Genomic DNA, 72,089 nt, shown 5'->3' with positions numbered 1-72,089 from the left:
TGCTTTTTTACTTATTATACCCTCCACCTTGGAAAGGAGGGTATATTAACTTTGTCATTCCGTTTGTAACATCCTTAAATATTCGTCGTAGACCCCATAAAGTATATATATTCATAATCAGCATAAAATTCTAAGTCGATTTAACGATGTCCGTCTGTCTGTCTGTCCGTCTGTCTGTCTGTTGAAATCACGATACAGCCCACATTATTTGACGTAGAGCGCCAAAATTTAGCAGAGCAATTGGTATTGTGTCTAGGATGGATGGTATTGAAAATAAGATATATCGGTCCACGTTCTGGTATAGTCCCAATATAACGGTACCTCCCGATATTCGGTATTTTGATGATTTATACCACATTATTTAACGGATTTGTCTGAAAATTGGTATTTGTAGGTCATAACGGGTCCCTGTATGTGTGGCAAAACATAGCATGTATAGATGCACGTTTTGGTATAGCCTTCATATAATGGTACCTCCCGATATTCGATATTTTGATTATTTTTGCCACAGTTTTTAACGGATTTGTCTAAAAATTGGTATTTGTTGGTCATAATGAGTTCCAGCTCCGGTGGCGAAACATTGCATGTATGGGTCCATGATTTGGTATAGCCCCCATATAACGGTACCTCCCGATATTCGGTATTTTGATGGTTTTTGCAACATTTTTTCACTGATTTGTGTAAAAATTGGTATTTGTGAGTCATAATGGGTCCTAGTTCGTGTGGCGAAACATTGTATGTATAGGTCCACGTTTTGGTATAGTCCCCATATAACGGTAGCTCCCAATATTCGGTATTTTGATGATTTTTGACTGATTTTTTCACGAATTTCACTGAAAATTTGGTAGTTGTAGATCATAATGGGTCCCAGTTCGTGTGGCGAGTCATTGTAATTATAGGTCCAAGTTTTGGTATAGCCCCCATATAACGGTACCTCCCGATATTCGGTAATTTGATGATTTTTGCCCCTTTTTTCACGTATTTGTCTGAAAATTGGTATTTGTAGGTCATAATGGGTTCTAGCTCCGTTGGCGGAACCTTGCATGTGTAGGTCCACGATTTGGTAGAGCCCACATATAACGGTACCTCCCGATATTCGGCATTTTAATGGTTTTTGCCACATTTCTTCTAATGTTTCCTTTACCCTAAGGTGGAGGGTATTAAAAGTTTGGCCCGGCCGAACTTAATGTTTTTTTACTTGTTTTTAATTTATTTTCTTCTTCAGGCGAAAGTAAGACATGGTCATATACGTTTATATCCATATTCCTGATATATACCCTAATATTAGTGGGCACATCAATTTTTTTAATTATTGGACTTAGAAAGGTCTGTAGCGAAACCAATTAATTTTAAAAATGTAAAAAAAACTAATTTTTCAGAACCGTTACGATTTTATGAAACCTTTCATCTATACCGTCTATTCGGGTATTGTATTTACATTGTCTGTGGCAATACGGGTTTTCTTTAAGGGTTTGAGGAAGAAGCAACCTGTTGGCCAACTTGCACTGGAATTGTTTATCGATATAGCTGTGTGCGGTGAGTAACAAACACCCATCATACGGTGATCTATATGATAATTTTTTTCCATTACCTCTTAGCTTTCCAAGGTCTTTTACTATATCCTGTGTACAAGTACTATAAGGATCTAAAAGCCAATCGGTTTTTGCCAGAGCAGCATACCCTGAATGGCAATCAACCGCTCAATAAGCCCAACTATCATCCAATTCAGGGTCAGGCTTAACATGAAAGATGGTTGTTGCAGCATTAATTGGATACTTCAACTCTAGATTTTAAGTCACTGATTTATGAAGATATACTAACTATTATATTAAAGCACCGCATTTTTTAATTTGAATTTAAAAAATACATTTAATCTAACAAAAAAAATTAATTGATGAATTCTTGAATCGATTTTTAATTTAACTTCATCCAATGTATATCATTACATTGACAGATTTTCACGATATAGTGGGTCTTTGGTATTTGCGCTAATTTGATTGAATGGATGGATTAGTTATCACTTCAAGTTTGGCATAGAGTTCCATTGGGAAAACAAAAAAAAAACAGTTGTACATCGTGAAGGAGGAGTTCTCTCAATCCTGTTCAGACTTCTACGAGTGAGTTTCAAACAACTTTAAATAATGGCAGCTGCATATCCCAATTACGTAGTGTATATGCCAATTTTTGTAGCTTGGACATTCACGAATCCTGGATACACAAATAAGTCAGATTATCGGATAAATGACTGATGAAGTAGCTCGAGGCCGAGTGATCCAACGATTGATGAGACTGCCAAACCATCGAAAGCTTTTATTTCAGCTGTTTCAAAAAGTATTTGGAAACCGATTGCGTCGAATATAAGGTCATCTGGCCGGTAATATCGAAAAGAAGAATAAACTCTCTTCCATCACTAAGCAGGATTGATCTGAAGAATAGCGGTAGGTCACAGCAGTATTAGATATCTGACCTCAAAATGAGATATAAGTGTTTCTGTCCATTGTACAGAAAGTAAAAATAAAGAAGTGTTAAGGCTGGGTTTTCGGAAATTCGTAAAAATCAGTACAAAAAGGACTAAATTGTACAAAAAATAAATACTTTGTATTGGACAAACGGAACGTGCTAGAATTTGGAATGAGAGTCCCTGATGAAGTGCAGGATAGGTGTACCAAGGTTTTGTTGGAAAACAGAACTTTACGGTTGCGAAAAGTTCTAAAATACTGCTTAACTTCTAAAACGGTGCCATGTGGTGCACGGATGGAGCTAAAAACTAGAAGTTTGGTATGGGAATCAAGGTTGGAAAGTAAGTTTAAGATATAAAGGTGGCTTTGGTAAAATATACTAAGTTTGCGAACTGTACTAAATGGTACCAAATTTGGAACAGTTTGAAGCTGACATTTTGCGTTGGCGTCCCTGCTACTGGTAGGATTGTGACAAAAAAGTGGTTTTGGAAATGGTATTGGTACAATTTGGTATTGGGTGAGCGGATAGTGCTGGAAATCTGAAATTTGATATTAGGGTCGCTGACACATGGGGAAGTTTCGGAAGTGTGCACTATAATTATGTATAAAAGTACTAAATGGTACTATACTTGGTATTGGGTGAAATAATAGAGCTGAAATCCTGAAGTTTGGTATAAATGTCACTGTTTGCGCCTGTGGTTCAGGTTCATTTGATATTGAGGTATGGTTTTCATATGGAGACGTTTAAATAGTATTTGGCATTGAAAAATCGGATATATTTTTCACTAATACCCTTCTCGGTACACTTTAAAATTAAATATTTTGATGACTTCTTGGTGTAAACGGTAAATATACAGGGTGAGATGGAACAACTGCAACCAATTTCAGACTGCTTTCATTTCTAAGCCACTCGTCCGATATTGTAAACAATATTTTGGCCGCAGACCTTGGACATTCCAACAGGACTCAGCACCATCGCACTCAGCACGCGTCACCCAAGGATGGTTAAAAATTAGGTTCCTTGCTTCATTTCCAGCGCACAATGACCACCAAAATATCCGTATACCAATCCGTTGGACTATTGTGTCTGGAGTATTTTGGAAAGAAAAATTTTGTCACTAAGAAATACCAAAGTATCGACGACCTCAAGCAATCGCTTCGCCGGGAATGGGCCAAAATACCGCGGAGCAACATTCGGGCAAGGCCTTAATTTGTCCCAAAGGTGACCAATTCGAACAAATCTAAACTTATTCTAAAAGTTGATGCTATTTACGAAATTTTTTTGCTTTCATTCAATAAAATTAAAAAAAAAATGTAATAATTATGGCGTTTGACTTTGTTGCAGTTTTTTTATCTCACCCTTATATGAAAATTTGAAAATTTAGTACGATGTATGAAAATTTGATTAAACAATTTTTTTCAAATTGAGAAAATTGTGCTTTTTGAGTATTTTAAAGGCCTAACACGAAATTTTGGAAGGAATCTACAATCCAAAGATGGACTTTCGTTGACCTAGTAGCAGACACTTGCTACTTGCAAGATACAAATATAACAAGTAATATCAATCTCCGTTTTGGGGGGTTGAGATAACTTTCAACCCAACTATAAATTAACCAAAATTGTTTCACAGTGTAGTTGATGAGTTAAGTTGCACACGCAATATCCATATAACAATACCCCTCTTCCAATTCATTGTTGAGGCGAACGAAACCAAAACCAAAGTGGAACACCGTGTTTGTTTGTTGTCTATTTTTGTTTAAAAGCTACCTTGGTTGTCTGTTTAGATGCCGGCTAATACTGCTGCCAATATTTTTGGCAAAACAAAAAACAGAACAACAACAAAACTCTGCCTTAGTAGAGCAAAATTGCAATTAAAACACTAAGAGAGCGAGAGAATATCAACGAATACGCAGTAGAAACCGGCAAATAAAGAATAGCGTCCGAAGAAGAAACAAAAACAAAAGATTTATGTATTTTTGAGGTTTGTTATTTTGCGATGGTGTCTATGCAACATTTTCTGCACAATGAATTTCAGTTGTTGTTTAGAGTACAGCGTCAAATGTTGTGTGATAACTATATACGGTTCTGTTTGATATTTAAAAGTAGTTTCTAACCGTAAAATGACATCTTGTTGTTCACTTCGAAAACTAAATTACACCTCGGCAATATTTTTTCTCCTTTTCGGGTTTCTTGGATTTTTATTTTGTCTCGGATTCTTCGCCGTGCCCAAAAATGAAGAGTTTTGGGAAGAACTGGGTAAATGAACGTAATATAAACCTTGAAATAATTTCAATTTGTAAAAAGAAACTCAAATAAAAGTAAAAACAAGTAAGCAAAGGCTACAGTCGAGCGGGGCCGACCGTTGAATACCCTACAACACTATAATAAACGATACAGTTTATATAGGCGAGATACTCGAAAGAATTCCACAAGATATTGTGACAAATAATAAAAGAAAGCCATCAGGTTTCGTTCTCTAATTTTCGAATAATAGCAACTTAAACTAATTTGCTCATTTCCAATTTATTGGCAAATGTTGCACTTAAATGGTCTTCCTAGATCTGGAACCAATATTTCCCAAAGACCTATAATCTCTCAGAAGTGGCAAAAGATTAACATTTATTATTGGTTTTTGACTGAAACGCATCTATATGAGATACATACATTTGACTATTTTCTGCAACGAAATCAGCGTTAACGAAATAGTCAGAAGTGCGTCTTTCCTGTATTTGTGAATTCTCCAAAAAGTCTCTGGAATATACATTTTCGTATTTTGTCTACAAAAGTTGGCAAACTATTTCCCACATTGAATATTTTTGGATGGCCATCCAAAACTGCTTGGCTTTTGCAATGTCCGGTAACCCCCATTCAAATGTGCGTGAGGATCGGTTGATTATTACAACCTGCTTACAATTTTGCAGTTTTTTGGTCCATTTCAACCCCTAAATATATGGCGATTATCTCCAAAAATAGTAGGCTTCTATTCTGACCCTCATCTTATCCCCATGCAAAATTTCGTAAGGATCGGGCCATAAATGCGATCTGTATATGATATCCTGATATCCTAACTACTTAGTTTTGTTAGCTGTAGAAATATTACCAAATGTTTAATTCAAAATGAAAATATGCCAAAAATATGACAAAATTGAAAAAATATGAGAAAATTTTAAAAAATCAATATTTTCATCTTCATAGAGATATTTTTATGCAATTTTTTAGACGTTTTTTCTTTCCTGCCAAGAGGCCATTCTGAATTAATGAGAACTGTCGAAATCAGTTCAGCCGTTCTCGACATATAAGAGATCTTTCAAGCATATCTTCTTTTATAGACATATATATCGCACATATTTCGCTATATATCCGATTTGTTGGATGTTAACATCAATGTAAAGGTCAGAAGTAACCTTGTCATGGCTTTGGGATTTCGCCGGTATTTAAAATATTCGCGGTTTCATGAAAAATTTTGAATTTTTTCAACACAAAAGATATGTTCTATTTTACCCGCTAAATATTATCCGATGACCACCCAAATTGGTAGGCTTCTTCTCCGCCCTAAACTCTAGCTACATGCGAAATTCCGCGTCGATTGGTCTATAATTGCGACCTGCATAGCTACTGCAAAATCCGACATTTTTTCAGTATTTGGTCCATTTCAACCCCTAAATATTATGCGATCATCTCCAAAAGAAATAGGGTTCTATTCTGACCTAAGCCCCACCTCCATTCTAAATTTCGTGAAGATCGGGCCATAATTGCGACCTGTAGAGTGATTACAAATTAACATGGACAGACGGACAGACGGACAGACGGACAGACGGACGGACGGACATACATAGCTAGATCGACTCAGCTCGGCGAGCTAGGAAGATCCATATATACTTTCCTATATGGGAAACCAATATTTCGAGGTGTTACATAAATTCTGGCCCAATCAAACTTATAATACCCCCAACACATAGTGTTGTAGGGTATAATTAAAAAAAAAAAAACTGAGGGTGATTAAAAATATATTTTATATTGCAATAAAAGAAAGAAAATAAATTAAAAAATATATTCCAACTGGAATAAAAATATTATGTATAGCAGCTAGCTGAATACAATTTAATTTTCGTATATTGGATTTTATGACGCCACATACATACAGATATGCAAACATGTATATAAAATTTCTATTAAAAATGAGAATGTGTCACATATGCCCCATTATGTCAAATTGACTGCCCAATAAAACAATAAGATGACAAGCTCCGATACATTAGTTGAGTTAAGTGTAAACGCAATTGAAAAGCTGACATATAATGAAACAATAAAAAAGTGATCATAGTTTATAGATCTCTCAAGTGAAAATGAATTCTATAGTTATTACCAACCTCCATTATATTCAAGTTTGCAACTCGATCACAAATGTCGACCCAGTAGTTAAAATTGGCAGATGGCCTCTAAAATGAACACGGAAAATTTCAACATTTTGGTTTTAGATAGATTGGACTGGAGATTGGGCGCCACACAGTGTCGAATTATGTCCTTCAAACGGCCAATGAAACCGTCACACGCTGCCCGAATGTTACTATGCGGTATTTTGGCCCATTATCGGCGAAGCGCTTGCTTGGTGATCGACACTTTGGTATTTTTTACTACCAACATTGCTTTCTAAAATACTCAAGATACAATAACTCAACGGATTGGTATCCGGATATTTTAGTGGCCATTGTGCGCTGGAAAGGAAGCGAGGAACCTCATTTTGTAACAATTCTTGGGCTGGAATGTCAAAGGTCTGCGACCAAAATGATGACCTGCCCACGGCTTTAATACACCCTTCAAAACATTTCCGCGATAATATTCAGCATTTATTCTGATGCCACGGTCGATTAATACGAGCGGAGAGCAACCATCGGCTGTTATGGCAGCCCACACCATCACCATGGCCGGCGCTTGAGTTCTGGTGGCCAACAGAAGGTGCACATTTTCAGCTGACCTCTTTGGCAAGTAAACACGATAATTCTGATTGTTTACAAACTGCTGGACAACGAATGTTTTCTCATTGGAGAAAACCAAATTCGGCAGTTCACCACTTTCAGCCAAGCGAATCGCCTCTTTAGCTCTTTTGAGTCCATTTTCTTTCTGTTGCCGTGTAAGTTCTTGCACTTATTGAAATTTCAATGGCTTACCCCGAGCTCATTTTTCAATATTTGGCGAATGGAATATTGCGATATGTTCAGTTCACGAGCCATTTTTCGGCCACTGCGACGCGGGTTTCGATAAAATCGCTTCTTTACTTTTCGAACTATTTCTGCTGATGTTGCTGTTTTCTTCCGTCCACTTCCTTGACGATAGCCACATGTAGTTTTCCAGTCAAATATAAAGAAATCACACTATCACGCTTGAATTCCATCACGAATAGCTTTTTTCTGGAAAATTCTTACCAAAATGCTTTTGTACGCTTGTAAACAATATAATAAGCTGTCACTGGAATAATTTTAACAGATGGCGGACGAGTGGCTTAGAAATGACAGCAGTCTGAAGTTGGTTGCAGTTTTTTTCATCTCACCCTGTGTTTGCTTTTTCTCACTCGAGGGTTAAACATGTGGGAGGGGGAGTGCGAGTTTTGTGTTCTGTTCTTTTATGTATCACTCTTATTTGGAAAATTAGAGAGGAAGATGAATCGCTCGAAAAAGAGTAGGAGTTTGCTTTAAGAGTGGAACCGTGTGAAAAGAATTAGTTTGTCCGCATAAGTATTACAACGTTCCAGATTAGGACGATATACGATTTTATATATGAGATATGTGATAATTTTTAGAAAATGTTGAAAGTTACCAGATGTAAGGGACTGGGTTTTCCACTTCATCTAATACTTATAATATTGGGTAAAGCAAGTGCTAACAAATAAGAACGTGGGGCCGAACATTTAACACCATTTTCTCGAAATTTTTCAGAAAATCCATCAAAAATACCACTTAAATGAAAATCCTTATATGGGGGCTATACGAAGACGTTGACCTCTAAAATAATTTTTTGTCATAGGCTGAAGTACCGATTTTGAACATCAAATAAGAAATTTGAAACAATTCCGTTGAATAATATCACTAATATCATCACATTTGAAAAAATTCTATTGAAAAATGTGGCTAAGATCATGAAAATATCGAATAACTAGGGTTACCGTTGCATGGGGGATAAACGATATCGTGGACCTATATAGACGATTCTCTTTCAGCGGGTGAAGTACTCAGAAGTTACTGCTTATGCGGATTTTCATACAATTCTATGGAAGAATATGGCCAAAATCATCAAAATATCGAATATCGGGAGGTATCGTTATATTGCGTATATACCCCATATAACGATACCTCCCGATATTATATCGTGGATATATATAGACAATTCTTTTACAGGGAGTAAAATACTCAGACCCCTTGTGTGGAGTTTGAGACGATTCCATTGAAAAATGTTGCTAAAATCATCAAAATACCGAAGATCGGGAGGTCGAGTGATATACGATATCGTGGATATATGTAGACAATTCTCTTCCAGGTGGTAAAATCATCATAATCATAAAAATGTCAAATATCAGGTCACTATTGCCTGGACATATGTGTACAGAAATGTGAACTATAATTGTACGAAAAGTACTCAGTGATACTATATTTGATATTAAATGATAATAAATGCAAAAAATATAAAATAAAAATAAAAATACAAAAATACAAAATTTGGCAGTAGGTGAAGAGATTTGATATAGATAATATGAATATGATAATACTGATATGAAGATGGTTTTGATGTAGTATAGTTGCTAGTTGGATATAAAATGTCTCATTTTTATTCAAAACTACTTTAATATATGCTTCATAGTACGTAGCAAAATAATATGACCATCTACAGAGAATGCTCGCTGTGATACCCGTTAATATCTTTAATTACTATTTAGTCACGAATTCTTAACATTTCTTATATTTAATTTCAGGCGAAACCAAGGCATGGTCTTATGCCTGTGTCTCACTTTTCACCATCTACACCTTTGCAGTGTTTATCTCATCGATTCTGTTGATTGTGGGACTTAAGAAGGTATATCTCCAAGTATATAAATGTGTAAGAATTATTACTATCCATACACATATTTCTTAACTCATTTCCCACTCAGAATCGTCGCAAATACATGACACCATTCATTTATGTTATCTACACGGGCATTGCCTTCACCTTGGCCGTTTCGGTGCGTCTCTTCTTCAGAGGCCTGAAGAAAAAGCAACCCGTTGGTGAGCTTGTTGTCGAATTGTTTATCGATGTGGCTGTCTGCGGTAAGCTGAGCAAAACACTTTATGATTTTATAATAATGATGTTCACGTTTTTTCCATCTTCCTGTTTTAGGTTTTCAAGGATTATTACTCTACCCTGTCTATAGATATTACAAGGATATCAAGTCTCGACCATATTTGCCAGAGCAGCATACTTTGAATGGCAACGAACCGGTCAATAAACCGAACTATCCGTTGCAGGGACAAGCATGAAAAAATAAATACTTTGTATAGATTTAAGAAAAATTTAATTTACATATAAGTTATATAATATATATACCATAACATGTCCCGGTCACAAAGTCTAACTCGACCTCGAAATTTACAAAACTACCTCAATAATGATAAAATAGTTATTATATTATACAATTATATTTATATAAAACATATAAATATATGCAATAATTTTTATACATATATGTGCTACTATAGGATTTGCGATACATAAAAAAGAAGGTATATAGTATTTTAGTGTTCCTCTTATAGGTTTCCTCTTAATGAATCTCAGAAGTTTTTATTCATAAAATCGGCAAGAAAAGATCAAAAGGCGGGCTGGGCTGACCATATGGTAGAGCTCCCGTAACAAAAAAAGTTTACATTGGGAATTTATGGGAAGTAGATCATACCAACCATGAACCTTATTTGAATCATGTCATTAGAGTAGTCACAATTTGGGAACTACATCCAACTCTGGATATTTTTTCAACAAATTTGACACCAAATAACATTGTTGTATAGTGCATGATATGACTTTGATAACAATTATATTAAAAAAAAGTAAAGAAAGTCCTAAAGTCGGGCGGGGCCGATTTTATGATACCCTACACCACTTTGCTAATTTAGTTGAGCTCCACTTAATAATTAAAAGTTTTTATGGGAGAATTTAATCATACACGCTATGATTATAATTATAATTTAAAATTTAAAGGACTAAATATGCCGAAGCATTTGTGTCTTGTATTGCCCATTTGGTGCGAAATTAATTTGAAATCGGATAAAAATATATATGGGAACTATATCCAAATCTGAACCGATCTCGATAAAATTTGGCAAAGATATTTCTGAGCTGTATTTGATATATTTCCCTGAATATCGTTGTTACGGAGTGCATATTACGGCTGTGGGTAACAAATATAATAAATCGGATGAACAATATATATGGGAGCTATAACTATATTTGAACCGATCTTCACCAAATTTGGCATACTACCTTCTAGACTAAATTCGGTCGTATGTTCCAAATTCCATCCCATTTGGACAAATATTAGACGTTTGGTGCACAATAAATGGTAAATCGGACGAAGTTATATATGGGAGCTATATCCAAATCTGAACCGATCTCGATAAAATTTAGCAAAGGTATTTCTGAGCTGCATTTGATATATTTCCCCAAATATTGTTGTTACAGAGTGCATATTACGGCTGCGGAGGACAAAAATAACAAATCGGATCAACAACAATATATATGGGAGCTATAGCTATGTCTGAACCGATTTCGATAAAATTTGGCGTACTTATTTTCAGGCCTAATTTGGTTGTATGTGCAAAATTCCATACTATTCGGGCTGATATTACACACAATAAAAGGGAAATCGGACGAAGATATATATGGGAGCTATATCTAAATTTTTACCGATTATCTCCAATTTCAATAGGGTTCATCCTTGGGCCAAACAAATGTTGTTTGCAAAATTTCATCTCAATCGGATAATAAATGCGACCTGCATTCTGTTCACAAGAATACATGGACAGACGGACGGACGGACGGCAGACGGACGGACAAACGGACTGACATGCATAAATCAACTCAGAAAGTGATTCTATGCAGAGCATCAAAAGGAACTATGGGTCTCTCTCGCTTACTTCTTCATGTTACAAACAAATGCACAAAGACATAATACCTTTACAACTATGTGGTGTAGGGTATAAAATAAAGGTATATAGCACAGGGAACACTAACCCTTATAGTTTTCCTCTTTATGAATCTCAGAAGTTTTTGTTCATAAAATCGGTAAGAAAAGATCAAAAGGCGGGCTGGGCTGACAATATGGTACAGCTCCCGTAACAAAAAAGTTTATATTGGGAATATATGGGAATCATACCAACCATGAACCTTATTTGAATGTGTATCAAGTCATTAGACTAGCCACAATTTGGGAACTACATCCAACTCTGAATGGTACATCTAGTATCAAATAGTTGTTGTATAGGGGAACTTCGATAATCATTATATTAAAAAAAAGGTAAATAAAAATATCAACCGATCTCGATAAAATTTGGCAGAGGTATTTTCGAGCTGTACCAAGTATCATTATTGTGGAGTTCATATTACGCATGTGGGGGATTTAACACCAAATTGTATGAAGTATATATATGGGAGGTATAGGTATATCTGAACCGATTTTAACCACATTTGTTTCTAGGATGAATTAAGTCGGAATTGCCAAGATTCAGTCCAGTTGGACTGATATTAGCCATTTGGTGTACAATAAAGCTGAAATCGCTTGAAGATATATTGGAGCTATATCTAAATCTGAACCTATTTTGACAAAATTTTAGGAACTTATTTCTGAGCTATATCTGATGTCTGGTACCAAAGATCATTGTTGTGGAGTGCATATTTCGCATGTGAGTTACTTAAAACCCCAAATCGGATGAAAAATATATATGGGAGTTTTAGCAATATATGAATCATTTCTCATCAAATTTGAAGTACTTATTTCTACGATGTATTCAGTCGGAATTACCAAGATTCAATTCATATAAGCTTAAAAATATATATGGGAGATATATCCAAATCTGCATCGGTCTTAATAAAATGATGCCATTGTTGTAGAATGCATATTGCGAATATGAGGGACTTAAAACGCAAATCGGATGAAACCTATATATGGGAGCTATAGTTATATCTGAATCGAATTTGATTTATATGCTTCTAGACTGAATTCGGTGGGATGTACCGAAATACTATACCTAAATTTGAACCGATTCTCACCAATATCAATCCTTGGGCCAAACAAATATTGTTTGGGAAATTTCATCTCAAGCGGATAATAAATGCGACCCGTATATTGTTCACAAAAATACATGGACACACAGACAGGCAGACGGACTGACATGCAAAAATAGACTCAGAAAGTGATTCTATGAAGATCATCAAAGTATATATATGGGTCAATATCGTTTCCTTCCCCATATTACAAACAAATGCAAAAAGACTAATACACCTTCCACTATGTGGTGTAGGTTCTGAGGTCTCCTACATAAAATTGGTCTAGGGAACTATCTTAACTCCTGTTGTCTGTTACAAAAAAAAAAAAAAAATAAATAAATAATAATAATAATAATAATAATAATAATAATAATAATAATAAATAAATACAAAAAACCTAATACCCTGTACAACAGTCTGGTATAGGGTATAAAAACAATCGCCTAATTAAATACCCGCTAGGTATGACTCTCTCCAGCCAAAGTTATCAATGTTTATTCTCAAAATTCATGAATTTTGATAAGACTTAGGCTCAACATGAACTTGAAATTTTGAAGATTGTGTACAAAAAAATATGTATATATATATATAAATGTTGAAGATTAGTTTGAATTTGGGGTGAATATTAAGTTTGTCGTTCGAAAATTATTTCCTCAGTAGACATTGGTTATTCAAATTAAAAACATTACTGAACATATCATCGAATTACAAATTCAACTTTATTATCAAACATTAAAAACAAAAAAATAAAATTAATTTTTAAAAATGGGATTACGCACATCTTTTGGAAATTGTATTGGCTGGATCAACATATATTGGTGGGGATTTATTGCCATTAACATTAGTTTCTTTTTGCTTATAATTGCCATGAAACAAATGTTTATAACGAAGGAGAGTTTTGAGGAAGAAGATGCAAGTGAGTGAATAAATTTTGAATGATCCTGCAAAGTAGAATTTTAATCCAGAGAATAATTTTAACGATCGAGCATGATCACGATCTGAATACATGCTCTCTTTAATCTTTCTACCTGTTAATTATGGAGTTTCAAATACATTACCGTGGTTTCAGAGGTGTTCTCAAACATGTTTGCTGAGACTAGCCTTTAACGCGACATTAAATTATTCTATTCTTTTATACTCCAGTTGCCTTCACCTGGTTTTGCAGTGTTGCATTTGCGGTTTGTGTTTTGATTATCACAGTATCGGCACTTCTTGTCAGGGGCATTAAAGAGGTGAGTCATATTCTATTCAGTCGAATTTAAGTCACACATTTAATTGTTTTCAACCCTTTCAGAAGCGTCCAAAAGCAATGATTCCTTTCCTTCTGTTTACATTCACTCAAATAATTGCCTACCTATGTGGTGCCATTGTTATATCATTGAGCTATGCTGATAATACAGTTCTTTTTGTTCTTGTGGTCAATATGGGTAAGCGCAAAAATCAAAAAATAGAACTGTTCCACGGAAATGAATAAAATTGAAGAAGCAAAAAAGCAAATGAGTTCGACCGGACTGAACAAAACTAATTAAATCAATTTGATATCGAATATAGAGGGGTACTATTATATGGGGGATATATGACAACACACATCTATGTCAATTTAACAATACCCGCCAGTTTGCCTATCTAACCGTCTGTCGAAATCACTTTAGCTTCCGAACAAAAAACAAAAAAGTTGGTTGAAACCAATTTTCTCACACATGTATTAGCTCTGCAGGAATGAGCTATATGGGTCCTCGTTATGGTATTGCCCCATATAACTTTACCAACGGATTTAAGTTTTTTTTGTGTTTTGCTAAAATTGGCGTTGTACGAAACATCCTTGCATAGAACTGTTGTGCGCTGGAAATGAAGCGAGGAACCTCATCATTCTTAAGTGGCGCGTGCTGAGTGCGATGGTCCTGAGAACTTTTGGAATGTTCAATGTCTGCGGCCAAAATGTTTGCGTGCCCAAAGCTTTAATACACCCTCCGGTGGCATTTATTTTGATGCCATGGCCGATTAATACGAGCTGAGAGCGACCATCGAAAGTTATGGCTGCCCACACCATAACCATGGCCGGCGAGTTCTGGTGGCCAACCGAAGGGGCACATTTTCAGCTGACCTCTTTGGCAAGTAAACATGATCATTTTGTTTGTTTACAAACTGCTGGAGAGCGAATGTTTTCTCATCGAAAAAAAAACAAATTCGGCAGTTTACCACTTTCGGCCAAGTCAAGCAACTCTTTAGCTCTTTTGAGTATATTTTCTTTCTGTTGCGGTGTAAGTTTTTGCACTTTTTGGAATGTCAATGGCTTTACCTCGAAACGGTATGAGACACAAAAGATTTATTCACATTTAAATGCTGGAGTGCTCTAGCGATAGCCAATTATGGTTTTCCAGCCAAATATAAAGAAATCACACACTCACGCTTGAATTTCATCACGAATCAATTTTTTTCTGGGAAATTCTCACCAAAATGTTTTTCTATGCTTGTAAACATTATAATGAGCTGTCACTGGAATAATCTTGACAGTGGCTTAGAGAAAGAAATGACAGCAGTCTTAAGTTGGTTGCAGTTGTTTCATCTCACCCTGTATAACCGGACCTCCCTATATTCAGTAGTGTGAATTATTTCACCAGAATTATTTCAAATTTCGTGTTGTGAGTTCGTAATGAGTACTACAGCCTGTAACCAAAAATTATCTATGAAGGTCCACGTCTTCGTATAGCCGTTTATGGTACCTCCCTACACTCGGTCAAACTTACCTTTTTTCGCTCGTTCTATGTTGAGTTTGGTCATATATGTAAAAATCTATTTGGTTTTATTTACAATTGAAATCTAACACAATGAATATATCTGTACAAGGGTATTTTAACGAGAGGCCCAAATGCCAAATTAGAGCCAATTCCGTTGAAGTTTTGGCTGAACTTTCGAAATAAATAAAAATGTTTATGTATCTTAAAAAGAACGAAGCGGTATATGTTGTCTATAGTTGATCTACATGAACATATCTTGTCAAGAGAAACCACTGAAAACCACTAAAATAATATTACACCATCATGTACCTGCCCTACAACAGGTCAAAACATTGAATAACAAGTAAATTAGTATCAGTCAGCTTTGCCGACAGAGTTATTCAATATTGACTATTTCGAGATATGTGTAATTATTTGGAAATAGCGGACCGAAGTATTCCATTTTCATACTTCATATAACACAAACACAAAGATATCAAGTAAAAAAGCAGTAAGTTCGGCCGGGCCGAACTTTGAATACCCTCCACCATTTGGAACGAATTAGAAAATGCTCAAAAAAATAAAATCCAATAAAATTTCTTTTTAAATCTTTAAAATATCTAATATAGGAAGGTGCCGATATATGGGGGGGATATACGATATTGTGGACCTATAAAGACAAATCTATGTCTGCGTGTAAAGTACTCACAAGGAACTCCTTGTGTGGATTTTCAGACAATTCCATTGAAAAATGTGGGTAAAATCATAAAAATACCGAATATCGGAGGGTACCGTTATATGGGGGATATACGATATCGTGGACCTGTATAGACAATTCTTTCTCAGGGGGTAAAGTACTCACAAGGAACTATTTGTGTGGATTTTAAGACAATTCCATTGAAAAGTGTGGCTAACATCATCAAAATACCCAATATCGGTGGGTACAGTTATATGGGGGCTATACGATATCGTGGTCCGATATAGCCCATCTTCGAACTTGACCTGCCTGCAGACAAAAGAGAGATCTGTGCAAAATTTTAGCTTCCTATCTTAATTCGTTTAGACTGTAGCGTGATTCCAACAGACGGACAGACGGACGGACAGGGCTAAATCGTCTTAGAATTTTACGCTGATCAAGAATATATATATTTTGTTGGGTCTATTTCGATGAGTTACAAACGGAATGACGAACTTAATATACCCTCCATACTATTTTTGGTGGAGGGTATAAAAATATTGGAATCTGCAAAATTTGAAGGAAATCGAACATTTATATGCAATTTTATGCAAAATCATAAATTCCGAGAAATTAGATATTCATATCAGATTTCTAGATAAGAGAAGAAGGGATTAAACAGATATATCCTCTTCACAACAGATCTTTCGTTAGCAAATATATTCAAATGTGTAAAATTTGAAGAGAACCGGATGCTTATTTCGCTTACTTTGAACATTTTGTTTTTCAAAAATTTGAATATGTGGGGCTGGTGCCAGAAGAAATGGTCCGATATCTACCATATTTTTACCAGATCTTGTGTAGATGGAAATATTAAGATGTACCTAGTTGAGTGAAATCGGATATTAATTTCGCGTTTTATGAGCTTCATGAATATTCAAAATGTTGACCCTTTTGGGTGGGAGGTACCAGAAGGAGTGCGCCGATATATTCCGTCTTCACACCAGACCTTGGGTTAATAAAAATATTGTGATGTGTGCAATTTGAAGACAATCGGATTATTGCATCACATATTATGAGAAATACAATTATTGAAAATTGTGTCCCTTTGAGGGGGAGGTAATTGATGGAGTGTACCGATATTGTCGATTTTACCAGAGCTAGCACTGATGCAAATAATAGGATTTGCAAAGTTGGAGCAAAATTGGATCATCCTTTCCCTTCCTGTGCAGTAAATTGTCAAATTTTACACATACAGACAATTTTGCTAACATAAGACCTGTTGTGATGATCATATATATCTGCCTTCTTCCCTTATGTTATCTCACCCATAAAGTTTCACAATTTTAAATACGTTTATCTGTAATATTTTGTAAAACAAGTCAGCGATTCTTTACAACTAAATATTTCTCTCAAACAGAAACCTGGGATGAATAAGAAATTTATGATTTCGCATTGTATATAAATGTTTGATTTTCATGTTATTTTGCCCATACCAATATTTTTATCTATATTAGATAAGGTCGATTATATCCTGCACCTCACGCACATTTCAACATTTTCTAAAATTTATCACATTTTTCATATAAAGTGAAGGAAGAAATCAATATAGTCCAAACATAGTACGTTATTGAGAACCGATACAAAATGGACAATATTGACCCAATTCTTCGGAACCTACTCCATAGAGGGTCAACAATTTGAATAATCATAACAAATATAATCATAAATAATCGAACATTGGCCGGGGGTATATATCTGTCTACTAAACCGCCTAAAATATTTAAACTTGTTTTTCAAAAATTTTAGCATTTTCTCATCAAATTGCCAACTTTTTCTGTTCTTTGGTATGCAGTTTTTAATGGGTATAGAATCACTTAAGACATAATCATCAACATGGGTGTAGCCTAGTACAATTTCTATACTTTCACAAATACAAGTAAAATTATAATAGAAATGAGATGAAAGAGGACGCTTATTAGAAAATTTAGGTTCTAGAAATTGATTTATTTCTACAGCCGAATCCCATAATATTTGTACTATCGAGTCCCATATAAAGAAAGCGTGGTTTTGGTATTTAAAATTGTATTCTAAATCAGATGGTCGTAGACATTTGTTTCAAAATAGTCAGATTTAACCCCATTGTTATCATTATTATTTTTAAACATCGTTTCTTTTATACTAGGGAAAAATGAAAAGTTGTACAGAAAGGCAGGCCAGATTATGGTTTTGGAAAGAGCCAATAATTCACATAAACGATTTTAACAGAATAATATAAAACATCAAATTCAATTGGGAATGTACAATAATGACGTTAATATATATTAGGGATTTAATAATTTAATCCATTGCATGTCACATATACCGGGTGAGATGAAACAAGTTCGGCCGGGCCGAACTTTGAATATCCTCCACCATTTGGAATGAAGTTGGAAATTTTCAATATTCTATACGACGTGGACCTACATATACATTGTTTGCCCTAAGCCATTGCCATATTCAAATTCGAAACTTGAAATAAACGGTGTAGAATATAGCTAAAATCATTAAAATATCGTATATAGGGCGGTAGCGTTATATCGGAGGTGTGCGAAAACCTGGACCTGCATAGACAATTTTCTGTCACAGGCTGTAGCATCAATTACGAACTTCAAATACAACATCTCAAACAATTTCGGTGGGTATTGTACCTAAACTCGAAAAATAGCGGATATAGGGAGGTACTTATATATGGGACCTATACGAAGACCTACCTGCATAGAAAATTTTCTGACTTTAGTTCCTATCACGAACTCTAAATACGTAATTTGAAACAATTTCGGTAAATAATGACGCTAAAATCATAAAAATACCGAATATTGGGAGGTACCGTTATATGGGAGCTATACGAAGACGTGGCCCTGAACAGACAATTTTCTGTCTTAGGCGGTAGTATCCATTTCAAACTTCAAATACCAAATTTGAAACAATTCCGGTGAATAATGTCGCTAAAATCATCAAAATACCGAATATGGGGAGGTACCGTTATATGGGGGCTATATGTAAACGTGGACCTACATATCCCATTTACGAACTTAACTTGCCTACTGGCAAAATAAACATGTGTGCAAAATTTTAGCCTTCTATCTCATTTCGTTCGAAAGATAGCGTGATTACAACAGACAGACAGACGGACATGGCTAAATCGTCTTAGAATTTTACGCTGATCAAGAATATATATATACTTTGTTGGGTCTAAGATCATTATTTCGATGAGTTACAAACGGAATGACAAAATGAATATATATATAGTATGGTGGAAAACCACAAGTGACTATCATTAGAGCACTCCAGCATTTAAATGTATATAAATCTTTTGTGTCTCGTACTATCGCTTGTTACCGTGATTCTGGTAGCGTAGCCCGACGTCAAGGAAGTGGACGGAAAAAAACAACAACATCAGCAGAAATAGTTCGAAAAGTAAAGAAATGACTTGATCGAAACCTGCGTCGCAGTGGTCGAAAAATGGCTCGTGAGCTGAACATATCGCAATATTCCATTCGGAATATATTGAAAAATGAGCTTGGGGTAAAGCCATTGAAATTCCAAAAAGTGCAAGAACTTGTACCGTAACAGAAAAAAATAGACTCAAAAGAGCTAAAGATTTGCTTCGCTTGGCCGAATTTGGGTTTCTCTGATGACATTCGTTGTCCAGCAGTTTTTAAACAAACAAAATGATCGTGTTCACTTGCCAAAGAGGTCAGCTGAAAATGTGAACTTTGGGTTGGCCCCCCCAACTGAAGCGCCGGCCATGTTGATGGTGTGGACCGCCATAACAGCCGATGGTCGCTCTCCGCTCGTATTAATCGACCGTGGCATCAGAATAAATGCCGAATATAATCGTCTGAAGGATCTATTAAAGCACGCAAACATTTTGGCTGCAGACCTTGGGCATTCCAATGGGACTCAGCACCATCACACTCAGCACGCGCCACACAATAATGGTTATAAAATGAGGTTCCTCCCATCATTTCCAGCACATCACCAAAATCCCCGGATAACAATCCGTTGGACTATTGTGTCTGGAGTATTTTGGAAAGCGAGGTTGGCACTAAAAAATACCGAAGTGTCGATCAACCCAAGCAAGCGCTTCGCCGGGAATGGGGTAAAATACCGTAGAGCAATATTCGGGCAGTTTGTGACTGTTTAATCGGCCTTTTGAAGGCCATAATTCGTGTCAAAGGTAACCAATTCGAACAAATCTCAGCTTATTCTAAAATTTGATGCTATTTACAACATTTTTTGCTTTCATTCAATAAAATTAAAAAAAAATGTAAAAATTATGTCTTTTGACTTTGTTGCATTTTTTTATCTCACCCTGTATGCATATTGTATGAAACATTTCGCCTTTCACTCAAATAAAAATTCTTTTTGTTTTCTTTTTCAGTTATACAAAGTGCAATATTCATACCCATATTCAGTCTTTATCGAACAATGCAAAAGAAGCGATTTCATAATCCTGCAGATAATACAAAAAATGCTAATTCAATCTGAAAACATTTGATGGATATGGAGAATAAATTTTCCTAAGATGATATACACATGTGGTATTTATAGATGTACATAAACTTTTTTTAAGGTTCTCTGAAATATATATAATTATAACTTACATTTCAATACAAAATAATTCTATTTTTTGGGAATCCGCGGAAATATGATTACAATGATTTTCGATTTCGAAAATTAAAACCATTACAGAAAGGTCAAAAGTCGGGTGACGACTTTGTGATACCTCGTACCACTATGCATATTGAGAAGAGCTACCCATAACAAATAAACGTTTATATTAGGAATTAATGTAAAGTATTGGTTATTTATGTAAATACGATCTATGAAACTTTTTTTAAGTGCGTATTATGGTATTACATCGGTTATAATTTTTGATCAAGGGAAATAATATATGAAATGTACATCCAAATCAGTACGATTTCCACCAAATTTGACGAAGGCATTTTCACCTCTCGTAGCAAATAACATTGCTATAGAGTGCATGATATGACTTCGAGAAGAATTATATTAAACAAGTAAAAAGGCAGTAAGTTTGGCCAGCCCGGACTTTGAATACCCTCCACCATTTGACACAATCTGTTAGAATTTCTATTAAAATTTTAAAAATACCGAATAAAGCCGTTATATTGGGGTCAATATATGTGGTATCCATCAGGAACCTCAAGTACGAAATTCAAAACAATTTCAGTGAATATTGAACCTAAAATCGTCAAAATACAGAATATACGGAGGTTCCATAGACTGTAGTACCCATTAGGAACTTCAAATACAAAACGATTCCGGTGAATAATTTCGCTAAAATCATAGAGAATTTTATGTCACATGCTCTTAGGAACTTCAAATACGAAATTTCAAACGATTTCGGTAAATGTTTTACATAAAATCGTCCACATACCGAATATAGGGAGGTACCGATATATGGCGCGTATACGAAGACCTGGACCTGCATAGATAAGTTTCTGTCAAAGACTGTAGTTCCCATTACTAACTTTAAATACGAAATTTGAAACAACTCCGGTGAATAATGTCGTTAAAATCATCAAAATACCGAATATCGGAGGTACAGTTGTATGGGGCTATACGAAATCGTGGACCTATATAGACAATTCCCTTCCAAGGGGTAAAGTGCTTAGAAAGAACTTAGAATTTTACGCTGATCAAGAATATATATACTTTGTTAGGTATAACATTATTATTTCGATGAGTTATAAACGGAATGACGAACTTATTATAGCCTCCAAACTATGTATGGTGGAGGTTATAAAAATATATCTGAGCTCTTGACTGATTGATATATGTGAACCGCATTTCACGAAAAATTAGGTTGACTGTGCAAAAATGCATCCAATATGGGTTGACATTACATGTTTAGTGCACAATAACCGTGAAATCGTATTAAGATATCGGATGAAAGCAATATCCAAATCTGAACCGATTTGGCAGAAGTATTTCTGAATTTTATCTGATATCTGGTAGCAAATATAATTGTTTAGGAGTGCATGTTGCGAATGTGAGAGACTTAAACACCAAATCGGATGAAACATACATATATATGGGAGATATAGCTATATCTGAAACGATTTTCACCAAATTTGAAGTACTTGCTTCTGAATTCGGTTGTTTATGCCAAAATCTACTTAGTTAGGGCTGATATAAACCATTCGGTGCACAATAAACCTGAAATCTAACAATTAAAAAAGCAGTAAGTTCGGCCGGGCCGAACTTTGAATACCCTCCACCATATGAAACGAATCAGAAAATTTTCAAAAAAATAAAATCCATTAAAAAATTCTTTTAAAATCTTTAAAATATCTAATATAAGAAGGTGCCGATATGTGGGGATATACGATATTGTGGACCTATAAAGACAAATCTATGTCTGCGAGTAAAGTACTCACAAGGAACTCCTTGTGTGGATTTTAAGATAATTCCATTGAAAAGTGTGGCTAAAATTATCAAAATACCGAATATCGGGGGTACAGTTATATGGGGGATATACGATATCGTGGACCTATATAGACAATTCTTTTTGAGGGGGTAAAATATCCACAAGGGACTCCTTTTGTGGAATTTGAGACAATTCCATTGAAAAATGTGGGTAAAATCATCAAAACACCGAATACCGTGGGGGTACCGTTATATGGGGGCTATACGATATCGTGGACCTATATAGCCCATCTTCGAACTTGACCTGCCTGCAGACAAAAGAGAGATCTGTGCAAAATTTTGGCTTCCTATCTTAATTCGTTTAGACTGTGGCGTGATTACAACAGACGGAAGGACATGGCTAAATCGTCTTAGAATTTTACGCTGATCAAGAATATATATACTTTGTTGGGTCTAAAATGATTATTTCGATGAGTTACAAACGGAATGACGAACTTAATATACCCTCCATACCTTTTTTGGTGGAGGGTATAAAAATATGTGTGGAAGCTGTACTCAAATGTGAACCGGCTTGATGAAATTTGGCGGAGTTAGTGTAGTGTATCTTATATCTGGTACGAATATCATTGGAGTGCATATTGCGAATGTGTGGGACATAAGCTATAGAAAAATCCGAACCGATCTTCACTAAATTTGAAGTACTTGCTTCTGTGTTGAATTCGCATTGATGTGCCGAAGTCCATTCCATTTGGGCTAATATTAATCATATGGCATACAATAAAGTTTAAATCTGACGAAAATATATATGGAAGCTATATCTACATTTGAATAGATATTCACCAAAATTGTCGGGCATACTTCTGACGTTAATTTGGAGTTTATCGGTCGATTCCTTCCGGTATCTCCCCCAGATGAGGTAAACATATTATAGTATGCGAAAAAAAAACTACGAACAATTTTACGATTCATACTTCGTAAATCTAAGCATTTCTATCAGCAACAGATTTAATGTAAATATGGAATGTGTTAGTCAAATCCATCTGGTACCGTCACAACAAAAAATTTGATTAACAACAGTTTGCATAAAAGTGGATATAATTATAATTTTGCAGAATACATGAATATGGGACATGGGTTCACTATTACTGGTTGATCCAGCACGAAGTTTCTTTCCTATTTTACCCTCCACCATAGTATGGAGCGTATACAGGGTTGCCCATATTCGACGGACCCATCTGACAACGCCATAACTTTTGACAGAGATGTCACATCGCTTAATGACATACCGCGTTTGAAGCGTCAGTCCAAGCAGATTTTTACCATGAACCAATACTCGCCACGCGAGAGCTGTGAAATAGTTGAAATTTACATTCAACAGAAGAAGTCAATTGTGAAAACTCAACGTGCTTTTAAAACATTAAAAAATGTGAGAAGTGCGCCTTCTAAGAACACCATTAAGCGTTTATACGAAAAATTTTCGACTGGTAGGGCTCTTTCTAATCCGAAGAGGCCATATAAAAGTCGACCAAGGCGATCGGCCGAGAATATCGCTGCCGTACGAGCCAGTGTTGAGAGGTCCCCAAGAACATCCCAATAACGCCGTTCTGAGCAGTTGGGCATGGCTCGGTCCACTTTACAACGGATTATTCGCATTGATTTGCATTTGTTCCCGTACAAAATTCAATATGGGCAACCCTGTATTAAGTTTGTCATACCGTTTGTAACACCTCGAAATATACATTTTAGACCTCACAAAGTATATATATTCATGATCAGCATAAAATTCTATGCGATGTCCGTCCGTCTATACGTCTGCGGTCTGCCTGTCGGTGGAAATCACTCTAGCTTCCGAACGAAATGAAGTAGGTTGATACAGTTTTACTTAAATGTGTATTATGTCTGCAAGACTTTTGGTATTGGAAATGGATCATGTAGGTCCACGTTTTGGTCTAGCCATATATGGTACCTGCCGATATTCGGTATTTTGGTGATTGGAGCGACATTATTCACCGGAAATCTGGTAGATGAAGATCGAAATGGATATTACAGCCTATGACAGAAAGTTGTCTGTGCAGGTCCACGACTTCGTATAGCCCCCTTATAACGGTACCCCGCGAAATTCGGTATTTTGATGATTTTAGCTATATTTTCACCGATTTTTTTCAAGTTTTGCATTTGAATATGGTAATGGCTTACGACATAAGTTGCCTATGCAGGTCCACCTCATCATATAGACCCTAATAAACGGGCTACATTCGGTATTTTTAAGAAAATTGCCAAATTCTTTCCAAATGGCAGAGTGTATTCAAAGATCGGCCCCGCCGGATTTACAGTTTTTTTACTTGTTTCGTATATAATTAGAGTTATGGTTATTCCAAATTTAAGCTTGTGTATGGGAAAGATACAGAAAATGTGGGCAGATAATCGAAATATTCAAAATTTTAATAAGTAGAGTTAAAAAACCAACGCCTGCTATATGAACCTTCAATAACTGAAGTCTTACAATCAAGTTTTTAATATTTCCCCTTTTGTTTGTTGGCACAAATGCGTTTCACTTTTGCCGACAATATGGGCAAGGCATCAAGAAAAGTATACGTATGCCCGTATTTTTTATTCGTATATGCATATGCATATATTCTCTCCTGGCGTTTTTTGTCCAAAATAAAGAGAATAAAAATAAGCTGAATGAAAATAATAAAATACCCATTAATTTTGTCCGCCACTTGAGTTTGCCAAAACACACATCGTCTTTGTGCGTTAAATGTCTCAGTTCAGAAACACTTTCCATCTCGTCTGACAGTGACAAAAGGCTACGCAACTCAGCGAAATAACACCACCAAAAACACAGATATATAAGAAATATACTAGATTTGTGTTCATTCCAAAAAATAAAAAACATGTCCAGTGGTCGCTTAAAATGTTTGTCCAGATTCTCAGCCTATTTACATTTAGTTCTGAGCTTTATTGGAATCGCTGTTGTCATTGCTACAATAGTTGTGGTTGCAAAAAATAATTTCGATGCGGTGGAAGATTATGGTAAAGCAGTAGTTATTAGTCAAGTTCAATACTTTTTCTTCACTGACAGATTTAATTAATAAAATAATTTTTAGAAGTTACCAAATATTTGATGTTGGGCTATTTGAGCTGCGTTCTAGTATATATATTGTTGCTGTTTAGTTTCTCCATTACTTTGATAGTGGGCATTGAAAAGGTAAGTGAAATTTCGAAAGCCGTTGCTATGAATCCAAAAAATAAAATGACAAAGACGACACTTTTCGGACTTGTATTGCCCATTTGATATATGTGGGAGCTATATCCAAATCTGAACCGATCTTGATAAAATTTGGAAAAGATATTTCTGAGCTGTATTTCATATATTTCCCTGAATATCGTTGTTACGGAGTGCATATTACGGCTGTGGGTAACAAATAAAACAAATCGGATGAACAATATATGTGGTTATGGCTATATCTGAACGGATCTACACCAAATTTGACATACTAGCTTCTAGACTCAAATTTCATCCCATTTGGGCAAATATTAGACGTTTGGTGCACAATAAAAAGAAAATCGGACGAAGTTATATATGGGAGATATATCCAAATCCGGACCGATCTCGATAAAATTTAGCAAAGGTATTTCTGAGCTGTATTTGATATATTTCCCCAAATATTGTTGTTACAGAGTGTATATTACGGCTGCGAAGGGAATAAAATAACAAATCGGGTGAACAATATATATATATATTATATATATATTGGAGCTATAGCTACATCTGAACCGATTTCGATCAAATTTGGCACACTTACTTTCAAGCCTAATTTGATTGTATGTACAAAATTTCATCCCAGCCGGGCTGATATTTGATGCACAATAAAAGGCAAATCGGACGAAGAAATATATGGGAGCTATATCTAAATTTTTAATTTTTTTATCTCCAACTTCAATAGGGTTCGTAGGGTGAATTGTGCAAAATTTCATCTGGATCGGGTAATAAATGCGAACAGTACTTTGCTCACAAAAATAAATGGACAGACGGACGGACTTGCATAAATCGACTCAGCATGTGATTCTATGCAGATCATTAAAAGGAACTATGGGTCTATCTCGTTTCCTTTTGCCTGTTACAAACAAATGCACAAAGACATAATATCCTGACCACCTTGTGGTGTAGGGTATACAAATAATACATAATTAGAAAGAAATTTGGAAATTAGAAAAAAAAGAGATAGGAAGATCCATATACACTTTGCTATGTGCGAAACTAATATTTCGAGGTCTTACTTGGCTTATTTGGCCCAATCAAACTTAAAATGCGCCCAACACATAGTGCTGTAGGGTATAAAAATGTAAAAATTATGGCGTTTGACTTTGTTGCAGTTTTTTATCTCACAATGTGGACAGTTCTTTTTCAAGGGGTAAAGCACCTACAAAGAAGTCCTTGCGTAGAATTTCAGACATTGAAAAATGTTGCTTACATCATCAAATTCCGAATATCGGAGGGTACCGTAATATGGGGGCTATATGATATCGTAGACCGATATAGCCCATTTTCGATCTTGAACCGGCCTTCCCATCTTAATTCGTTTTGTCTCTACATTACAGACGGACTGACAGACATGTCTTAGAATATTACGCTGATCAACAATATACATACAGGGTTGCCCATATTCGACGGACCTTGGGCCCTTTGTGCCCATTCCAATCGACGAGGCTTGTCCGCAGGCAACATTCTTTGCGTCAATTGAATTTTGTACGGGAACAAATGCAAATCAATGCGAAAAATCCGTTGTACAGTGGACCGAGCCATGCCCAACTGCTGAGAACGGCGTTTTTGGGATGTTCTTGGGGACCTGTCAACACTGGCTTGTACGGCAGCGATATTCTCGGCCGATCGCCTTGGCCGACTTTTATATGGCCTCTTCGGATTAGAAAGAGCCTTATCAGTCGAAAATTTTTCGTATAAATGTTTAATGGTGTTCTTAGAAGGCGCACTTCTAACATTTTTTAATGTTTTAAAACCACGTTGAGTTTTCACAATTGACTTCTTCTGTTCAATGTAAATTTCAGAGCCCTCGCATGGCGTGTATAGGTTCATGGTAAAACTCTGCTTGGACGGACGCTTCAAACGCGGTATGTCATTAAGCGATGTGACATCTCTGTCAAAAGTTATGGCGTTGCCTGGTGGGTCCGTCGAATATGGGCAGCCCTGTATATACTTTCTAAGGTCCAAAATTATTATTTCGATGTGTTACAAACTGATAACGAACTTAAAATACCCTCCATACTATGCATGGTAGAGCCTATAAAAACGTTGAAAACCCTGTTCAAGTCATAAAAATACCGAATATAGGAAGTTACCGTTATATTGGGGTCTATACGAAGACGTTAACCTGCATACAATTTTTGTTATAAACCATTTGTAATGGTTTAATAAATACCAAATTTGAAATAATTCCGATGAATAATGTTATAAAAATCATCAATACCGAATGTAGGGAGGTACTGTTATATGGGGGACGTAGAACCCATTGCAAACTTACAAATTTGTACCATACATATATATGCACACCTCAGTAAAATTTTATCAAGCTACTACAATTCGTTCGGAAGGTAGAGTGAATTACACAAACGGACAGAGAGACAGGCCGGCGGGCATCGTTAAATCGCTGTAGAATTTTATGATGATCAAGAATATATATACTTTGTGGGGTCAAAAATGCACATTTAGAGGTATTACGAACGAAATGAAACTCCATAATATGGAGGAGGGTATAAAAATACGTTTTTGTATATAACTTATATTACTAACTTAGCTCTAATTTTTTTTTTTTTTGGTCCTCCTCTTTAAAATATTAATTTATGGTTTTTTTTTTTCTTTTCTTCCAGAATAAACTTAAATTATTGAGCCCCTTTGTCTATTTGACATACATTGGCTGTTGGCTGTATGGCCTCGTAGCACTTCGACATTTCATCTCGGGCTTATTTAACCGCGGACCATTTTTACCTCTTTTTCTTCATCTCTTGATACATTTGACAATTATTGGTAATTTATCTTTGATACTTGTTCGTAATTCGTGCAAATATAAAATCAAATCCGTTTCAGGTATTCTAGTTGCAATGTTATGGCCAGTATTAAAGTTGCACAAGAGATGGCGCAAGGAACGCAAAATATCAATGTCTACTGTCTGCAATAATAGTACAACTAATTTTTAATTAGTTTAAGAATGCTTTTTACGATGTATTTGAAATAAACCAAACAAAATGTTATGGGTTCCAGAATTAAGGTGCAAGACACTTATTAAAACTAAATTAATTTTTTGCTTCTGGTAGGTGACTAGAAAACACTGTTCCTTTCCAGCAAATATATGACTGAAACGTAATATATTCTTTAACCTGTAAGGAAAGTCTTAAAGTCGGACGGGGCCGACTTTATGATACCCTACACCACTTTGCTAATTTAGTAGAGCTCCACATAACAATTAAAAGTTTTTATGGGAGAATTCAATCATACGCGCTATGATTATAATTATAATTTAAAGTTATGCCGAAGTATTTGTATGTTTTAAATTCGGACTTGTGTTGCCCATTTGGTGACAAATAATTTAAAATCGGATAAAAATATATATGGGAGCTATATCCAAATCTGAACCGATCTCGATAAAATTTGGCAAAGATATTTCTGAACTGTATTTTATATATTTCACTGAATATCGTTGTTACGGAGTGCATATTACGGTTGTGGGTAACAAATACAACAAATCGGATGAACAATATATATGGAAGCTATAGCTATATCTGAACCGATCTTCACCAAATTTGACATACTAGCTTCTAGACTCAATTCGTAAATCGGACGAAGTTATATATGGGAGCTATATCCAAATCTGAACCGATATCGATAAAATTTGGCAAATGTATTTATGAGCTGTATTTGATACATTTCCCCAAATATTGTTGTTACAGAGTGCATATTACGGCTGCGGAGGACAAAAATAACAAATCGGATGAACAATATATATGGGAGCTATAGCTATATCTGAACCGATTTCGATTAAATTTGGCATACTTATTTTCAGGCCTAATTTGTGTGTATATCCAAAATTCCATACAATTCGGGCTGATATTACACGTTTTGTGCACAATAAAAGGTAAATCTGATGAAGATATATATGGGAGCTATATCCAAATTTTGACAGATTATCTCCAATTTCAATAGGGTCCGTCCTTGGGCCAAACAAATGATCTGTGCAAAATTTCATCTGGATCGGATAATAAATGCGACCTGTACTTTGTTTACAAAAATACATGGACAGACAGACAGACAGACAGACATGCATAAATCGACTCAGAATGTGATTCTATGCAGATCATCAAAAGGAACTATGAGTCTATCTCGTTTCCTTTTGCCTGTTACAAACAAATGCACAAAGACATAATACCCTGACCACCTTGTGGTGTAGGGTATAAAAATCGTGGGCCGACATGACCCATTTTTTTATCCAATGATTTTTAAAGTAATCCAAAGTTCTCTATAAAATTTCAAAGCTCCATATTCATTGTTGGGAAATATAGCCCAAATATTGGGGACCTTTTGTATATACCAAATACCAATTCTAGACCATATGTGTTTTGGAATTAATCCGTTTCACGATATTTGGAGTCGTTCTAACGGTGGCCGCCATTCTGTCTGTCTAGCTGACTGGTGTGCACGATTACTTTCGAAGGGAGTATCCGATTTCATCCGAACTTGGTACATCATAACGTTATTATTAAACTTAGATCGAGTTCGGCGATGGAAAATATAGGTCCTCTCGTTCTAGTACATCCCCCACAAAAAGTAAACTTTTTAAATGAAAATAATTTACGGCACAGAAATAGAAAGGAAATTTAAAGTTTTAAACTACATCCGTTCACTTAAAACCAAATGGTTCCTTTTTAGAAGTTTAGCATCACTCTAGAACTTTTCGTGGCCTTAAAGTTCCAATTTTCAAAAAACACTTTCGTGTGTCCTTTCTGCTCAATCTGAAGAATCCCATTCGGATGAAACAAATATAGCTCCCATATATCTGAACCGATTTTCACCAAATTTTATATACCTACTTCTAGACCGAATTCCATCGGAGGTGCCAAAATTCACTCCGTTTGGGATGATTTTAGCGATTTGGTACACAATAAGCCGGAAATCGGATGAAGCTAAATATGGGAGCTATATCCAAATCTTAACCAATCTTTTCAAAATTTTAGGCACTAATTTCTATTCTGTATCTGATATCTTGTACCAAAGATTATTGTTGTGGAGTGCATATTACGCATGTGAGGGACCTAAAAATTCCAAATCGGATGAAACATATATATGTGTGTTATAGCTTTATCCGAACCGATTTTTATCAAATTACCTTACCACTATGTGGTGTATAAAAAGGACCAAAAGAACCCTTTTGGAGACTCGCATGAGGCTTAACATTCTCCACTAAAATAATCGTCGTATTGTTATCAGTAATTTTGAAGCATGTACTATATACATAGAATGCACGAATATCAAGGAATCGTAATCCTAAAATTTATAAAATGCGTGGAAGAGGGGGGAATTGCCTTCTTTATTTGGGTTACATAACGAATTTGTTCTATGTTGTAATTGTTGGGAAATGCAAAAGAAATTGAAAGGCGGTATATCTAGACCTAAGTTGAATCATATTATATATATATTATGTTATTAAGCTATAACTACATAATGAAGTAATTCGAAACCACAGAAGTTTTTTCCCCACAAGGTTTTTAATAAATAAAATTTGATAAATATACATATGCACATTAGGAATTTTCTCCTAGGTTTGATCTAGTACGTATTGACGGAATTTAATACAAGGAAATATATTTTGTATAGGTATGTTGCTTTAACTCCCATATCGGAGAATGTAAATTAATTTGTTTAAAAATATAAATAAATCAGAGGTACAATAAATATGCCAATGCATGTTATTATTAAATGTTGCTCATGGGTATCCATTTGTGTACACTTTTTGCTAAGCATTTTCGGAATTTTTATTTCAATCAATTAATTGAGACTGTGGGTTCTCTTTAATGACTCTGCCACTGCTAAGTTATTGCCATATCGAAATTGGGTATATTCATTACTTTGTACTTATTAATTAAATTTTTTGGTAGTTATCTGCAAAAGTTTAAAATTGAGAATACTTTTTTGGGATTTGTTCTACTCTGTGCTTTTTCAAACGTCTTGAATTCGGAAACTCTATGAAGGGTGAGTAAAAGAATTAAAATATTTAATATTAATTATAATATATATAACAATAAAGTATAAACAATAGAAAAGGTAAAGGTCTTTATCGGACTATAGAAATTCAAAAAATAGTTAGGTTCTATTGCCTATAAAATATTATGGTGTTTTGAGTATTTTTCAGAGCCAATAATCATGCGATTGATTTAAATTTTTGAAGATGTTATAATTTCTAGAAGTGTTCAGTTGAAAGGATCCTCATTTCCAATATATTGTTGCGGCTTTCACTTTTCAGACTCAGTCCAAACTTTTCAAACCCTTTGTCTTCTCCACCATGTCTATATATTTTGTTCATGGCGTTTTGATAATTGTCAATTTTATCTCTGGCTTAAATCTTCCAACGTTTGTTTCGTCATATCTCAGCTTGTTATTGTTTTTGTCAATAGTTGGTTAGTTTTACGGGTGCTACTAACAATTAATTCTAGAATTTTCTTATTACAGTTATCCAGGTTCAAATCATGCGGCCAATATGGAGACTATATAGAGATCGTCATACCGAAAGAGAAATACCAAACTTTGGTACTAGAAACCTATAGTAAGAATAAATACCGAGTACGAGGTGTGTTTACACACTTGCGTTTGTGTGTTCTCTGTCGTGATTGAAACATCAATAAAAAGGCATGTACAGATAATTTTCAACAATTATTTTTGAGCTAATTTTTTGTATATTTTTTGTTTGATAAATATTAAATAAAAAATAAGATAATTATTAAATTAAACATTACCTTTTTAGCACTATCCAAAAAAAAATATAAGGCGAATGCGTCAGATAACGATTTGGCTAGGTACTTCAAACACACATGGGTTACATACCAGACCTGGACTTATATGGCGCATTTTTTATCAGAAGGTGTAATAATTGAAAATATCGAATTACAGATACTTTCGGAGGCCGGACCCGCTATATGGAGGAAAATGTCGAAAATTGGAGTAATCCACTACAGGAACCTACATCAAATAGTAGATCGGAATAAAAAAGTTTCTAAAGGAAAAGTCACAGTTTGGTGCGGTTTATGGGCTGGTGGCAACATTGAATTGTACTTTTTTAAAGATGCTGCGAATCGTAACGTAACGTAACCGTGAGATGATCCAACTTTTTATACCCTACATCACAAGGTGGTCAGGGTATTATGACTTTGTGTTTCTTTTTTGTAACAGGCAAAAGGAAACGAGATAGACCCATAGTTCCTTTTGATGCATAGATGCATAGAATCACATTCTGAGTCTAATTATGCATGTCCATCCGTCCGTCTGTCAATGTATTTTTGTAAACAAAGTACAGATGAAATTTTGCACAAATCATGGCCCAAGGACGAACCCTATCGAAATTGGAGATAATCGGTCAAAATTTAGATATAGCTCCCATATATATCTTCGTATGATTTGCCTTTTATTGTGCACCAAACGTGTAATACAGTCCGAATAGTATGGAATTTTGCACGTACGATCAGATTAGATCTGAAAATAAGTGTGCCAAATTTGATCGAAATCGGTTCAGATATAGCTATAGCTCCCATATATATTGTTCATCCGATTTGTTATTTTTGTCCTCCGTAGCCGTAATATGCACTCTGTAACAACAATATTTGGGAAATATATCAAATACATCCCAGAAATACATTTGCTAAATTTTATAGAGATCGGTTCAGATTTGGATATAGCTCCCATATATAACTTCGTCCGATTTACCTTTTATTGTACACCAAACTTCTAATATTTGCTCAAATTGGATAAAATTTGGCACTTACGGATTACCGAATTGAGTCTAGAAGCTAGTATGTCAAATTTGGTGAAGATTGGTTCAGATATAGCCATAGCTCCCATATATACTGTTCATCCGATTTGTCATATTTGTTACCCACAGCCGTAATATGCACTCCGTAACAACGATATTCAAGGAAATATATCAAATACAGCTCAGAAATATCTTTGCCAAATTTTATCGAGATCGCTTCCGATTTGGATATAGCTCCCATATATATCTTTATCAGATTTCAAATTAATTGTGCACCAAATGGGTAATACGCCCGACTTTAAGACTTTCTTTACTGGTTTTGTAATTTAAATTGTGCGTTGGAGAACCCATTAAGTTCATATTTTTATACCCTACACCACATAGTGGTAAGGGTATTATGTCTTTGTGCATTTGTTTGTAACATGGAGAAGGAAACGAGATAGACCCATAGTTACTTTTGAGAACCTTCATAGAATCACTTTCTGAGTCGATTTATGCATGTCAGTCCGTCTGTCCGTCCGTCCGTCCGTCCGTCCGTCCGTATGTCCATGTATTCTTGTGAACAAAATGCAGGTCGCATTTATTATCCGATTGAGATGAAATTTTCCAAACAATATTTTTTTGGCCCAAGGACGAACCCTATTGAAATTGGTGAGAATCGGATCAAATTTAGATATAGCTCCCATATATATCTTCATCCGATTTCGGGTTAAATGTGCACCAAATATCCACTATCAGTCCAAATTACCTGAATTTTGGCACACCCAACCGAGTTCAGCCTAGAAGCAAGTGTGTCAAATTTGGAGAAAATCGGTTCAGATATAGCTATAGCTCCCATATATATCTTTCATCCGATTTGGTGTTTAAGCCTCTCACATTCGTAATATGCACTCCACAAGAATGATATTTGGTACCAGATATAAGATACAGCCCAGAAAAACAGCTGTTTGTAATTTCATCGAAATCGGTTCAGATTTGGATATAGGTCCCATATATATCTTCATCCGATTTCGGGTTAATTGTGCACCAAATGGCCGATATAAGTCCAAATGGACTGAATTTTAGTACATCGGACCAAATTCAGCCTAGAAGCAAGTATATCAAATTTAGTGAAAATCGGTTCAGATATAGATATAGCAACCATATATATGTTTCATCCGATTTAGAGTTTTAGTCCCATACATTCGTAATATTCACTCCACAACCGTGATATTTGGTACCAGGTATTAGATGGAGCGCAGGAATAGCTGTTTTAAATTTTATCGAAATCGGTTCAGATTTGGATATAGCTCTCATATATATCTTCATCCGATTTCGGGTTAAATGTGCACTAAATGGTCAATATCAGACCAAATCACCAGTCTAGAAGCTAATACGTAAAATTTTGAGAAACCCGGTTAAGAGATGGCTAGTTCGTAAAATGCACGATAGAATTAGATAGATTTTGATTTTGTACCAAATATCTCATAGAGCTCTGAAATGCCCTGTATAAACCTTTTTACGAGAGCTCTACTAAATATGCATAGTGGTGTAGGGTATCATATAGTCGGCCCCGCCCGACTTTTGAGCTTTCCTTACTGGTTCATATTAGTATAATGACGATTAAAGAAATGGTGGATCCCGTGATACTTTTAAATATTCTTAATTTTTTCATGTTTCTGCCACAATTTCGGACTGTATGAATCCCAGTTTGACATTTCGGGTTTTATCTCATATAGACGTACATCCGAAATCTACGTTCCTAACCAATGGTCTCGTGAGGATTACAAACTCAACAGAATACATAATTTTCTTTTCTGCCCACACATTTTTTAGAAAAGCGAACATGGGGGTATACATAATGTAGGGACTATACTTAAACAAATACCTATGTGGACAATTATCTATAAGACGGTGCTCTACCTCAGAGTATCCTAATTTTTTTAGCCAAAAATGTGGTCAAGACCAAGACAGGTCCTAATTCGAAAATTAAAAAAATTTATGCTAAGAGTTTTTCTAACACCTAAGTAAGGGCCAACAACAATTAAAAACGTGGGCAAGCAAGGCAATAGCTTAAATCATATGATAGTTATACAAAAACGTGTTCAAAAAATATTTGAAATCGGGTTGTACCCTTATCCGGAATTTATGACCCATATCAAATCCTATTTAAGGTCTCTTGAAAGTTTAGGATGAATTTCTGGAAGGGAATAAATCCACCATTTTGCACCCTTTATATTCGGTATTTCATTCATTGCAGTCCCAATGAATTTTGCATTTTGAGTTCTCATTGGACGGATTATTGTCATATGAAAGAAGTAGGTTCACGTAGGTTACTCATTATTCATTCAGAATTAAAAACAATAAAAAATGTACACTTCAATATAGTATGTCAAATTAAAAAAAAATCACACCAAAAAGATTTCTTTTCATTCACATTTTTATTGACACATATTACTGCGATTCGTCAAGGCTTTCTTTTATATTGTGAAAATAATTCTTTATCTTGTTTACAAAATATCGATTGAATTCAATATGATAAGCCAAATTGAAAAAATCGTACTTTATATAAAATTGCCAAAAAAAGAAAAACCAATTGAAACAAGTTAAAAAGCAGTAAGTTCGGCCGGGCCGAACTTTGAATGCCCTCAACCATTTGGAACGAATTTGATAATTTTCAAATAATAAAATCTTTAAAAAATGCTGTTAAATTTTAAAAATTCCGAATGTAGCCATTATATTGGGGTCTATACGAGATGAACCTACATAGGCATTGTTTGTCATAAGCAATTACCATATTCAAATTCGAAACTTGAAATAAACGGTGAATAATATAGCTAAAATCAGCAAAATACCGTATGTAGGGAGTTACCGTTATATCGGAGCTGTGCGAAGACCTGGACCAGCATTGACAATTTCCTGTCACAGGTTGTAGCATCCATTGCGATCTTCAAATACGACATCTCAAACAATTTCGGTGGGTATTGTACCTAAACTCGTCAAAATACCGAATATAGGGAGGTACTGATATATGGCGCCTATACGAAGACCTGGACCTGCATAGAAAATTTATGTCACAGTTTGTAGTTCCCATTACGAACTCAAAATACCAAATTTGAAACAATTCCGGTGAATAATGTCGCTAAAATCATCAAAATACCGAATATAGGGAAGTACCGTTATATGGGGACTATACGAACACGTGGACCTGCACAGATAATTTTCTGTCTTAGGCTGTGAAATCCATTTCGAACTTCAAATACCAAATTTCAAACAATTCCGGTGAATAATGTCGCTAACATCATTAAAAAACCGAATATCGGGAAGTACCGTTATATGGGGGCTATATTAAGAGGAAAAATAAACATATGTGCAAAATTTTCTATCTCAATTCGTTCGAAAGATAGCGTGATTACAACAGACAGGCAGACAGTCGGACATCGACATATATATATATATATATATATATATATATATATATATATATATATATATATATATATATATATATATATATACTTTGTTGGGTCTGACGTGATTATTTCGAGGAGTTACAAAGTTAATATACCCGTCGTTGTATGGTGGAGGGTATAAAAAGAAAAAAATATTCAATTTGTTCGATGATTTTTTTACAGCAAAATTTTGTCAATAGAATGTACTATTATTTTGAAATTAGATTGCATTGAAACTTTTTTAGATTTTTTTTTTCACGATTTTCCGGATTTGAGAATTTTTGCCATGGAATCTCTTTTTTCGTGATTTTTTTTAACGATTTTGAAAAAGTAATTGTCCTTTAACTTTGCTGTGACCGCGTTAAATTATTTCGATATCATTATTCCGTTTCGCCATCACGTTAAAATCAGATCAGAGATTCTTGAGTTATAAGCGTAGTAACTGACACAACTTTCTTTTTATAAATATAGAGTATACCGTACACAACAAGGTGGTAGTGCAACAGGCAAAAGGAAACGAGATAATTCCTTTCATGTTCGTCTGTCCGTCCGTCCGTCCGGCTGTCTGTCCATGTATGTTTGTAAACAAAGTACAGGTCGCATTTTCTGTCCGATCAAAATGAAATTTTGCACAAGTAATGTGTATGATCCAAGGACGAACCCTAAATTGGAGATAATCGGTCAAAATTTAGATATAGCTCCCATATATGTCTTCGTCCGATTTGATTTTTATTGTGCACCAAACGTGTAATACCAGCCCAAATATTATGGAATTTTGCATATACAACATAATAAATCCTGGAAATAAGTATGCTAAATTCTATAGAAATCGGTTTAGATATAGCTATAGCTCCCATATGTATTGTTCATCACATTTAATATTTTTGTCCTTCGCATAAATACAGCTCAGAAATACATTTGCAAAATTGTATCGAGATCGGTTGAGGTGTACCTTTTATTGTGCCCCAAACGTGTAAAAGAATTTGGCACTTACGACCAAATTGATCCTAGAAAGGAGTTTGCCAAATTTGGTTTCTGTTCAGATATAGCTATAGCTCCCACATATACTTGTTCACCTGATTTATTATAATTTTTATTTGTTATATAAAGCTCTACAAATATGCAAAGGGGTATTGGGTATCATAAAGTCTGCCCCGACTGACTTTTTAAAGGTCTCTTTAAAGCAAGAACAAATCAGTTAAGATCGGCCTGAGAAACGATTACTAAATAGAAAATGTTCTATTTAAGTAGAGGAACCAATTACCACAACTCGAACCTATGCAGCCAATTTTCATGTATGTAATAGACTTAAAACATATTTAGGTAAAATTTTATAAATGTTTTTCAAGTTTTTGTAAGTGTAAGTTTTCTACTCTCAAGAAAATGTGAAGTATTCCGAAGGTTTAGTTGTAATTTGGCAATTCATTTTTTCAGAGGATATAAACGCTTTTTCATTAAAATTTTCATAATTTCCAGCCAAATTTATTGCGAATTTCGTATGTAGTGATTTTTGTACATATTAAACCACCTTATTAAAAATCATTGAAATAAGTTTATGTTTTGGACATTCTCATACAATTTCGCTTGTACTTGAAAAATGGCCTGAAACAAAGTTGAAATTTTAAATGTAGTAACTGAAATCACATAAATAACAATTAAAAAACAAGTAAAAAAATATTAAGTTCGACCGGGCCGAACTTCTAATACCCTCCATCTTTGGATATAGATAACATTTTTATATAAAAGTATCTGAATTCAAAGATGTTCCACTTTAAACTACAAATACCAGTAGGAACGTTTGAATAATACTGTTCAACTTTTCAAAAAAAAAAAAAAAGGAAATAGTAAGGAAAGCTCAAAAGTCGGGCGGGGCCGACTATATGATACCCTACACCACTATGCATATTTAGTAGAGCTCTCGTAAAAAGGTTTATACAGGGCATTTCAGAGCTCTATGAGATATTTGGTACAAAATCAAAATCTATCTAATTCTATCGTGCATTTTACGAACTATAGCTATCTCTGAACCGGGACTGATAGTGGATATTTGGTGCACATTTAACCCGAAATCGGATGAAGATATATATGGGAGCTATATCTAAATTTGATCCGATTCTCACCAATTTCAATAGGGTTCGTCCTTGGGCCAAAAAAATATTGTTTGGAAAATTCATCTCAATCGGATAATAAATGCGACCTGCATTTTGTTCACAAGAATACATGGACATACGGACGGACGGACGGACGGACGGACAGACGGACTGACATGCATAAATCGACTCAGAAAGTGATTCTATGAAGATTCTCAAAATTAACTATGGGTCTATCTCGTTTCCTTCTCCATGTTACAAACAAATGCACAAAGACATAATACCCTTACCACTATGTGGTGTAGGGTATAAATATATAAAGTGGGTGAGGCCGTTATATTGGGGCCATACCAAAACGGGAACCTCCATAGACAATTTTATATATCAAGGATTGCCGATATTAAGGTATATCCCATGAAATGTCCATTTTCGCATTTTTTTAATTAAGAATACTGTGAAGTATCAAACAGTAGACCGATCCGGTTTTTTGACCCTTCCTTACAGGTTTTTTATAAGTATGTATAAATTTCTTCTGAATCTTATCAGCTACAGGGAAATCCCTCGGCAATAGCATGTACGTACATACAATTATGCATGATTACATGCGAGTATCCATTGCTTGCGTATAGAATACGTCAGTCCTTAAATACTTCTCATCTTGACAAACAGTGAAAGTGAAAACAACAAAGCCCGCGTCGAACAGAATTAAAAATTATTAACACACGCTTTAAAAAAATATGATAGAGTATAATTTAAAATTTGTATCACTAGCAGCGGCTTACTTCAATTTGATAGTCGCCCTTATTGGAATCGGAATCTCAATTGGGGAAGTAAGCGAAATTGCAAAATCTGAGTTCAAAGGTGATAAAAAATAGAATTAGAACGCATCAGTCAAGAAAAATTTACCGAGCTTGCAATATTAACAAATACAAAAATATTTAACATGGCCTGACCGACGAACAAAGGATGTATTTCAAAGAAATATATGTGGTGTATACCATATCGCCTCTTTGGGGTTGGTTTAGCTATCGAGGTGATTTTGCCGTATTTAGCAATTGCCTACAGATAAATGTATGAAATCGGTGGAAATTTTGAGTATCACATCCAAAGTGATTCTCAGCCATATCAACAGATACGAACTTTCATTCTTTCTCTTATATATATTCGAATTTTCATTTTTTTTTTTTTTCATCTTTTCAGATAAAAAATGTTATTGGATGGTTGGTTTCCATAGTTGGCTATTTTTATATTCGATCATGTTGATTAGTGTCTCAGTTACATTAGTTATTGGAATTAAAAAGGTAAGTACTCCACAAAAACTTGGGACAGTATAGGCTGAAGAACCCATTGGTTGTAAACCACCAATAGATCAAAAATAATGGATTATACCTTCAAAAATAAAAATAAAATAACTTGTTTCTCTGATTACTTTTATATTATTACAAAATCGAAAGTTGGGAATTTGAGACTCGGCTTCGGAATATAATGAAACAAGCAACAAGTAACAAGCTGTATGTTTGAAACATTTTCGGTGAATAATGTCGCATAAATCACCAAAATACCGAAAATAGGTACCGTTATATGGGGGCTATACCAATACCAAAAGTCCTGCAGACATAATATACATTTGAGCAAAATTTTATCAACCTACTGCATTTCGCTCGGAAGCTAGAGTGATTTCCACAGACAAACGGACATCGCTAAATCGACATAGAATTTTATGTTTGATCAGCATAAAATTCTATGTCGATTTAGCGATTAATGAGGTCTAAAATATATATTTCGAGGTGTTACAAACGGAATGTCCAACTTAATATACCCTCCATACTATGGTGGAGGGTATAATAAAATACGGAAAATTTGTTAATGTATTTTAATGTAAACGTACCCATGGGCAAGTATGTGTAGAGTATTCAACAACAAATCATAAATTGCGAGTTTAATGCTAGTAGCGGACGGAAAATCCTTCTATACCCTCCACCATAATATGGCTGGTATATAAGGTTTGTCTTTCTTATATTAAGTTTGTCTTTTTCTTGTTTATGCTCTGTCTTCTGTGAAAGAAGACTGCTGAAATAGGCCCATTATTTCCTTTATTACTGATAAGGCGGTACCTCCGAATATTCGGTATTTTGATTATCTTACCCACATTTATAACAGGTAATTAAACCCTACACCACAAGGTGGTCAGGGTATTATGTCTTTGTGCATTTGTTGGTAACAGGCATGCGGAAACGAGATAGACCCATAGTTCCTTTTGATGATCTGCATAGAATCACATTCTGAGTCAATTTATGCATGTCCGTCTGTCCCTCAGTCCATGTATATTTGTAAGAAAAGTATGAATCGCATTTATTGCCTGATCCAGATAAAATCAAGAACGAACCCTATTGACCCAAGGACGAACCCTATTGGAGAAATTGGAGATAATCGGTCAAAATTTAGATATAGCTCCCATATATATCTTCGCCCGATTTGCCTTTTGTGCACGAAACGTGTAATATCAAGCTAAATAGTATGGAAATTTGCACATACGACAAAATTAGACCTGAAATTATGCCAAATTTGATCGAAATCGGTTCAGATATAGCTGTTGCTTCGATATATATTGTTCATCTAATTTGTTATTTTTGTCCTCCGCAGCCGTAATATGCACTCTGTAACAACAATATATGGGGAAATATATCAAATATAACTCAGAAATACCCTTGCTAAATTTTATCGAGATCAGTTAATATTTGGATATAGCTCCCATATATATCTTCGTCCGATTTGCCTTTTTATTGTGCACCAAGCGTGTAATATTAGCCCAAATGGAATGGAATTCGGTACTTACGACCGAATTGAATCTAGAAGTTAGTATGTCAAATTTGGTAAAAATCGGTTCAGATATAGCTATAGCTCCCATATATATTGTTTATCCGAATTGTTATATTCGTTCCCCACAGCCGTAATATGCACTCCGTAACAACGATATTCAGGGAAATACAGCTCCGAAATATATTTGCGAAATTTTATCGAGATCGGTGCAGATTTGGTATAGCTCCCATATATATCTTTATCCGATTTCCAGTGAATTGTGCACCAAATGGACAATACAACCCGAATTAAAAAGTTACAAATGCTTTGGCATATTTTGTCCTTCGAACTTTAAATTATAATTATTATTATCGTACTTTTAATAGTGATGTGAAGCTCTACTAAATATGCAAAGTGGCCCGGCCCGCCCGACTTTAAGACTTTCTTTACTGATTAAAAATGACACAATTGTTACAACCCTTAAGTGCTCAGTTGATAGGAACCTCATTTTCATTATATTGTACTTGTTTTTTTTTTTCTTTTCAGAATGAGTTGAAGGTTCTGACACCCTTTGTCTTTTTTACCATGTCTATATATTTTGTTCATGGTTTCTTGATAATTGTCAATTTTATTTCGGGCTTAATTCTTCTAACGTTTGTTTCGCCGTATCTCATTTTGCTATTGTTTGTGTCAATAGTTGGTAAGTTGCCTTTGAATTCATTAAAGAAATTGAAAGTAAATCTTATATTTTTATTATAGTTCTCCAAGTTCAAATACTGTGGCCAATGTGGAATTTATATAGACATCGTAATTCAGAAAGCGAAACACCAATATCTAGCGCCATTTACCTCCAGTAAGAATAAAAAAACAGCCATATTTTGTTTGTATGCCCGAGGTCTGTTCAATAGAAACAAGAATATATGTTATGAATGAAACATAAATTATAACCATTTACTAATAATGTTTAATAATAATTTTTATAAATTGTTTTTTGAGCTAATTTTGATTACGTGTTTGATTATAAAATATGTCCTATTATTATCTAAAACGATTTTCACCAACTTTGACATACTTGCTTCTAGGCTCAATTTTGCTGTACGTGCCAAATTATATTCTACTGCACAATTGGAGCACAATAAAAAACAAATTGGACGACTATAGATATATAGGAGCTATATCTAAATATTGATCGATTACCTCCGATTTCAATAGGGTTCTTCCTTAGGCCAAACGAATGATTTGTGCATATCGATTTCATATAGATCGGACAATAAATTCGATCTGTCCATCTTTGTTCACAAAAATACATGGAGAGACAGACGGACGGACAACCATAAAAAATGTATTTTATGAGGATCCTCAAAAATAGCTATGGGTCTATCTCGTCTTCTCCATCTTACACAGTGTTGTGTTGGATATAAACATGGAAACATTTACAAAGATTAATTAGATAGCTTCGAAATACAGATCACCATCCAAATTGGTAGGATTGAAAAATTTCCAAGAAATTCCGTCGAAAAATTTTACTCAAATGAAAACCGTTATATGGAGGCTGTTTCAAACAATTCCGGTGAATAATGTCGCTAAAATTATCAAAATTCCGAATATCGGAAGTTACCGTTATATGTGGGTTATATGAAGAGATGGACCTGTAGAGACAATTTTCCGTCATAGGCTGTAATACCCATTACGAACTTTAAAAACGAGATTGCAGTAAAAAAATGTACCCAAAATTTTCAAAATACCGAATATTGGGAGGTATTGTTATATGGGGGCTATTAGAAAACGTGGACCTGCATACTCAATTTTTCTCATAGGCTGTAGTACCCATTACGAACTTTAAGCACGAAATTTGAAACAATCCCTGTAAAAATGTCGTTAAAATCATCCAAATAGCGAATTTTGGTGGGTATCGTTATATGGGGGATATAAGATATGGAAATACTCTTTCACGGGGTAAAGTACTCACAAAGAACTCCTTATCGATATCGTATAGCCCCCATTCCCGATATTCGGTATTTTCATGGTTTAAGCGAGAATTTTCAATGGAATTTTCTCAAAATCCGCCTGCAGTTCCTTCTGAGTACTTTACCCCCTGGAAGAGCATTATACCATATACCAGTACCTTCCGATATTCGGTATTTTGGTGACTGTAGCCAAATTTTTCAATAGATTTTTTTTAAACATTTCCGATTTCTATATAAAATTATAAAATTTATTTGTTGAAAACCTAAAATGTAAAATTGAAAAATGAACACATTTATATGAAGGCGATGAAAGCAAAATTTTGTTTTTCATTTCGTTAGGAGTCTATGGGGACGGATACGCAGATATTGCTAAAGGACAGTAGCAATTTATTCAATGATTGTTGAGTCTCATAAATGTGTACCTTTGATTGTCGACATTTTAAATATTCCAATCAAAATTTCCAACCAAATAAGCTGTACCAAATATTTAAGGCCAGCTATCCCTATCCTATCGTACAGGATATAAAATAAAGCAAATTCTTATATTGTATGATCCCTTCAGAATCAGTTTATGTTTTAATTTATTCATGTCTACACATAGCATTGAACTTTCGACAACTATGTTATTAAATGTCGTTCTAATCGGATCAGATTCAGAAATATCATTAAATGTCCATTTTCGCATTTCTTTATTTAGAACACTGTGAGGTGTCCCACAATCGGTCGATTCGTATTTTTATCCCTTCCCTACGGGTTTTTGTGAGAAGTTTATAAAAATTTCTCTCGAATCTTATCAGCCACAAGGAAATCCCTCTTATATACAATTGTACATGTTTACATATCCATTGTTTTCGTATTGAATACGTCAGTTCTGACAAAACTTTTCATCTTGATAAACAGTGAAAGTGAAAGCATCAAAGCCCGCGTCGAACAAAATTAAATAATAATTATTAATACAGACTTTTAAGAAAAAACATGATAGAGTATCATTTAAAATTTTTATCACTAGCAGCGGCTTACTTCAATTTGATAGTGGCCCTAATTGGAATCGGAATCTCAGTTGGGGAAATGGCTGAAATTGTTAAATCTGAATTCAAAGGTAAGAAAACTCATCGTAATTTGTAAACATCCTAAAACGGAACCAAAAAGACGGTTGGTCTGCATGACATGGCTGGATCTACGAAATATGGAGGGTTTACAAAGAAACACATGTGATATCTACAAAGTCGCCTTTTTCATTGGACCAGTGACCAGATTTTTTTTACTATCTTCATGATGATTACCAACTGTCTTAAAGGGAAGAAATAGAATAGGAAGTTATATGTATCAAAATTTAAGTGATATTTTCTTTTATATCATCTTTTCAGACCGAAACAGTTATTGGATGATAGCTGTCTATAGTTGTATATTTCTATACTCGGCCATGTAGATTGGCGTTTCAGGTACATTAGTTATTGGAATTAAAAAGTTAAGGAATTATGCATTTACTACAAAGACCCCACAGCTTTGCACACTCTGTAATTTATTCCAAATGAAATACATTATTTGATACGACCAAAATGTGCAACAAAATTAAATTTGGTATCCAAAATAGCTGTAAAATCTAAAGATACCGCTAAGAATAGGAGGAACATGTATCAGCGTTTTGAAAGTTTACATCTCCTATATTGAAGGGGGAAATTTCCCTTCTTGTATATTTTCTAAAACTTTCGGATTAACATTCCATGGAAGCCTTGTATTTATGACATGTGGTGTCTTTGGCAATATTACTAAAATAAATATTACTACTCGTCCTCAAACAAGTCGCCCAAGAGATCTTTTTGGTCCTCTTTTCAACAAATGGTTAGAAACTACTTTTATACATATATATAATCGTATATACATATATCGTATATTATACAGAAAACAAAAAGAAATCTTCAACTTGTTCGCTGCAATTTTTCAACAAATGTTTAAAGGTCCTTACGAGGTTTGTCAGTTGAATGTACCATTATTTTGAAATTCGATTCCATTGAATTTTTTCTCGATTTTTACATGATTTTAGAATTTTTGCATTTCTTGATTTTTTACCGGCCCAGCCGATGTCCGGCAGTTCATTACTTTTCATACCCTACAACACTATGTGTTGGGGGTATTATAAGTTTGATTGGGCCAACAAATATGTAACACCCCGAAATAGTGGTTTCCCACATAGGAAAGTATATATGAATCTTCCGATCTCTCCGAGTCGAGTCGATCTAGCTATATATGTCGGTCCGTCCGCCTGTTCATGTTAATTTCTAATCACTCTACAGGTCGCAGGCTCGATCCTCAATTTAGAATGGAGGTGGGGTTAAGGTCAGAATATAACCCTATTTCTTTTGGAGATGATTGCATAATATTTAGAAGTTGAAATGGACCAAAAATTATAGACCAATCGAAGCGTAAGTCAGCATGGGGCTAAAGCTTTGGGCTGGCCAGAAGTCTTCCAATTTTGATATTTAGTGGGTGAAATAGACCATAACAGTTGTGTTAAATAAAAGTCAAATTTTCCATTAAACCGCGATTTCTTTCAATTTGACTTATAATATTGAATTGATATTGTGTATTTTTTTGCAATATTTTTTCACCTTACAACACATGTTGGGTTATTATATACATATTGCAATTATTGTCCGATTCTCACGAAAATTTTCACAAGGGTAGGACTAGACTCAGGGCTAGGTCTATTGTTTTCGAAGATGTCCGCAATATATTTAGGGGTTGAAATGGACCAACAGCTAAAAATGTTCTTGATTTTGCAACCGTTATAAAGGTCACAAATGGAAACCAAAAGACACGAAATCTCGCAAGAATTTAGAGTTAGGACATCGGGTTGAATGGACCACTTCTTTTGTGTGAAAAAAATACCAACATTACTTACAGGCCATATCCGAAATACACAAAAGACAAGAAAATCATATGGATGAGTCTAAATTTGGAGATACAGAGGGGCTTCTTGCTTTTGGAGGTGATCGCAAAATATTTAGGGTTTCAAATAAAAAAAACAAGGGTAGTGTTGTAGGGTATCACATGTTCGGCCCCGCACGGCTATAGACTTTGCTTACTTGTTTTTATATATATTTACTGTTTTTTTCCTATTCAGAAAAATCCCAAATTCTTAATACCGTTTGTTCATGTGACTGACCTTTGCTGTCGGTTGTACCTTTTTCTGGTATTATGTACATTTTTTGAGAATTTCTTTAAACGCAAATCCTTTTTATAGAATTTCTAAAAGGTGCTATTACATTTGCTGTTTATTGGTAATAATTTCAGATTTCCACTTCTTTACTTACTTGAAAATAGTTACCTTCATCCTTTAATATTTCCATTGCAGTTTTTGTAATGTCATATTTGCGACTTGTAAAGAAGTTATACCAATAATGGTCCAAGGAGATGGAAAATGAGCCGACGAATAAAAATAGATATGAAATTCGGCCGGGTCGAACTTTTAATACCCTCCTCCTAAGGGTAAAGAAAACATTAGAACCAATTATGACCCACAAATAACAATTTTTAGACATATTCCTGGGAAAATGTGGCAAAATTGATCAAAATACCGAATATCGGGAGGTACCGCTATGTAGGGATATAGAAAAACGTGGTCCTATGCATACAATGTTTCGCCAACGGAGCTAGAACATATTAAGACCAACTAATTCCAATTTTTAGACAAATCCGTGAAAAAAATGTGACAAAAACCATCAAAATACCGAATATCGGGAGATACCATTACATGGGGCTATACCAAAGCGTGGACCAATACGTACAATGTTTCGCCACACGAACTAGGACCCATTATGACCTACAAATACCAAATTTTAGAAAAATCCATGAAAAAATGGGACAAAAATCATGAAAATACCGAATATCGGGAGGTACCCTTATATGGTATATTATAGGTCCAGGTTTTGGTATCGTATAGGTACCTCCCGATGTTCGGTAATTTGATGATTTTTGTCACATTTTTTCACGGATTTGTTGGTCTTAATGGGTTCTAGCTTTTTTTGGCGAAACACTTTATGTATAGGTCCACGTTTTTATATAACCCCATATAGCCGTATTCCCCGATAATCGGTATTTTCATGATTTTTGGCACATTTTCCCATGAGTATGTCAAAAAATTGGTATATGTGGGTCATAATGGGCTCTAATGTTTCCTTTAACCTAAGGTAGAGGGTATTAAAAGTTTGGCCCGACCGAACTTAATTTTTTTTTACTTGTTACTTGTTCCATCCCTCATGTTATGATACCCTCTCGCTTGTACACAGAATTATTAAAGTTTGAAACGTTCTTCATAATTTTGTAATTATCATTTCAAGCCGGCCGAATTTAATTTTATTTTTACATATATTAAAACTAAATTCCCTTATCCCATCTCAACTCGTTCTTAATTTATTCGCCATTTTTTGGGCTTGTCGAGATTTATATTTAAATAAATTAACAGGTGTGTATACACGTACCATAATGTGTAATTGTGTGTGCACGTGTGTGCATGTGTGTCCTTTAATGGCCCATGTTGAATTTCAACTGGAACAGAACACGACACAAAAACACGATATGAAGAGCAAAGAAACACAAAACTGGGAGATATTACAAAACTCCTTTTTTGTGAAGCGTTTCAATTTTCAGTATTAGTTTGTGGCAAAGAGGCAAGGCGGACGGTATTGTTGGCAAATTGGATTTATTGGATATTTCGTTTTGGGTTGCCGAACTTGTTCCGATGTACACATGGGATCGACTCAAATGTTTATCTGTTATATCAACCTATTTTCATGTGGCCCTCGGTGTGGTGGGATCATTTGTTTTCATGACCATATTGGCCATGGTATGTGATCACGAGGATGTGGCATCTGTGGCGGTGAAGGATTATGGTGAGAAATACTTTTTTGTTTTGTATTTATTTTTACTGTATAGCTGCATTGTATTTCCAGAAGATAACAGAACCATTATCCTGTGCTATTTTGTCGCCTTGCTACTGTATTTCCTGTGCATGTTGGCGTTTTCTATAGTTTTAATTGTTGGCATAAGTAGGGTGAGTATTGTAAAATATTGGAAAATAATTATTTTTATATAATAAATATTTCCGAATAGAAAGAACCCAAATTCACGGTTTGGAAGAAGAACTGTGCATATGGATCCAAGTTATGTTATAGACTAAATATAAAAGCTCCTCCCAATTATTGGTATTTCGATGGTTTTTGGTCTTTGGAGTGGATAATAGATAACACATTTTCCGAACCCGCGGACCCTAGTTTTCAACCATTTCCTTTGATTTTTTGAAACCCTGGCCTGACAGCTGCAGTATGCCGGAACCTGAGTGCGTGGAGTGAAATCTGACTGAAATGGCTTTCGGGTTAATGCTCCAGCTGCCGTCGTCCCTTTAAAATGTGAGAAGGCTTATGGTACGCTCCTAGTTTCGTTGGTGATGTAGGTTCAGTTGACTGTTGTTCTGATTTATACGGGTCTGGCTCTGAACGCAAGATTTCGTAAGGATCCTGTGTCAACCCTTGCACCGCCTCCCTGCTTGCATATACAACCATAGGACCAACAAACGTAACTACACATCGAACTAAGATAACGGACATAAGTTGGGACCCAGTGAAGAAATGAATAGCAATAACAACATTAATGGAGAAGAAAACAAAACGATGGTAAACCCTTTTAAACCAAGCAGTACCTTACCTTAAAATTACTGCTAATGATAGTCTGGCAAGGATCTCAAGATGGCTGACCTCAAAACAGTTGTAGCTTGCTGCTGCTATGCATGTGCACAAACAATGTACGCGACTCCTATTATAAGTAATGATGTAGGGAAAAGCAAAAAACTTTGCAGATTTTTAGAGAGAGAGTATACCGGGCATGCACACTAAGAGTTATATCTGCATACAGAACGACATCAACAGAGGCACTATCCATATTTTCAGGAAGTAAAAAAACATTAAGTTCGACCAGGCCATACTTTTAATACCCTTAACCTTAGGGTAAAGGCAACATTATGACCCACATATACCAACTTTTAGACATATTCATCGAAAATGTGCCAAAAATCATCAAAATACCGAATATCGGGAAATACGGCTATATGGGGCTATACAAAAACGTGGACCTATACATACAGTGTTTCTCCAAAAGAGCTAGAACCCATTAAGACCAACAAATACAAATTTCTAGACAAATCCGCGAAGAAATGTGGCAAAAACCATTAAACACCGAATATCGAAAGGTACCGTTATATGGGGCCTATACCAAATCATTGACCTACACATGCAATGTTTCGCCAAAGGAGCTAGAACCCATTATGACCTACAATTACCAATTTTCAGACACATCCGTGAAAAATGTGGCAAAAATTATCAAATTACCGAATATCGAGAGGTACCGTTATACGGGGACTATACCAAAACGTGGGCCTATAATTACAATGATTCGCCACACGAACTGGGTCCCATTAACTACCAATTTTCAGAGAAATTCGTGAAAAAATGTGTCAAGAATCATCAAAATACCGAATATCAGGAGTTACCGTTATATGGGAACTATATCAAAACGTGGACCTATAATTACAATGATTCGCCACACGAACCAGGACCCATTATGACCTACAAATACCAATTTTTAGGCATATCTGTGAAAAAATGTGGCAAAAATAATCAAAATACCGAATATTGGGATTTACCGTTATATGGGGGCTATACCAAATCGTGGACCGTTACATGCAATGTTTCGCCACCGGAGCTGGAACCCATTGTGACCGACAAATACCAATTTTTGACACATCTGTGAAAAAATATGGCAAAAAATAATCAAAATACAGAATATCCGGAGATACATTTCTATGGGGGCTATACCAAAGCGTGGACGTATACATGCAATGTGTTGCCACACGAACTGGGACCCGTTATGACCTACAAATACCAATTTTCAGACAAATTCGTGAAAAAATGTGGCATAAATCATCAAAATACCGAATATCGGGAGGTACCGTTATATGGGGGCTATACCAAAGCGTGGACCTATACATGCAATGTGTTGCCACACGAACTGGGACCCGTTATGGCCTACAAATACCAATTTGCAGACAAATCCGTGAAAAAATGTGGCATAAATCATCAAAATACCGAATATCGGGAGGTACCGTTATATGGGGACTATGCCAAAACGTGGACCGACATATCATTTTCAATACCAAACATCCTAGAGACAATACAAAATGCTCTGCTAAATTTTGGCGCTCTACGTCAAATAATGTGGCTGTATCGTGCAAATGCAATTTGTGGAATGTGTCGTGAATCTATAGAATATAAATTCAGAAGGTCGGAGATACCGTAGGGATTGTGGGTCAGAGTAAAGGGGTTATTTTAACGTGTTAAAGTCTCGCACACCTGGCGCAAACAGGTAGCCAGAGTCTTTAATTGATTTTCCTCGAAAAAAAATATAGTATAGTAAAGTATATAAAAATTTGATATTTGAAGTTACCATCCATCTCCTCTGATGGTTACTTCTTCATATATAGATCCAAGTTACCATATAAACCTCATATTACGTTACACCCCCTCCCCCACCCCATTTCACGTTTTTAATGATTTTAACCACATTTTTCAAGTGAGTTTTTTTTTTTCAAAACTAGAAATATGATTTCCAAGCAGAAATAGCTTGCACTGCTCGAATAATAGATCTCGCCACTTAGAGGCATATTTTTAAAAGAGTCACTTTGCTTTAAATTTCGAACCTGCCGAACTTTACGCTTTTTATACCCTACACCACATAGTGGTAAGGGTATTATGTCTTTGTGCATTTGTTTGTAACATGGAGAAGGAAACGAGATAGACCCATAGTTACTTTTGAGAACCTTCATAGAATCACTTTCTGAGTCGATTTATACATGTCCGTCTGTCCGTCCGTCCGTCCGTCCGTCTGTCCATGTATTCTTGTGAACAAAATGCAGGTCGCATTTATTATCCGATTGAGATGAAATTTTCCAAACAATATTTTTTTGGCCCAAGGACGAACCCTATTGAAATTGGTGAGAATCGGATCAAATTTAGATATAGCTCCCATATATATCTTCATCCGATTTCGGGTTAAATGTGCACCAAATATCCACTATCAGTCCAAATTACCTGAATTTTGGCACACCCAACCGAGTTCGGCCTAGAAGCAAGTATATCAAATTTGGAGAAAATCGGTTCAGATATAGCTATAGCTCCTATATATATCTTTCATCCGATTTGATCTTTAAGTCCCTCACATTCCTACTATGCACTCCACAACCGTTATATTTGGTACCAGGTATTAGATGGAGCACAGAAATAGCTGTTTTAAATTTTATCGAAATCGGTTCAGATTTGGATATAGCTCCCATATATATCTTCATCCGATTTCAGGTTAATTGACCAGCAAATGGCCAATATCAGCCCAAATGGCCCGAATTTTGGCACATGTGACCGAGATTAGCCTTAAAGCAAATACAACAAATTTGAAAATCGGTTCAGAAACAGCTATAGCTCCCATATATATATTCATCCGATTTCGGGTTAAATGTGCACCAAATGTCCACTATCAGTCCAAATTACCTGAATTTTGGCACACCCAACCGAGTTCGGCCTAGAAGCAAGTATATCAAATTTGGAGAAAATCGGTTCAGATATAGCTATAGCTCCCATATATATCTTTCATCCGATTTGGTGTCTAAGCCTCTCACATTCGTAATATGCACTCCACAAGAATGATATTTGGTACCAGATATAAGATACAGCCCAGAAATAGCTGTTTGTAATTTTATCGAAATCGGTTCAGATTTGGATATAGCTCCCATATATATCTTCATCCGATTTCGGGTTAAGTGTGCACCAAATGGCCGATATAAGTCCAAATGGACTGAATTTTAGTACATCGGACCAAATTCAGCCTAGAAGCAAGTATATCAAATTTAGTGAAAATCGGTTCAGATATAGATATAGCAACCATATACATGTTTCATCCGATTTAGAGTTTTAGTCCCACACATTCGTAATATTCACTCCACAACCGTGATATTTGGTACCAGGTATTAGATGGAGCACAGGAATAGCTGTTTTAAATTTTATCGAAATCGGTTCAGATTTGGATATAGCTCTCATATATATCTTCATCCGATTTCGGGTTAAATGTGCACTAAATGGTCAATATCAGCCCAAATCACAGGTCTAGAAGCTAATACGTAAAATTTGGAGAAACCCAGTTCAGAGATAGCTATAGTTCGTAAAATGCACGATATAATTAGATAGATTTTGATTTTATACCAAATATCTCATAAAGCTCTGAAATGCCCTGTATAAACCTTTTTACGAGAGCTCTACTAAATATGCATAGTGGTGTAGGGTATCATATAGTCGGCCCCGCCCGACTTTTGAGCTTTCCTTACTGGTTTTAATTATGTTTATCTACTTTTTTTTTCTTAATTTCAGAAACAACCTAAGCTGATGGCACCCTTTGTCTATTTGGTATATGGCGGTACATGGATGTATGCCTTCCTATCATTTCGTCATTTCGTTTGGGGTCTTTGGCATAGAGGACCATTTGCGAAACTTTTTATCAAGCTAATTGTTAATTTGTCTTGTGTTTGTAAGTTTAAACAGTTTAATATCCCACAATGAAATAGGTTCTAAGTTAACATTTTCTGTTAGCAATCCAAGCAGCAATCTTTTGGCCAGTTTATCTTCTCTATAGGCAGTGGCATAATGAGTTGCGAGAGGAACTGAAGCAACAAGATACGGACAATGCAACTAAATCGAAAAGTGGCGGAATTTTGTCGTTGGAAAAATATTAAAAACAACTAATAAATATACAACTTTTCTATAAAACTAATAAACTGGTATCTTGAATTCGTAAATTTCTTTGCAGAAAAGATAATACAAATATTGAAATAGTTGGTTATCCAGCATTAGTTTTGAAGGAATATTTAAAGTTAAAAAAAAACATATTTTTGTAAGCAAAATGCAGTTTGCAGTTATTGCCCGATCAAGATAAAATTTTGCACAAATGATTTGTTTAGCCCAAGGTCGAACGATATTGTAATTCGTGATAATCCTTCCAGATTTAGTTATAGCACCCGATTATAGCCCGATTTTCGGTCTATATTTCAGCAAATGCGTAATATATGCCAAAATTTGGTACATTTTAGCACAGATGAATTAAGCCTTTAACTAAGTTTTTTTAGATTTGATAAATAACGGTTTAGATATGACTACAGCTCCTAAATATATGTTTTATCCGCTTTTGTATTTAAGTATTCTGAAAGTCATAGACTGCACTTCATAGCAATGATATTTGGTTCGGGAGGTCACATACAACCTAAACTTACATCAGTGAGAAGAAATCGATTTAGACATAGTTTTAATAAGTAAGTATCAACCTATTTCACATTTAAACCGTTCTAAAGACATAACATGTAATTAATACTCAAATAGCCAATTTCTTTTCTCAAAAATAAATTCCCTGTTTCAATATAAGATTTCGTCAGCACCAATTCTCCCCCATTCACTGCCAAAATATGGTAAACATATGCTGGATCCTTTTTGAATCCTGAAGTAAGGGCATCCAATCAGAATTTGAAAAGAATCCTAATTTTTATACTTTCAGCCATATGACTACAGAGGGTATATATGAATTTGATTCGGTCAAAACGTGTCTCGTCTTTGAGCCAAATACATTTCTGAACACGATAATTCTGGTACCTCCCACATAAAAGGCAAAATCTTCAGAGAAAATATTTTAGCTTATAGAACAAGAGAGGAACATCCAATTTTGTGTAAAATTTGCAAATCCGGATGTTTTTATCAGTACTACATCTGGTGCAAAAACTGAAAATATCGGCAAACAAAATTTGGAAAAATTATAACTCTTTCATTAGCCTAAATAAGGCTCCAATTTTTTTTCAAATTTCGTACATCTCAATATTTCTACTAACACGGTGTGGCATGGTATGAAGAAGTGGTAGGACAAGACATTCCTTATGGTACCTCTTACACAACGGGTCAACATTTTGAATACAAAATAGCAATTAGTTTGTACATCTAGTTGTGGAACTTATCAGCAAAATCCTTCTGATATATCCTCTACAAAAATTTAAAACTTTTGTTAAAAGTTATTCATATAATTTTGGAAATAAGTGTTCGATTTTCTTTAAATTTTGGACTATCAGTATCGGATGAAATTGGTACATATTTGTATTTTCTAAAAACTATCACATATCTCATACAAAGTGAAGGAAGTAGTCGATATTGTGCCAATTAGACACGTTGTAATATTTATATCAGGCTTATGTCAGATACGAAGTAAGCAATATTGACGCACTCTTTCGGAACCTCCCCCTACATTGTTTATATCTATCGCTTCGCCCAATGTCATTTAGTACTTTTCGTGCACGTGTAGTACACATTTCCAAAACCACCTCTTTATCACAAACCGACATTCATTATCGCGAAACTTTGGATATTCCAGCACGCACCACACAAGAATGGTTACAAAATGAGGTTCCTCGCTTCATTTCCAGCGCACAATGGCCTCCAAAATCTGCGGATAGCAATCCGTTGGACTGTTGTGTCTGGAGTATTTTAGAAAGCAAGGATGACATTAAAAAACACCAAAGTGTCGATCACCTCAAGCAAGCGCTTCGCCGGGAACGGGCCAAAATATCGCAGAGCAACATTCGGGCAGCGTGCGACGGTTTCATTGGTCCTTTGAAGGCCATAATTCGTGCCAAAGGTGACCAACTCGAACAAATCTAAACGTATTCTAAAATTTGATGCTATTTCCGACATTTTTTGCTTTCATTCAATAAAGTTTAAAAATTATGACATTTGAATTTGTTGCAGTTTTTTATCTTACCCTGTATAGATTGTTGTACATTGGCTGAGGGTATACATCTGTCGGAACATGTGTCTGGTTTGTAAGTAGTTACTGGTGCCAAAATGTAGTTTGGAGTCTAATAATAAAATCTTCAAAATACAATTATATGGAGGCTATAGGATATATTTTGTTTGTCTAAAATTATTATTTTGTAATTATATTTTTGTAAGTAATAAACCTCCATAATATGTATGTGGAGGGAAGAAGGTGTGCGTGAGTGTAACATCAAATGGGTTTTGGTGTTACTGAGTACCGTAGAAGACAATTTGATCTGTTAGAGGAGATTTTATCTGTTACAGAAAAATACACATACAACGGTATAATAAAAAGCAGTAAAGAAAGTCCTAAAGTCGGGCGGGGCCGACTTTATGATACCCTACACCACTTTGCCAATTCAGTAGAGCAAAGAGGAGAATTCAATCATACACGCTATGATTATAATTATTATTTAAAGTTCAAACGACTAATATGCCGAAGCATTTGTATCTTTTAAATTCGGACTTGTATTGCCCATTTGGTGCAAAAATAATTTGAAATCGGATAAAGATATATATAGGAGCTATATCCCAATCTGAACCGATCTCGATAAAATTTGGCAAAGATATTTCTGAGCTGTATTTAATATATTTCCCTGAATATTGTTGTTACGGAGTGCGTATTACGGCAGTGGGTAACAAATACAACAAATCGGATGAACAATATATATGGGAGCTATAGCTATATCTGGACCGAATTTGGCATGATAGCTTCTAGACTCAATTCGGTCGTATGTGCCAAATTCCATCCCATTTGGCCAAATATTAGACGCTTGGTGCACAATAAAATGTAAATCGGACGAAGTTATATATGGGAGCTATATCCAAATCTGAACCGATCTCGATAAAATTTAGCAAAGATATTTCTAAGCTGCATTTGATACATGTCCTCAAATAGTGTTGTTACAGAGTACATATTACGGCTGCGAAGGACAAAAATAACAAATCGGATGAACAATATATATGGGAGCTATAGCTATATCTTAACCGATTTCGATCAAATTTAGCATACATATTTTCAGGCCTAAATTGGTCGTATGTGCCAAAATTCCATACTATTCGGGCTGATATTACACGTTTGGTGCACAATAAAATGCAAATCGGACGAAGATATATATGGGAGCTATATCTAAATTTTTACCGATTATCTCCAATTTCAATAAGGTTCATACTTGGGCCAAACAAATGTTGTTTGGAAAATTTCATCTCAATCGGATAATAAATGCGACCTGCATTTTGTTCACAAGAATACATGGACAGACGGACGGACGGACGGACTGACATGCATAAATCAATTCAGAAAATGATTCTATGAAGATCCTCAAAAGTAACTATGGGTCTATCTCGCTTCCTTCTCCATGTTACAAACAAATGCACAATGACATAACACCCTTACCACTATGTGGTGTAGGGTATAAAAACTAAAAGAGTGCTCGGCAAGAGTAGAATCTGCTCGATTTTGAAAGAATGGTTCTTTCACTCAAAAGCGAGGAAAATAGGGTAATTTATATTCGAGCAACATCAAAATCTTAGGTTTGTTCGGTTTTTTCCTCTCCAGGAGTGCTCTCGCTCGAAATGAAGTGTTTCCGCTCTACGAACAAATTCGAGCGAGTTTTTCGGAGAACAAGTTCGAGCGATTCGAGTCCGATTTTTGCTATGTCGTTGCCCAGTCTCGAACTCAAACATTTCGATTTTGTAGTCGGACACACACACTCAGTGCCGACGTTACTTACTACTTGGTAACCAGGATTTTTTGGGGAATAAACGCTTACATTAGCTCGTTAATTTCTGGAAATAGATATAAGCTGATTAAATAATTCGAGTATCATTAAACGGACTTCTACAATCATCAAACCGCCGTCATAATCAGAAAACCATCGAGCCGACCCAAACACAATCGAGTCAATTCGAGTAAATCAAGCGAAGCCATTTTGGAGTAGACTACATCAGTTGGAACTACATCAATTCGACCAATGTAACTCTACAAAAATTAGTCCACCTACTGTCACCATTCAATGAGTGTCACGAATGGTCATCTAAGAACTTTAACTCATGTACAGAGGATTATAATTAAAATTTTGTGGGTCGTTATGGTAGGTAAGCTCGCTCTGCGATGTTTTGTTCAATGTTGTCTTTTTCTTCTTCAGCCATTCGGAATATTTCGCGTGTCCAATGCCAATAACTAAAAGGTCTAAGATAATTAAGTTAGGCCCATACTTAAAGAAGAGCAGAGAAATTGTCATTCTCTCTCTCTCGCACAAACTGACGTCATGGATTTTCAACACCCATCATCAAAAATAACTAAGGATACGATGAGAATCTAATATAAATCATTTAAACTTTCGAATGTTTTGAAATAGGATACTGTTGAATTTCGGCTAAAACTTCCTATTGTTAGTGTTGTTGCTGTTGTTAATGATGTCATTTGGTTCCACTTGTCACACCTTAACCTTGACTGGAATAGCCAAGAATGTTTTTCAAACTGTTCATACGTACATATATGTAGATGTAACTGGGTGTAGGTCAGGTCACATTAACAAATCGCAATTAACATTTAAAGTTTTGCGAGCACACATACACAACAGAAATATATGTATAAGACCTGGAGAATAGAGTCTTAAATTTCAAATTAAATAAGAACTAAATTACATTATTTCATTTGGATATTTATTTACATATACATACTAAGCGGTAGTCATTTACAAAAAAAAAGAACGTATGTATTGTTTTGAGGTAGATTCAAGCTGTAATGTAATCTTTTGTAGAGTCTTCCCTACATAAAATGCTTCCTAAGTAATCCAATGGATTTGAAGTGGAAGTCAAGTGAAATGATAAGGAAGTCCAATCACCATCTTATACAACAATAACAAGCATTATATTTGTAGTTGGACAATATAGTTCACTGAGCGTATCGATCTATAAAGTTCAAGAGGAACTAGGTGGTCCATATAATTCATTTTACTTTGATTGTTCCTTTATTAGGCTTAAAGGATCCTTCCGATCCTTAGGCTTAGGATCCTTCCGTTTTGTTCTTAAATACTTTATATTCCTGTAGGTCTACGTCTTCGTAAAGCACCCATATAACTACCCCTGATATTTGGTATTTGGATGATTTTAGCGAAATTATTTACCGGAATTGTTTCAAATTTGGTATTTGAAGTTCGAAATGGATACTGCAGCCTAAGACAGAAAATTGCCTGTACATGGCCCATTTTCAACACCAAAAGTTCTGCCGACATAATATACATTTGAGTAAAATATTATCAATCTACGTCATTTCGTTCGGAAGCTAGAGTGATTTCCACAGACGGATAGACGGACGGACATCGCTAAGTCGACATAGAATTTTTTATGCTGATCAAGAATATATACACTGAATGGGGTCTAAAATGTATATTTCGAGGTGTTACAAACGTAATGACAAACTTAAACCTTGAAAAACAACAAATTTTGAAATATATTGAAGGTATAAGAACTCCTCGTTGCCAGATAATAAGTAGTAAATCCGGCCGGGTCGACCTTTAAATACCCTCCACTATTTGGAACTAATTTCAAAATTTTCAAAAAAAATAAAATCCATATAAAATTCTGTTATGTTCTTAAAAATACCGGATGTAGGAAGTGGCCGTTATATTGGGGTATATACGAAGACGTGGAATTACATAGGCAACTTTTGTCACAGGACATTGCAATATTCAAATACGAAACATGAAAAAAATCCGGTGAATAATGTAGCTAAAATCATCAAAATTCCGAATATAGGGAGGTATTTTGGGGCTGTACGAAGCATTGTACCTGCATAGACAATTTAATTTTCTGTCCCAGTAGTACCTATTAGGACCTCCAAATACGAAATTTGAAACAATTCCGGTGAATAATGTACTTACCTATACTCATCAAAATACAGAAAAATGGGAGGGCTACTGTTATATTCGGGCTTTATGATACCGTGGACCTATATAGACAATTCTCTTATAGGGTATAAAGCAGATAGATAAGACTTCAGATGTGGATTTTCAGACAATTCCATTAAAAAATAAGCTGAAATCATAACAAACCGAATAAAAGGTGTTACCGTTATATGGGGGATATACCATATCGTGGTCCTTTATAGAGAAATCTAAATCCAACTCATTGTGTGGATTTTAAGACAATTCCATTTGGCTAAAATCATAAAAAACCGAATATCGATGGTACCGTTATATGGGGACTACATTATATCGTGGACCGCTATATTCCATCTTCGAACTTCATATTCCTGCAGACAAAAGACTGTTCTGTGCAAAAATTTTGCTTCCTCTCTTAACTCGTTTTGACTCTGGCGTGTTTACAACAGAGGGACAGGGGCTAAATCGTCTAAGAATCTTACGCTGATCAAGAATATATATACTTTTTTAGGTCTAAAATATTTATTTCGATAAGTTATTAACGGAATGACGAATTTAGTATACCCTCCATTCTATTTATAGTGGAGGGTATAAAAATTACAAAGAAAATATTTTTATAACGACACTATGCGTTGGATGTCTTTTAAGTTACATTGGGCCAAATATTTGTAGCGCCTTGAAGTATTGGTCAAAGATCCACAATATTATATATAGATCTTCCCATCTCGCCGATCCGAGTCAATCTAGATAAATACGTCCGTCCGCCTGTCCATATTAATTTTTAATCACAGGTCACAATTATGCTCCAATCCTCACGAAGTTTTGTATGAAGGCAGGGTTAGAGTCCAAATAGAAGCCTATTGTTGTTCGAGATGATCGCAAAATATATATTTTGATAAATTTCCTCTACAGGTCATAATTGTAGATCAATCAACGCGGAAGAAATAATTTAAAAGAAAGCAGAAGCCTACCAATTTGGAAGGTCATCGATTAATGTTTAGATAGTGAAACTGACCAAAACTTTTGTGTGAAAAAATACTATTATTTCCATTTAACTCAAATATTTTAATCTCAGTGAAAGCTAAGGTCATTTCTGGCCGCTACATTAAAGCTGATAGCCAAGATATCGGATATATGGCAAATTTGGTACAATTTTTATATACAAGAAACGGATGTTAGTTACTACGCTTATAATAACGGTCCATATCAAAACGGAATCCTCTATAGACAATTTTATACTTCAAGGATTGTTATCTACTAAATCTTCTTAAATACCAAATTTGGAACAATTTCGTGACTAGGATTGTCAAAATACCAAATATTGGTGGGTACGTTATATGTGCGCTATAGGAAAACGTGGACCTAAATATTCAATGTTTTGCCTCCGGAGCTAGAACCCATTACGAAATACAAATACCAAATTTCTTACAAATCCGTTAAAAATCGACACTGATTTTGAATGAATTAAGAGTTTAGGATAGGGCAGAAGTCTAGTATTTTGGATGGCTTTCGAATAACATTTAACGGGTAAAATAGACCAAAACTATACAGAGGGTAACATATTTGCAGGACTGTATGGTATTATTTGAAAAACTAAATCGACCAAATTGGTTGTGGAACAGAGTGTGCTTTCCAATATATTATAGTGTTCTAGGCTATCACATAAATATAACCTTTGCATACTTGTTTAATTTTTATTTTCATAAGACAAGAACCCAGCACTACAATCCTAATGGTCCTAATTATTAGACTTCGCTTAATATGTGGCAATGGATAGTTCACCTCCTCTCTCCTGCGGCAGAACCAATACTTAATGTGTACTACGATCTCCATGCTCTTTTCAAACTCATTATGGAACATTTGCTTCTCCTTTAATAAATGATAACTGAATTTAAAATAATTATAGCGCCCTTTAAGAAAAGACCTAAAAATTTTAACGTTCCACATAATTTCAAGCAATATTAACTCTTATTTCACTTAAACATGACTTTCTCCCCCAAAAGAATTAGCAACTTAATTGTCCCCTTCGCTAAGTTTGGGCGTTTCTTTTAATTAGCCACTCGGCTATCTTCCTGTGTGTCTGTGTTCGTTTACTTACCTCCACTGAGCTCTGTAAGTTCTTTAGTTTTCGCCTGCAAAACGGCGGGGATGACGAATTAACCATAAGTAGCACGACATTGTTGTTGTTTTTTTTTTTTTTTTTTGTTTTTTATTTTTTTGCTGTAAAGTGCTTAGAATTCCTAGACATCCGTTTCAGTTGGTCAAAGAAGATCTAACTCGTCAGTCAGTCTGTTAGCCATCGGTCGACAATCGAAGTAGAGAAACTTCGGATTACGAAAAATAAATTAAAAAGAGACATAATTAAAATTCTTTCAACACCGCCAAAATAAAAATGAGTTGTTGTAACATTCGTAGCTGGAGTTTAATTATTGGCTGGGTCAATGCGGTGGTGGCGCTTTTGGTCTTTATAGCATTGGTCGCATTCGCCTGTGTCATTGATGATAACTATGCCAAAGAGAATAATTGGAATGGTAATTATTTTGGTGAAAAAAAAAATTAAATGCTGACATTCATCTTAGAAATGTGCAAAATATATAATGCTATACGGGAGGAATATTAAATTCCATATCAATGTAATGAATGTGTGGGGTATTTTAGTGCGTATACGTTACGTCAACAGGTATACGCCCCAATATAAAATTGTTATATTGGAGTTTTTTTAAACTTCGTAAAAACAACATCGTTTCAAATGGTATTAGTCCAGGATTTGAGGCGTGTAAAGATATACCAAACTTTAAATCGGAAACTATAATAAGATATGAAGTGTTACAAAACATGAAAAGGCGTTGTATGTATGAAGCAAGACTCCAACTTCAGCCCAATATTTTTACAAATTCAGAGTCAACACCGAAAACAAATGAAGTAAACGTTTTCTGTATCACAAATCAAATAAACTCTTGTTTATAGCAAATAATTGCATCGTTTAAAGGAAAGCCCGTTTCGCAAGAAAAAAAAATTTTAAAAGGGCTTAGAAGGCTCAAGCCAAACCCATTTTGTATAAATTGTGTATAGTTTTAACAATAAACAGAAACCTATTTAAGATAGAGGTGGTTCAAAAAAGAGGTCATGTCAGTTAAATTTTCATAGCGTGGAACACATATAAAGGTGTTATATTTTAATATAGTCATGTTATGTTACTTTGAGTTCTAAATTTTTGTAACAGTATTTTTTCATTCACTTGGAATTTTGGCAAAAGAAAATATATTTTGAGTTTTTTTAGGTAGTGCAATTTATTTTCTGTGAGTGACAAACGGCGGGGTATTCATATATAAACTATTTTTACACATCAACTTTTTATTTCCTGATCTTGCAGGACCAAATCCTTTAAATGTTTCCTTGACATTTTTCAATTTTATTTTACAAATTTGTTTTAAATTTGAAATTATTACATTTATTTTTTAAATTTTATTGAATAAAAGCAAAACAAGTGAAAAAGCTGTTCGGTCGGGCCGCTCTTTTAATATCCTCCACCATTCGAAACGAATTTGGCAATTCTCAAAAAAAAAACCGTTAAAAATCTGTTAAATTCTTAAAAATCCCGAATGTTGCTGTTATATTAGGGTCTATACGACGACATGGACCTGCATAGGTAACTTTTGTCATAAGCCATTACATTATAGATGCGTTATATGGGGGCGATACGAAGACGTGGACCTGCACAGAAAATTTTATGTCTTAGGATGTAGTATCCATTACGAACTTCAAATACAAAGTTTGAAACAATTCCGATGAATAATGTCGCTAAAATCATCAAAATACCGAATATCGTGAGGTACCGTTATATGGGGCTATACGAAGACGTGAACCTGCACAAACAATCTTCTGTCATAGGCTGTAGCATACATTACGAACATCAAATACCAAATTCCGGAGAATAGTGTCCCTAAAATCATCAAAATACCGAATACCTGGAGGTACCGAATATCCGGAGGTATCGTTATAAGGGGGCTATACCAAAACGTAGACCTACACGCCCCATTTTCAATACCAAAAATCCTGCAGACATAGTATACATTTGAGTAAAATTTGATCAATCTACTTCAATTTGTTCGGAAGCTAAAGTGATTTCCACAGACGGACAGACGGATAAACGGGCGGACAAATCTATATAGAATTTTATTATTAAATCTTATTCACTAATCAACATAGAATTTTATGCTGATCAAGAATATATATACTTTGTGGGTTCTAAAATGTATTTTTCGAGGTGTTACAAACGGAATGACAAACTTTATATACCCTCCATACTATGGTGGAGGGTTTAAAAATGCCGGAAATAGCATGAAGTTTTAGAATAAGTTTAGATTTGTTCGAATTGGTCACCTTTGGCACGAATTATAACCTTCAATCAGCCAATGAAACCGTCACACGCTGCCCGAATGTTGCTCGAATGGAGATTTTGGTGGCCATTATGCGCTGGAAATGGAGCGAGGAACCTCATTTTGTAACCATTCTTGGGTGACGCGTGCTGGGTGGAATGTCCAAGGTCTGCAATCAAAATGTTTGCGTGCCCAAGGCTTTAACACTTCCTCCAGAACGACCATCGGATGTTATGGCGGCCCACACCATCACCATGGCCGGCGCTTGAGTTCTGCTGGCCAACAGAAGGTGTACATTTTCAGCTGACCTCTTGGCATGTAAACACGATCATTTTGTTTGTTTTCAAACTGCTGGACAAGGAATGTTTTCTCACCGGAGAAAACCAAATTCGGCAGTTCACCACTTTCAGCCAAGCGAAGCAACTCTTTAGCTCTTTTGAGTCTATTTTCTTTCTGTTGCGGTGTAAGTTCTTGCACTTTTTGGATTTTCAATGGCTTTACCCCGAGCTCATTTTTCAATATTTGACGAATGGAATATTGTGATATATTCGGCCACGGCAGAGCGGGTTTCTATCAAGTCGCTTCTTTACTTTTCGAACCATTTCAGCATATGCTATATCTCCAGTTCCAAGTGGAATTTCAAAACATTATATAGACTATGTTATACGTGCAAATTTTTGCAAAATGTGGAAATATGCGTGAGGTTACATGAGGACAGAAGTATTTCATTTCCACACTTCATCTAATACAGATAAAAATATTGGTATGTGCAAAATTGGAAGGAAATCGAACACTTATATCAAATTTTATGTGACATGATAAATCTCGGTAAATTCCATATTCATATCAGATTTCTGGTTAAGATAAATATTTAAATATAGCAATTTGTAAAGAATCGCTGAAGTGGTTTGCAAGTTATGAAAGATATAAGTATTGAAAATTGTGACTCTTTGTGGGTGAGGTACCAGAAGGGGTCGGCTGATACATATCATATTCACAACATATCTTTTGTTAATAAAATGTTTGTGTTGGCGAAATTTGAAGAGATTTGGTTGCTTATTTCGCTTTCTTTGAGCATTTTGTTTTTAAAAAATGGTCCGATTCGTCCCATTTTTATAAAATATCTTATGTTATTGGAAATATTGAGATGTACCAAGTCTAAATGTAATCGGGTGTTAATTTCGCGTTTTATCAGCTTCCCTCCCATTTTTATAAAATATCTTATGTTGATGGAAATATTAAGATGTACCAAGTCTGAATGGAATCGGATGTTAATTTCTCGTTTTATGAGGTTCCAGAAGGATGTACCAGCTTCATGAATATTCACAATTTTTCCCTTTGGCCTACAAAGGCTATCCCCTTTTATACCCTCCACCATACTATGGAGGGTATACTAACTTTGTCATTCCGTTTGTAACTCCTCGAAATACTCATATCAGACCCAACAAAGTATATATATTCTTGATCAGCGTAAAATTCTAAGTCGATTTAGCTATATACGTCTGTTTGTCTGTCTGTCCGTCTGTCTGTCCGTCTGTCTGTCCGTCTGTCTGTCCGTCTGTCTGTCCGTCTGTCTGTTGTAATCACGCTATCTTTCGAACGAATTGGGATAGAAGGCTAAAATTTTGCACACCTGTTTATTTTTCCAGTAGGTTAAGTTCGTAAATGGGCCATGTAGGTCCACGTTTTCATATAGCCCCCATATAACGGTACCTTCCGATATTCGGTATTTTGATGATTTTAGCGACATTATTAACCGGAATTGTTTCGACTTTGGTATTTTAAGTTTGAAATGGATACTACAGCCTATGACAGAAAATTATCTGGGCAGGTCCACGTCTTCGTATAGCCCTCATATAACGGTACCTCCCTATATTCAGTATTTTGATGATTTTTGCGGCATTATTCACCGGAATTGTTTTAAACTTGGTATTTGAGATTCGTGATGGATACTACAGCCTATTACAGAAAATTGTTTTAACTCCATTATTAACCGGAATTGTTTCAAATGACGTATTTAGAGTTCGTAATGGGAACTACAGTCTGTGACAGAAAAATGTCTATGTAGGTCCAGGTCTTCGTATGGGCCCCATATATCAGTACCTCCCTATACACGATATTTTGACGAGTTTAGCTACAATATCCACCGAAATTGTTTGAGATATCGTATTTGATGTTGGTAATGGATGCTATAGCCTGTGACAGAAAATTGTCTATGCTGGTACAGGTCTTCGCACAGCTCCGATATAATGGTACCTCCCTATATACGATAATTTGATGATTTTAGCTACATTATTCACCGTTTATTTCAAGTTTCGAATTTGAATATGGTTATGGCTAATGGCAAACAATGCCTATGTAGGTCCATGTCGTATAGACCCCAATATAACGGCAATATTCGGTATTTTTTAAATTTTATTTTTTTTAAATTTCCAAATTCGTTCCAAATGGTGGAGGGTATTCAAAGTTCGGCCCGGCCGAACTTACTTCTTTTTAATTTGTTCTTCTTTGAAGTCGGCCTCGTGGTCATCTATAAAGACTCCCTCCGAGTCTTAATTCAGGTGTCCTACCAGTGGTGTATAGAAATCTTTCTGGTGATGTACAAAGAATTTTTGCTTGACATTTGTAATTTAACTTCAAATACCCTACTGTTTATCAATGAATACCCCCAAGTCGTGTAAAAATCCCCTTGATCGTATTTAATGCTTACATTCGCAACGCTTATAAAGAATCCTCGCCGTCTATTTCGTCAAAAAAAAATGCTTCCTAGCCTTCTTTTAAGTTCACTTCATGTTTACTACAATTAATCTCTAATAAACTTTTCAGATGCGCTATTTCTTAAGGGGATTTGTTCGAAGCATTTGAAGGCGGGAATCACATTCTCTTCTCCTCTTCAAGAGATCTGATCATAATTTAGGCATGAATTATTATATATTTCAAAATGACCATAACTCCTTAAATATTGACTTTTCGCCGTTTTTAGCTATTATTTGTTGTCACTTTTTTAGGCATGAATTATTCAATACTTTAAAATGGCCATAACTTCTTAAATATTGACTTTTCGCTTTTAGCTATTGTTGGAGCCAGACTATAGTCTGATAAAAATGTTATCATATACAAAATCTCAACCATATCGGATACTTCCTATCATTTTCATAGGCTTAATATTTATTTATTTATTTATTTATTTATTTTTTTTTTTTTTGAATACTTCTTTGGGGAATTCACCAGGAGGAGCGGATAGATATGAACCATCCTCCCTTTAGATTTTGTGTTGCTAGATATTTACATGTGCAAAGTTTAAAGAAAATCGGTTATTCATTTCGCAATATATAAGAGTTGTGTTTATTCGAAATTTGAATGATTCATGTGGAAGTAGGAGTAAGTCGATATTTACCATTTTCCCACCTAACTAAGGCTTGATAAAATATGCCAAATTTGAACGCAATCCAATACCCCTCCCGCTTTCTACGAGACATTGAATTGTTTTAGTTTTTATCATTTTTACCATTTTAGGAGTGTCTGAAAGAGAAACCTATGGTACAATAAGGAGGTAGAAAAGCTTCGTAAAATTACAGAAATACAGCCTGAGGCTATTCCCGCTTCCTGTCAAACTAATTCAAAATTACATGCAGCAAGTTGTTTTCATTTTTTCCATATTTTTCCTCATGTTTTAAATGAGTTAAAAAGCGCGAAAATAGAATGAAATGCCTGGATTTTCGCTCAAAAAATTATCCAAACCGTTTAGTCTTTCAATTTCATGGCTAAACTGGTTAATAGCTTTAAAGCGCGAGCCGCAAACTACGTGTCTTCAAATCGTTGGTTTTGAAAATATTTTGGTTTCACTTTTCAAAACAATAAATACAAGCAAAAAATTGGCAGAAGTCGGGCACACTTAGAAAAAAAAATTGTAATCAGCTGGTAGCTCTACCTTACCTTTTTATTGTACCATGGAGAAATCGATATAAGTTTGACAAAAATATAGGGATTTGCCCAAATTGGACATATTTGGATACTACATTCCGAACTTATCATATGTATCAGTCTGACAGACCGGCATTTTTCCCTTATCAATAATATATACATTTACCCTCTTAAGTCGTATTACTGAAGGTATAAAAATACCTTATATATGGTTTCACATTTCTCTAGGTGGACTTTATCGATTTCCTACTTATAAGTACAATTATACAATTTCATATAAACTAATTTATATTGTTCTCCCCCCCCCCTCTCTCTCTCTCACACACTCTCGCTTCAACAGAGGATCAAAAAAATGCCTACTTTGCGGCAACAATTTTGGGATGTGTCCTATGCGTCATCTCCTTTATTCTTAATGTTATGCTGATTGTCGGTATTTATCAGGTAATTGTTCTACATTTTAAATATTATTTTCATATACTTAATTTGGATGCATCTTTTTTCCGAACAGGCCCGAATTAAATTACTAGCCATTTATATATACGCCATGTATGTGTCTATTGGTCTCGGCGTTATTGCAGCTGTTATAACATTTATTGTTCGTTTAATCTACAAAGATCCGGCAGGAGATGCCTTTCTGAATTTCTTGAGAAATTTAGTTTATATTGGTGAGTGATAGAGTTTAATTTATCAGCTTATGTATCAGCTTTTGTAATAGACTCTCTCTTTTTCCCTTTAGCATTTGAAGTGATAATCTTCTCACCGGTCTACATGCTGTATAAGAAGATAACTGAACCCGAGCCAGAGTTACAGGAACATCGAGGTCCCAGCAATAATGATTCGGCGAACAAGTCGACACCATACAGCGGCCACATATGAGCTGGGAATGTAGAAGCAGACACTAATTTTTAATTTCTATAATTACCTTAAATATTTTAAAAAATTCAATTATTTGAATAAATTCTAATTAAATATATTCGTAGTTTATAGGTATGCAGTTTAAGAGAATGCCTATTCGTAGTGCAATTCTGTGGAAGCAAGGTAAAGTGACTATGTCAATTCTTTTAATAGACATATATTCAAAAGCATTGGTGTCTTTAATATTTTTCCCTTACGTGTTGTAGGGGTTATGTGTGTGTTGGTGTTATTATATCTTTGATTAACACAAAAATTATGCGACACCTCGAAATATTGATCCTCAACATAGGGTGTTATATATGGATCTTCCTATCTAGCCGAGCTTAGTCGATCTAGTCGATGTATCCGTCCACCCATCTGTACATCTTAATTGGCAATCACTTACGGCCCGATTCGCTCGAAATTTTGTATGAAACAAGGTCAGAATATAACCCTTTTGTTGGAGCAGTTTATGCAAAATATTTAAGAGTTCAAATGGACCAAAAACAGAAAAATTTCCAGATTTTGCATTTGATATACAGGTAAGAATTATAGACCAATCCATAGAGCAAGAGAGTAGGATAGGGCAGAAGTCTAACAATTTGACTGGTCATCGAATAATATTTAGTGGCTGGAATAGACCATAACTTTTAATTTAACGAAAATACTAACATTTTCATTTAACCGCGAATATTTTTAATCCCGGCAAAATCACAAATTAACAAAAAGGTCATTCTGGCCATAATATTGATTTATAGCAAAATATATATACAATCTCATATATCACAGAAGGGGATGTTAGTAAGACGGCTATTAGCTCGAGAACAGCTGAACAGAACTCTCTTGGAACTACAACAAAATCTATATATATAAAAGAAAGTTGTATTAGTTACTACGCTTATAACTTAAGAACCGCTGGACTGATTCTAACGATTCATACAAATTCGGAATTGTCTCCTGTCCGAAAAGGATAATATACAAAAAAATCGCGTAAAAATGTGATATATTAACATTTTCATTTTGACTTTTGAAATGTACAATAGTAATGTTTTATTTTGCATGATTTTTTCCATTTTGACTTACTTTTTTCTAATGTACATTTGTAGTGTTTTTTGTATTTTATTTTTGAATTCGAATATTAATACCAATTTATTTAATTGACTTGATTTCTTGAGAACTGAAATTGATGGCGGGTTACATGGAAGTGTAGTACCGAATTATGTGGTGGCGTAACGGAATAGACAATATCGAAATAATTTAACGCGGTCACGCCAAAGTTAAAAGATAAATTATTTTTCAAAATCGCTAAAAAATCAAGAAAAAGAGATCTTATTGCAAAAACTCTCAAATCGGGAACAAATCGAAAAAAAATTTCTGTGGAATCGAATTTTAAAATAATAGTACATTCTATTGACAAACTTAAGGAGGATCTTTAAATATTTGCTGTAAAAAATCAGAAAACAAGTTGAAGATTTTTTCAATTTGTTATTCTTCTTTTGTCAATTTTTTATACCCTCCACCATACTATGGAGGGTATATTAATTTTGTCATTCCGTTTGTAACTCCTCGAAATACTCATGTCAGACCCAACAAAGTATATATATTCTTGATCAGCGTAAAATTCTAAGACGATTTAGCCATGTCCGTCTGTCTGTCTGTGTGTCTGTGTGTCTGTCTGTCTGTCTGTCCGTCTGTCTGTCTGTCTGTTGTAATCACGCTATCTTTCGAGCAAATTGAGATAGAAGGCTAAAATTTTGCACACATGTATATTTTGCCAGTAGGCAGGTTAAGTTCGTAAATGGGCCATGTAGGTCCAAGTTATCATATAGCCCCCATATAACTGTACCTCCCGATATTCAGTATTTTTATGATTTTAGCGACATTATTCGCCGGAATTGTTTCAAATTTGGCATTTGAAGTTCGTAATGAATACTACAGCCTAAAACAGAAAATTATCTGTGCAGGTCCATGTCTTCGTGTAGCCCCCATATAACGGTACCCCCCGATATTCGGTATTTTTATGATTTTGCGACATTGTTTACCGGAATCGTTTCAAATTTGGTATTTGAACTTCGTAATGGATACTACATCCTAAGTCAAAAAATGAGCCATGTAGGTCCACTTCTTCATATAGCCCCCATATAACGGTACCCCCCGATATTCGGTATTTTGATGATTTTAGCGAAATTATTCAGCGAAATCGTTCCAAAGTTTGAAGTTCGTAATAGATACTGCAGCATAAAACAGAAAATGGGCCATATAGGTCCACGTCTTCATATAGCCCCCATATACCGTACCCCCCGATATTCGGTATTTTGATGATTTTAGCGACATTATTTACCGGGATTGTTTCAAATTTCGCATGTGAATTTCGGAATGGATACTTCAGCCCATGCCAGAAAATTGTCTGTGCAGGTCCATGTCTTCGTATAGCCCCCATATAACGGTACCCCCCATATTCGGTATTTTAATGATATTAGCTAGATTATAAACAGATTTTTCTTGAAGTTTCGCATTTAAATAGTGTAATAAGTTATGACAAAAGTTGCCTATGCTGGCCCACGTCGTCGTATAAGCATTCGGTATTCTTAAGATTTTAACAGAATTTTTAACGGATTTTATTTATTAGAAAATGCCAAATTTGTACCAAATGGTGGAGGGTATTAAAAGTTCGGCCCGGCCGAACTTACAGCTTTTTTACTTGTTTTAATTTGTATTATCATATTGAATTCAGTGGATTTTTTGTGAACAAAATAATGATTTCTATCCTTCCAGAAATTCTTCCCAAACATTCAAGATAACTTAAATCGCTTTTGCAGGTCATGATATCGATCATAACTCACGGATAAGGGTACAAACCGATTTCATATTTATATATCCATCGTATGATTTAAGCTATTTTTGGGGTCATGCCCACTTTATTCATTTTTGGCCTTATTTGGCAAAATTTGAAATTTTCAGAGTAGGGCCCATATTGGTCTTGACCACATTTATCAATTGATTTGGCTAAAAAATTGTATATACGCTACCCTGGTGTATGGAACCATCATACAGATAATTGTCACCTAGGAATTTATTTAAGTAAAGCCCCCACATTGGAGTATCCCCAAGTCCACTTTCACATCTAATGTGTGTTCAGAAAAGAAAATTTTGTATTCTATTGAAT

At 35.1% G+C, this 72,089-nt stretch overlaps 5 protein-coding genes and 2 long non-coding RNA genes across 9 annotated transcripts in view; all 7 read left to right on the top strand.

Moving 5' to 3' along the window:
• Positions 1 to 1,874, top strand: part of LOC101896939 (uncharacterized) — a 4,639-nt gene extending 2,765 nt beyond the window's left edge. The window contains exons 2-4 of one of the 2 annotated variants that reach the window (XM_005185786.4): positions 1,226 to 1,326; positions 1,380 to 1,536; positions 1,599 to 1,874. In XM_005185786.4, coding sequence (XP_005185843.1) covers positions 1,226 to 1,326; positions 1,380 to 1,536; positions 1,599 to 1,741 — 401 coding nt within the window. In that variant the 3' untranslated portion in view covers positions 1,742 to 1,874. The remainder of the gene's footprint in view (positions 1 to 1,225; positions 1,327 to 1,379; positions 1,537 to 1,598) is intronic. The other variant, XM_059124609.1, reaches the window with a different exon arrangement.
• Positions 1,875 to 4,550: 2,676 nt separating this feature from the next.
• Positions 4,551 to 10,169, top strand: LOC101896769 (uncharacterized). Its single transcript, XM_005185785.4, has 4 exons — positions 4,551 to 4,715; positions 9,424 to 9,524; positions 9,601 to 9,757; positions 9,828 to 10,169. The coding sequence occupies exons 1-4, from the start codon at positions 4,580 to 4,582 to the stop codon at positions 9,965 to 9,967; spliced, it is 534 nt and encodes a 177-aa protein (XP_005185842.1). The 5' UTR covers positions 4,551 to 4,579; the 3' UTR covers positions 9,968 to 10,169.
• Positions 10,170 to 13,422: 3,253 nt separating this feature from the next.
• On the top strand, positions 13,423 to 20,672 carry LOC101897815 (uncharacterized). The gene is made up of 4 exons (XM_020037584.2): positions 13,423 to 13,662; positions 13,890 to 13,978; positions 14,041 to 14,173; positions 20,566 to 20,672. The coding sequence occupies exons 1-4, from the start codon at positions 13,512 to 13,514 to the stop codon at positions 20,670 to 20,672; spliced, it is 480 nt and encodes a 159-aa protein (XP_019893143.1). The 5' UTR covers positions 13,423 to 13,511.
• Positions 20,673 to 25,205: 4,533 nt separating this feature from the next.
• LOC109613033 (uncharacterized) lies at positions 25,206 to 28,810 on the top strand. 2 transcript variants are annotated; one of them, XM_059124597.1, is made up of 4 exons: positions 25,206 to 25,610; positions 25,688 to 25,785; positions 28,464 to 28,620; positions 28,681 to 28,810. In XM_059124597.1, the coding sequence occupies exons 1-4, from the start codon at positions 25,472 to 25,474 to the stop codon at positions 28,788 to 28,790; spliced, it is 504 nt and encodes a 167-aa protein (XP_058980580.1). In that variant the 5' UTR covers positions 25,206 to 25,471; the 3' UTR covers positions 28,791 to 28,810. The 2 variants fall into 2 exon arrangements, with proteins under 2 accessions (XP_058980580.1, XP_058980578.1); XM_059124595.1 differs by having other exon boundaries at positions 25,229 to 25,610; positions 25,685 to 25,785.
• An 11,029-nt stretch (positions 28,811 to 39,839) lies between these two features.
• Positions 39,840 to 42,927, top strand: LOC131803369 (uncharacterized). The gene is made up of 4 exons (XR_009342545.1): positions 39,840 to 39,958; positions 40,329 to 40,429; positions 42,474 to 42,627; positions 42,687 to 42,927. It is a non-coding gene; the product is annotated as an uncharacterized LOC131803369 (long non-coding RNA).
• Positions 42,928 to 48,845: 5,918 nt separating this feature from the next.
• Positions 48,846 to 53,759, top strand: LOC131803370 (uncharacterized). The gene is made up of 3 exons (XR_009342547.1): positions 48,846 to 48,947; positions 53,362 to 53,518; positions 53,581 to 53,759. It is a non-coding gene; the product is annotated as an uncharacterized LOC131803370 (long non-coding RNA).
• An 8,235-nt stretch (positions 53,760 to 61,994) lies between these two features.
• On the top strand, positions 61,995 to 69,002 carry LOC101897640 (uncharacterized). Its single transcript, XM_011295180.3, has 4 exons — positions 61,995 to 62,257; positions 68,370 to 68,470; positions 68,538 to 68,694; positions 68,766 to 69,002. Exons 1-4 carry the CDS (start codon positions 62,119 to 62,121, stop codon positions 68,903 to 68,905), a joined length of 537 nt encoding a protein of 178 aa, XP_011293482.1. The 5' UTR covers positions 61,995 to 62,118; the 3' UTR covers positions 68,906 to 69,002.
• Positions 69,003 to 72,089: the final 3,087 nt, after the last annotated feature.

This window comes from Musca domestica, unplaced genomic scaffold (genome assembly GCF_030504385.1).
Source record: "Musca domestica strain aabys unplaced genomic scaffold, Musca_domestica.polishedcontigs.V.1.1 10, whole genome shotgun sequence".
NCBI classification, from domain to species: domain Eukaryota; kingdom Metazoa; phylum Arthropoda; class Insecta; order Diptera; family Muscidae; genus Musca; species Musca domestica.
Note: the sequence above shows the minus strand (reverse complement) of the source record. Positions and strands in the feature narration are given on the sequence as shown.

Coding starts and splice junctions, on each gene's coding strand:
- LOC101896769 (XM_005185785.4), top strand. CDS start 4,580: ATGACATCTTGTTGTTCACTTCGAAAACTAAATTACACCTCGGCAATA. Junction 4,716..9,423: donor AGAGTTTTGGGAAGAACTGG/GTAAATGAACGT, acceptor ATTTAATTTCAG/GCGAAACCAAGGCATGGTCT. Junction 9,525..9,600: donor TGATTGTGGGACTTAAGAAG/GTATATCTCCAA, acceptor TTTCCCACTCAG/AATCGTCGCAAATACATGAC.
- LOC101897815 (XM_020037584.2), top strand. CDS start 13,512: ATGGGATTACGCACATCTTTTGGAAATTGTATTGGCTGGATCAACATA. Junction 13,663..13,889: donor TTTTGAGGAAGAAGATGCAA/GTGAGTGAATAA, acceptor TTTATACTCCAG/TTGCCTTCACCTGGTTTTGC. Junction 13,979..14,040: donor TTGTCAGGGGCATTAAAGAG/GTGAGTCATATT, acceptor CAACCCTTTCAG/AAGCGTCCAAAAGCAATGAT.
- LOC109613033 (XM_059124595.1), top strand. CDS start 25,472: ATGTCCAGTGGTCGCTTAAAATGTTTGTCCAGATTCTCAGCCTATTTA. Junction 25,611..25,684: donor CGATGCGGTGGAAGATTATG/GTAAAGCAGTAG, acceptor AATAATTTTTAG/AAGTTACCAAATATTTGATG. Junction 25,786..28,463: donor TGATAGTGGGCATTGAAAAG/GTAAGTGAAATT, acceptor CTTTTCTTCCAG/AATAAACTTAAATTATTGAG.
- LOC101897640 (XM_011295180.3), top strand. CDS start 62,119: ATGAGTTGTTGTAACATTCGTAGCTGGAGTTTAATTATTGGCTGGGTC. Junction 68,471..68,537: donor TGATTGTCGGTATTTATCAG/GTAATTGTTCTA, acceptor TTTTCCGAACAG/GCCCGAATTAAATTACTAGC. Junction 68,695..68,765: donor GAGAAATTTAGTTTATATTG/GTGAGTGATAGA, acceptor TTTTCCCTTTAG/CATTTGAAGTGATAATCTTC.